Source organism: Anomaloglossus baeobatrachus, chromosome 7, assembly GCF_048569485.1.
Source record: "Anomaloglossus baeobatrachus isolate aAnoBae1 chromosome 7, aAnoBae1.hap1, whole genome shotgun sequence".
NCBI lineage: Eukaryota > Metazoa > Chordata > Amphibia > Anura > Aromobatidae > Anomaloglossus > Anomaloglossus baeobatrachus.
In genome coordinates this window covers 71,075,221-71,147,309 of record NC_134359.1, presented here as the reverse complement: position 1 = coordinate 71,147,309, position 72,089 = coordinate 71,075,221, and the positions used below count along the sequence as shown (strand labels likewise).

The 72,089-nt window shown below is 43.5% G+C and overlaps 1 long non-coding RNA gene across 2 annotated transcripts; it reads left to right on the top strand.

Annotated features, from left to right (window-relative positions):
• The first annotated feature begins 33,108 nt into the window (after positions 1–33,108).
• On the top strand, positions 33,109–53,630 carry LOC142245087 (uncharacterized). 2 transcript variants are annotated; one of them, XR_012724729.1, is made up of 5 exons: positions 33,109–33,180; positions 34,501–34,562; positions 49,243–49,306; positions 49,694–49,909; positions 53,202–53,630. It is a non-coding gene; the product is annotated as an uncharacterized LOC142245087 (long non-coding RNA). The 2 variants fall into 2 exon arrangements; XR_012724728.1 differs by lacking the exon at positions 49,243–49,306.
• The last annotated feature ends 18,459 nt before the right edge of the window (positions 53,631–72,089 follow it).

Sequence of the window (72,089 nt, the reverse complement as noted above, 5' to 3'; positions counted from 1 at the left end):
TAATCTATGGACAGATGAGACAAAGATCAACCTGTACCAGAATGATGGGAAGAAAAAAAAGTTTGGAGAAGAAAGGGAATGGCACATGATCCAAGGCACACCACATCCTCTGTAAAACATGGTGGAGGCAACGTGATGGCATGGGCATGCATGGCTTTCAATGGCACTGGGTCACTTGTGTTTATTGATGACATAACAGCAGACAAGAGTAGCCAGATGAATTCTGAAGTGTACCGGGATATACTTTTGTGACGCCCTGGGCAAGCCAGGGGTCACAGGTCATTACACCACCACACCCTACATCCCAGTTAGGAACACCAAAGCAACCAAAATCCTTGTTGCCTTCCTCCAGGGGCTGATGTTCACACCAGGGGGTGGGCCAGGCGGTTGGCTCCGCCCACTGAGTACACAGCCCTGGAGGCGGGAAGAACCAGGCAGTTAGTTCAGGGGAGTGAAGTAGAAGGAAGTGGTAGAGGAGCTAAGTGAAAGCGAAGTAGTAGTGGAGCAAAGAAAAGAGTAAAAGTGAGAGGAGAAAGGCCTGAAGTTGGTCCAGCTAAGTGCAGGACAGTGTCAGCAACAGCGGTGATCGTCTGGAGGGGGACTGCTCGGAGGTTGCTGGAAGGACCGTGGACTGGTAGTGGCCCGGCGGTCTGGAGCAGTATACGAAGGACAGTCAGCACAAAGGCAGGGGCCTCTCGGACCCCGGCAAGGCTAGGAGTCACCATCATTTGCCAAATCCATCAGTGAAGGGGACGTCTGTCTCCAAACAACCAAGTCCCGACTGAAGGCAAAAGTCCAACCATTAAGGAGGAACACCGCCACCACCAGGGCACCAGTTCCTCGGGGCCAGCGTCTGCGGGCAAAGTAGGGCTCCTCCGGCCCATATCCAAGCCGGGGAGCGGGTTACCGGTGGGAACCCATCGCTACCAACACAGAGACATTAGGTGCAGGTCAAAAGGGACATCACCGTTACCTACTGGGAGAGCAAGTGCAGCCGTCCGTGGGAACAGTCTTTCCAGCCGTGTGTTTTACCGAGAATTGTGTCACCGTCTCAGGCTGAGTGAGTACCACAGTGCCGCAAGGCACAGCGCTGCCCCCGCGTCCCTGCGCCCACCAGGTCCTGCATCTTCCACCTCATCACTGGGCCCCGGGATCACCAACCCCTACCCACGGAGGGGCAACACAACAACTGGCTGCTCCGCATCACCACTCCCGGGTTCCCCATATCGAGCAGCGGTGGTGCTAACAAATCACCACAACCGTGGGTGGCGTCACGGACAATAGTCTATATCCCAAAACCCAATCCCCTTTCACTCACGGGCGAGGAGCGCCGCTCGAGAACCCCCGGGATCCGGCCCACCGCTCGAGCCACCACTGAGCAGCAGCAGCCGGACCCGAGCAGAGGGGTGAGCGAGGTGACGGCACCCTCCTTCCCGCCCGCGACACTTTCAGCCCAGATTCAGCCAAATGCCGCAAAGTTGATCGGACGGCGCTTCATAGTACAGATGGACAATGACCCCAAGCATACAGCCAAAGCTACCCAGGAGTTCATGAGTGCAAAAAAGTGGAACATTCTGCAATGGCCTAGTCAATCACCAGATCTTAACCCAATTGAGCATGCATTTCACTTGCTCAAATCCAGACTTAAGACGGAAAAACCCACAAACAAGCAAGACCTGAAGGCTGCGGCTGTAAAGGCCTGGCAAAGCATTAAGAAGGAGGAAACCCAGCGTTTGGTGATGTCCATGGGTTCCAGACTTAAGGCAGTGATTGCCTCCAAAGGATTCGCAACAAAATATTGAAAATAAAAATATTTTGTTTGGGTTTGGTTTATTTGTCCAATTACTTTTGACCTCCTAAAATGTGGAGTGTTTGTAAAGAAATGTGTACAATTCCTACAATTTCTATCAGATATTTTTGTTCAAACCTTCAAATTAAACGTTACAATCTGCACTTGAATTCTGTTGTAGAGGTTTCATTTCAAATCCAATGTGGTGGCATGCAGAGCCCAACTCGCGAAAATTGTGTCACTGTCCAAATATTTCTGGACCCAACTAACTCGGTATCAATTATAGAATCTCCATGTTTTAAAAAGAGGGAGTTGTCAAATAATGTTAAAAGGTTTTCCTTTCATTCTAAAAGGAATCTCAGAAAGGAGGGAATGAAACTTAGACCAACAGTCACCTTCCCATAAAGAATAGAATACTTGCCGATTTATTGGAACAAGATCGAAATTATACTAGGAACAATAGAGAAACTGTTGGACAACGCATGCACCCCAAAAAAAAGGTTTCTGCAATGTTACCTGCAGTCATAGGATGGCTTGTAGTACAATGTATATATTTTTCTATTAAAGTTAATAAAAATTTGCGTTTTATTAATTTGAGGAAAACAAATAGCTCTCATCAATATGAAGGATCCATGTAAAAGCCAATACTCATCCATAAAAAAAATGCAATGCTTTATTTGTTCATATTAAAAACATAGGTGGTCGAGATCAGCAATATGGCCAATTTCACACATCTGGCTTTTCGCCGGTTTGCCAGAGTCGGCGCATGCCAGTACAACGTATACAGTACAATGGCAGCGCCACAACTTCTGGGTCACATGCTCCATTCACATGACAGCATGTGACCGGCGCTTGTCACGCTGCCAGTGTACTGTATACACTGTACTGGCGTGTGCAGAATCCAGTACACACACACACCCCTAGTTATTTAAAAATTCCAAGTATGTCAATTAGCTACTTTAAGTCTAACCTAATTTAATGTTTTACAACTCTTACTATTGAGGATACCTGGAGTGGAGTAGATTTAAGACACTATTTTAATAGAAATTAGTACAACAGTCAATTGCTGTATTACATAGTGAAATGCACCATCCATTAATCTTTGAATAGGCTCTCACTTTTTCAGTAGTAAATGTTTCCTTATCAATCTAGAAGACTGGATCTTTGGAATGCCATTGAAAAACATGGTACCTGAAGTTTGTTTCCCAAAATATCTATTTTCAGGACGTTCGGAAAAAAATGGATTTAGAAAAAAGGGAATTCTAGTGTGATGCCCTGGACTAGCCAGGTAGTCACAGACAGGCCCTTGCACAAACACCCACCTCCCTAAAAAGGTAACAGCAGCCAACCTAAAAACTTGTCACCCCTCTCGGGTCTTTATGTTCACACCAGGGGGCGGAGCCAGGTGGTTGGCCACGCTCACTGAGTTCGGATAGCCTGAGGCAGGAAAAACAGAGCAAATTAGTTTTGGAGGTGAGAGGAGTAAACGTCTGACAGGGGTCTGGGTCATAGCCTGGACATCCTTTGGCCAAGAGGCAGACCGTGGTCACCACCTGCAGGAGCCGGGAAGATGGCCTGGTGGAACCGTAAGGGACCAGGATAGGGTAGTGGCTCACCAATACCGAACCGGGGAACAGACTGGAAACCGGAGCACAGAGGGGGTACTCAGACCCTGAAACGAGGCCCCGAATCTACTGGCCTAAGTTAATTAACTGATTGAGGTCTGGACTTTAGGTCCTTTCCCAACCAAGTCCCGACTGAAGACAACAGCCCAATGAGGGGGATAGAAAGCCACCGCACAGGCAGAGATCCCACGGGCCAGCATCTGTGGGCAAATGGGCTCTCCTGACACACACAGCTGGGGAGCGGACTCCCATTGCTGAAGCGCAGGCAGTCTACAGCTACAAAACAAGGTGCAGGAGAAAGGCGGGAACCACCAAACCGGGTGGGGGACCAGACGCAGCTGGCTGCAGGCACCAACCACCATCTTTTTGGTTTACCAGAGAATCCGGTGTATATTTCAGAGTGTGTACAACTGTGCCCTCGGGCTGCGCACCGCACCACACCACACCACACCAATCAGTCCGCACCCTCACAACTGGGCGCTGGGACCATCAACCCCCTACCCACGGAGGGGTCAACACCTGGCTGAGAAAGTGTCCCCGGGGACCTAGTAAACAGCAGCGGTGGGGTCTACATTCACAACAACCCGTGTGTGGCGTCACGAACTTAACCCAAACCTCGGCCGTAAACCTACCTACCAACCCAAACCTCGGCCGTAAACCTACCTACCAACCCCCTATGTAGCGCCAAAATCCTTTCAGAGCGACGTGACCCTGGGTCCGGAGGCGCTCGAGCCACCCACCGATGAGCCCGGATGCAAGCGGCTCGGCTGCAGCCGAGCGCGGGACGGTACACTAGCATAACTGCACATAAAACAATACAGGGTGCAGGAGTTTGTCCACAGGTATCGAGACCAGAAAATCCTAACAGCAGTCAAAAGGTTCTTGTAACATTTCTTTTGACATTTTTTTAAAAATATGTAGAGAAAAAAAAAAATAATTCTGAATTTAAATTTATCTTCAAAACAAAATCCAGGTGTTCAGTTAACAAAGATCTGAATTTGACCAATAGAGAGCATTGCTAGCCCCATTATCAAAATCTAAGAAACTTCTAATGCCAGGTCTCTGTTGGCACTTTTTTCTCCAGTGCCTCATTCAGTTTGAATTTTTAACAAAATATGGATAATGCAAGTAACTTTGTTCTCTTATCACTCATTTATTTATAGATATCAGTAGGAAAAAAAATATCCACGTTTACCAATATAGTTAAAAAAAAAAACAAGACTCAAACAATATGAAGTCAGCTTCAAAAGCCATAGTTGTGTAGTTCCCCTAAGATTAGCATCATTTTATTCACCTCATTATATAATATCCTTTTGAGATAGTCACAATTAAATGATCAGCATTTTGTAAATTTACTTTTTTTAAATATTTTAAAAAATTAATACTTTGCTTTGACAAATGCTCCATTCTATTTTATTGGATGAATTCAAAATCCAAATCAAGTATCAATTATTGAATTTCCAGGTTTTAAAAAAACAGGGAATTGTCAAATGTTAAAATGTTTTCTTAATTTCAAAAAATTACTCAGCAAAGGGGCCATGATTCCAGGAACAACAGTCACCTTCCCATAAAGAGAAATACACTTAGATTTATTGGACTAAAAATCGAAATTATACTGGGAATAACAGGGAAACTGTTGGACAATTCATGCACCCAGAAAAAAAAAAATATATATATTTCTGCAATGTTACCTGCAGTCACAGAATGGCTCCTAGTATAGTGTATATTTGTTCTATTAAATTTTTTAAAAGGATTTAATTAGAGGAAAATAAAAAAAATAGCATGAAAACAATTTTAGTCAAAACATTTCTTAGAAGGATGTGGTTTGCTAAACTAAATAGTGGGACAGAAGCACAAACTGCTCACCTGCCGATGCACGGCAATAGCTCTCTTCATTGGTATGAAGATATGGAATTGCAGATAGTGATTTTGTGAATGCCAATTAGACTTGAATTTTAGAGGGTTTAATGGCAGTTTTAGAACTTTAGCATATGAGTGTTCCACATCTATAAAAACCACTGCATATAAGTTAGAACTCTGGGTTTTGTTTTTCATTAAATTAGCAGGCAAGTTTCCTATTGTAGGAGCCATCTTTGTTGAATAACTGCAGCCATGAATTCTTTCATCCGGTGATAATATTGGAAGGTGTATCTCTATAGTTTCTAAAAATGCTTTAATATCTTCTTGTAAGAAGGACATATATATTTAACATCTAAATTACCTCGGACACTTCTGGTATGAATGTCAAGAATGCGAAAAGCTGTATGAAGGAGTGCCCGTCTCTTGATCCAGTAATTTTTTTTTTCAACCTACAAATTATTTAATATACAAAATGGTGCAGGAAAAAAAAAAAAAAAAAATTGGCCCCCCTAACCTGCTATTTGGTTGCACACCCTTTTGAATTTATTACTCGATTCCTTATCTAGGCAAAAGAGCGCTGTCCCCATTTATAAAATTTTTGTTTTTTATCATTATTAAAACATGTCAGTTTAATGCCACCTCCAGCAAATATATTTTTTTTCATCTCCTATCCCTCATAATGATTACAGGGTGGTGCCATTACTGGTGAATAAACCCTGTGCACCATTTTGATAACTCTGGAGCCAAAGAATGATAATGCCACATGATGAATTAGGGCCCGACAGATTTTTGCCACTTGTATGCAGTTTTGGGACCAGGACTGCACCAAATTTCCTTCCCCAGCAAAGTCTAGGAGTCAAGTCAAAAAGTTTTTTTCGCTGAATCTTTCTGGTGACCACAAAGATGCAGCATGTCAATTCATTGTGTTTTTCCCAGCATTTGAGCCCTTCCAGTCAATAGATGACAAAAAAAAAAAAAAAAAAAAAAAATAAAAAAACCGCACTCAAACGTGGCAAGAAGTGCATGCCGAGGGAACTTTTTTGGGACCAAAACCGTGCAGCTTTGTGGTCACCACAAAGATAGAACGTGCGCACATTGCCTTAGGGACCAAATTTGAAGTGATTGAGTGACCTATGCTACAGAAGTCACCCAAATGTGACACCATTTAAAATTCTGCACCCCTTAGTCACGTACAAAAAGGTTTATTAATGCTTTAGGTGCTTCACAGGAGCTGAAGTAAAATGTAGAATGAAAAATAAAAAAAAATTCCTAACAAAATAACATTTTTATTTTTACACAAGTAAAAGGATAAAATGAACCACACAAATGTATTGTGCAATTTTTGGAACAGTTGGGGGGGGGGGGGGGGGGGGGGTGTCATCTCATGTTGGCAGAGCCCCTGACATGCCAGAAAAGCAGACCCCCATATGTAACCACATTTTACACTCTGCTTCACTTAATGAACCCTGCTAGGGTTGCAGTGACCATATTGAAACCACAGTTGTGTTAAAGGTTATAATATTTGTGATTAATAAAAGTTACATTTTAAACCACTAAAAAAAAAAATGTTTCATTCCCATATTTCCAATTTTCACACATTGAATAGATACAGGCCCCACATTATGTGTTAGTTTCTCCTGATTGTGGCACTAATGTGACTGTACAATACTGTTTGGCCACACACAGTCAGGACTCGGGAGGAAAAAAAGCGCCATTGGACTTTTGGAGCACAGATTTTCCTAAAATAGTTTGCAAACTCCATTTACAGAGCCCCTAAGTACCAGAGAAGTAGAAACCACCTCAAAATGACCCCATTTTTGAAATTACACCCCTCTGGGATCTCGTTTATGGGTGTAGTGGCTTAACCCCAGTGGTATTTTTCAGACAAGTACCTTCAAAATTGCAAAATTAAAAATTGCAAGTACGCCCTTGTACTGTCGAGAACATTGTGCCCAGCTTGCGCTTCTGGAAACCCAGATAATTAAGCAGGCTCTTACTGCAACAATACCAAACATGGAGACTATTTGCGCACACCAGTACTCAGTGCAAATTTTGCCAAATTTTAATTTTTTTTTTTTCTTCTAAGGGGAGGGGGGGGGGGGGTGACTGACAAAGCACTTTCCAAGAACCCTTTTGCAACATTTAACATTGAAGCCCCCTATATTTGTTACCAAATGACAGACCAGAGTGGGTACTTTGTGGGTCGAGTTTAATGCCATTGGTGGCAATTTGGAGTACACAGCATTCTGCATCATTTTACATTTATCCTGTGCTCTATGCTGACTACTTGCATCAGGGTTTCCCATCTACATTTCCACAGTACACGATTCAGGTGAAACCACACAGATCCATTCACTGAAGAGTCAGCAAAGTTACTCTGGACTCCGTATAGCCCAGTGGTTCCCAAACCCCAGTCCTCATGGCCCCCAACAGGTCAGGTTTTCAGGATTTCCTTAATATAGCACAAGTGATGCTTTGATAATGATTCCATCACCTGTTCAATAGTAAGGAAATCCTGAAAACATGACTTGTTGGGGGCCTGTGAGGACTGGAGTTTGGGAAACACTGGTATAGCCTTTGCTCTTTTTTGCAAAGGCCACTGCTGAACAGTCAATTGTTTTTTGTGCACCTTTTGCAAGTGTAAAGAGAAGAGTAAAAAGATGGACACTGCCAGACCACAAGCCAGATGGGATTTCAAAGTCACTCCATCTGCCTTAATACAGTGAATTTTTCAGTTGGGAATTGTGTCTGAATCATGTTTTCAGAGATTTACATAGAAACCCCATTGTAAGCTAATCCTTACTGGGATCTTCGGAAGGCAGAATAAGCTATACAGCAGTTGAATTCTTTATACTGTGTTCACCTTGTGCTATAAATGATAAAGGCAACATATTCCTCAGGTCAGTACGATTACAGCGATAACAGGTTTATATAGGTTTTTTTGCTACATTCACACTGAAAGACTTTTTGTTTAACCTAAAAACTAGGCTTCAAAATATGGTGATGCAAAACAAAAAAAAAAAAGAAACTTTCTACTGACAGTCATGCGAGGGCTTTTTTTTGCAGGCTCAGTGGAGTTTTCATTGGCACCATTTTGGTCCACAATATTTATTGATCAATTCCGATTTTATTTTTTCTGAATTAGAAAGCAATTGGATATGGATAGGAATATTTGTGGTATTAAACAGTCAGGGGCGGTGCAGGGACCAATGATGGCTGTGACCGCTAGACCTTTGCTATAAGTTATACCAAGCTCCCAGTGGCGATCATGTGCGCACATCCTGTGTCCACACGATTGCCATGTAAACTATTTTGCAGTTTTTTTGTTAAAGCCTCAGTAGTCACCTATAGATTGAGTATGGACAACACACACACACACACACAAAAGTTGAAAATCAACTAATCACTTGGTCGGGAAATATTTTCTGGAACACCATACAACTGCACAATGTGAATAAGCTTACTTAAAGGCTTAAGACAGGTCCTGTAAAGTATGTAAATTTTCTCAACCATCCAGAAAAAAGCCTTCCCTAAGGATGGGAGGTCAATAATGAAGTCAATGGAAAGGGATGATCCAAAGACTATTAGGGGTGAGTAGATGTTCGAGAAAACCAGCTGGACAAGTTTATGGCATCTTTGCTTTGGCACAGGTTTCACAAGGGAGCACATAATACCTACAGTCTATGGTATGACACCCAAAAATTCCTGATTACTAGTCATAGTATAGTTTATACAAGGATAACCTGCAAATACAGAATGAGACTCCTGAAGAATACATAGGCAAAAATGGGGAGCAACAAGTAGTATGAGTAGGGTCCAGGACTTGCTCTTGAGATCTACAGCTCTCTTCTACAAAATCTAAGGAAAGAGCCAATGCAATTATACATGTAGCTAGAATAGGAACAGATTCTTGTATGTCACTCAATGCTAATTCAGCAAAATGACAGCCTGTTGACTTATTTTGCTTAACCATAAAAATTGGCCAACAAATTAAAAAACAAAAAGAAACAAAACAAATAAAGAATATCAACCTTCACCTCAAAAGCCACTCTGCTGCTCATTTGCCAGTCAGCTACTTTTTATAACCTCATATTTAAACCCTTTCAGGCTTCATCAGGGTAATGAAGCAAATGCAATCCAAAATGCCCCAAGACTATTCCCTTCCCTTCTGACATCAAACCTATTATGAATCACAATCTGTAGCCATTCTGAGCTTCCATAGTATTGGCCATCGTAAAGCCAAATATCTACATCCATGTACAATATAGGTTTATCAAACTATGAGCATAGTTGTTGTATGTAGCCAATACAGCGCAAGTCACCATGTGGTAATCAGACCTAAACCTAAAAGTATAATTGTCTCCAAGAAAATTATATCCACTGCATACTATGGGTTATAGAAAAAAAAAAACAAAAAAAAAAAAAAACATGGCAGCAACAGCCGCTGAGACATTAAGAAATTGGTGCTGGTCTTCTATTGACCAGACCATAAGTAGCTGTACATCCAAAAAAAAAAAAAAAGTTATTTGCAAAAAAAGGAGCAGGGATACAGTTCTAGTGGAGTAGGATTTGTAGAGGCACACACAGGTAAAACCCAGTTTTAAGCATGAGCCTCTTGATTATTCAGGTGCCTGTGACCATCACATCCCATCAGCATTAACAGTGCTGGGCTTGCTGAATCTGGGCTATTGACTGGGCGGGGGGACAAAAACAAAAAACAAAAACCACGTTATGCAAAAATCTTTACTAGAATATTGACTAATAAAAACAAAGCCTACAAAAGTGTTGACAATGTAAAAATACCAGATATTTTTAGCCTTTTCCCCCCTGTATGGATTCAGGGCCTTAATGACCAAAGCAACTTTATGAGTTTATGTAATTGGCTATAGGGTTAAAATTTTGTAGAAATTGTATGACTCCCCATGAATTTGATAAGACTGATCATGACACTTCAGAACTACTGTGCTATACAGGATATAGTAAAGAACTTGTTGTAAATTATAATATTATTTAAACACCATAAAGGTGTGTTAGATACATAAAAATGATTGAAGTCCTTACCTTAAGGATTATATGCTTCCACGTTAGTCAGTCTATATCTACACCAAGAAAATCAAAGGATACGTTGAATGGGTGGTTCCCTCATCTTGTTAATGTGGTACATAGCTTTGTTGATATGGGTACAATTTGTGTCATTTAAAATTATTTTTAACAGCTTAATATACAGTATTTTACCATTTTATCATTAGGTTCAACAACATTTATCCCAGGAACTGTGGCACTACCGAACCAAGTAAACTTCTAATCCAGGTACCTAGAAAACATTGTGCCCATTTAAAAGTATCACTTTTTGAATATGAAGAAAGGAATAGGGCAAATGTGGCGGTGATCTCCAAGTACCAAAGTATATAGGTGAAGTAAATCATGCAATCTTTATTAGAGCAAACGTAAAAATCCAGCCATGGTAACCGTGATATCCCGGAAGATCAACCAGAGACTAGTTTCGGCACACAAGCCTTTGTCCTGTCTGACGACAAGCCGGAGAAAGGCTTGTGTGCCAAAACAAAGGCTTGTGTGCCAAAACTAGTGTCTGGTTGATCCTCTAGATAAAAAGAAAAAGCTGCATGCAGGCTCCCTTTATTTTAAATACCCAGCCAAGATAAGCTCATTACTGCGGCTGCTTAATCTGTAAAGGATATAAAAATTATAGGTGGGACCGTACAATTTTCATACCATGATGGGGACCCACAGACAGGGTCTGATTGCAAGCAGTCAGATGCCATCACACAATTATAGAGAAAAAAAGACCTTTCTCTCAGGACGCTCCCAGACGCTCTTAGCTCCCACCATCACACCACAGGCACCCGCAGCCTGGTAGTCTCTGGACTGATTACCAAACATTACCTATGGACTTTTTTTCCTAACCAACCTTGTGAAGTCACAGCAATATACCATTAGAGACCCATATCTCCTACATTGGACCTGACTGTGCTGAAATTGTACTTTTCAATCAAGCACATATATGGTCATCTGGGATATTTCCCTGCTGATAGGATATACCTCTGCTGATGTGGTAAACTCTTCCTGCTCTTTAACTCAGGACTAGGTATAGCAGCACTTGAGGACAGACTCCCTTTTCTTCAACATTCAGTCACAATAAACAAACATCTTCCTTGTTATACACAGTAAATTGCTGTTAACACGTATCCCTTACTGGATAACCCTGTACACTATTGCTACTTCAACCCCTGTGACTATATATGTATGGTTAATCATATACATCTGTATCCCACATATTACCCACTGAATCTAGTCTGGCCGACCTGAAGAAGGCCTCCTGGCTGAAACATCGTTACCTGGCGGACATTACTTTGTACAGCACTTTTTTCACGATTTTTGCACAACAAAACAAAAAGGATCCGAAATCTATTTTTTCTGTGTACTTCAATATACCTATTGGAAATGATTAGTGTGCCGGAGTTACCCTCTTTGTGAGATGCTGTGGCGCCCCTGACCTGGTCAGGCACCACTGAGTACTGCACCCATGCTGGGGACAGTGCAATACAGGTAATCCAGAAGGCTGACCGAGGTGTGACTACACAGGCGCATAGTGATCAGGTCTCACACATGTACCTTTGGGAGGACCCCTGGGGATCCCAGGAGGGGGCGAAGCCGGTGCGAAGCCTCCATCTCCACTCGAGGGGTGTGGTAGAGAGCCTGGTTGCTAGGTGACGTAGGCAAGAACAGGAGAGGAGGGAACAGTGAGTCAGTTTAGTGTGCAGCTCAGGGAAAGCAGACGTGAGGAGCAGACCCTGGAGCTGTTGCAGTCTAACAGCGTCCGCGCAGTGACTACCGACGGGGGAGAACGGTCACCTGGTAGTGCTGCCCGAAATCCACACACAGCTAAAGAGAGAGCAATGGAGTGGAAAGTAAGGAGACTGTCAGGGAGTTACCAGGCCCAAACGGGTAGCAGGTCCCAGTGCAGGGATAGATTCACCTTTCCTTGCCAAACATGCATGAGGGGGCACTTTACACCCCCAAGACAACACCAGAGTCCGCAGCCACGTAGCCACAGTTAGGGCCCATAGTTCACAGGAGGCAAGCAGCTGGAGTGATCTGGTCCAGGCTACAAGCAAACGGGCCAAAACGAGGGGAGCAGCTACTTCCCTGGGTGACCCCCATAGGGACTAAAAGTCGGGGTTACCACAAACCACAGAAGGGCTAAGGAAGGCGAGTCGGTAGCCACCCTCATCAGTCAGCCTGAAGGATGCCTGGTTCCAGCCTGGTTCATCCCAGCTACGCCCGGGTTACTCACCCTGCCATCAACAGTGAGTAAAACCCCTGAAAGACATTCTGCTTGTGTTGAGTTATTCTGCGCCTTGTGGTTCCACGCACCTACACAGGGCCCTGGGGCTTGCCTCACTCTCAGGAGGCTATTACAACTGACTGCACCCACCATCAGCCCCAGGCATCCCTTAATCTGCAGTGGCGGTCCCCATTGACCGCAATTCTGAGAGTGGCGTCACGACAATCCTAAAAGAAGGTTTCCTACCTGTGACCAGACTGTTCCATCCACGTGGAGTCCCTGAAGGTAATGCACCGACACAACACTTGTGGGGCTTCACAACTGGCGTCACGAACAGGATAAGGACTAGACCTGTTCAGACAGGTGACCATGTGCCTGGGCGGTCCGCTCGAAAAATTGGAAGCGCCGCCATATTGCCACCATGAAAAGCGCGCTGAAAAACAACAGCAGCCCGCGCTGGGAGAAGTTACCGCCCACGAAGAGGTGTGGCTACCCAGAGATCCCCTGCAGAGTCCTGGTCTCGCAAGTGATGAGGGCGGAAGCGTTCATAGACGTCGGGAAGGAAAGGGAGCCATAAGCCTGCTGCTGGGAGAGGAGTTGCAGGAAGTGAAGGAATTGGCACTTCGGCTGCAAGAAGAAGTCAGAAGTCTGCTGCTGAGAGAAGATCTGGAGAGCAGCGACGACGCGGTGAAGATGGCGTCTGAAGATAGGAGCCCAGAGCCGGGTTCCGCTGCCTGGTGGGCCCGGGAGCTTGCCCAGTTCAGTGACCGACTGGAGGCGAGGATCGTGCAGCAGATCAGAGAGGGACGCACGGAGCTTCTGGAGATGGCTGCGGCGGTTCAGGCCTACGAGGGGAGAGCCACGCGACGAGTGCCAGACCGAGCGGCGACGACTCAGACCCCGATGGTGCCACCGATGGGTGAGTCCAGTGTTGCCCTTGCCAGCGCAAGTGCCCCGACCCCTGCTGCCACGCCCGCGGTCCCTGAAGAGGCGCCCGGCGCGGCGACGCTGAGCCAGGCCGCAACCACGCCAGGTGCGGCCCGCCAAGCCCAGGCCGCCGCAGCGATACCCTGCCCGGCCCGCAAAGATCCGGCTGCTACCGCGACCCTCCTCCACGCCGCAGGTGTGACGCTGACCCAGGCCGCCGCCATGCTAGGCCCGGCCCGCCAAGACCCCACCGCAGCAGCGACGTTCGTCCGCGCCGCAAGTGAGGTGCTGAACCAGGCCGCAGCCACGTCAGGTGCGGCCCGCCAAGCCCAGATCGCTGCAGCGACACCCAGCCCAGCCTGCACAGATCCCATCGCAGCTGCGACGCCAATCCAGGCCGCCGCAGCGATGCCCTGCCCGGCAAGAACCGGCCACAGTAGCGATGCCCGCTAAGACTCCAGCTGCGACCCTGATTGAGACTGCGACAGCGACGCTGATCCAGGCCGCCGCCATGCCAGGCTCGGCCCGCCAAGGCCAGGCCGCCGCCATGCCAGGCGCGGCCCGCCAAGACAAGATTGTACCACCGTTTACCCCGGCCTGCAAGGCCAGAGCAGACACCGCTCCCCAGCCCAAGGAAGTCCCTGCTAGGAAGTCCCTGCTGGGGGAGGACCCCGAATACTGGAAGCTGAAGGCTGACCTAGAGGCCCAGTTCCCACAGGAGATGGTGGACCGGTATCTGCTCCCTCCGCACACCCCCAGGAAGACTCTGGAAATATCCACGCCAAAAAGTCCACCGCCCTGGCCAGCTGATGAACACCCATCCCCAGCGCTGCCACAACAGGAGTGCTCAGAAGAACTAAGGGGGAGAGGAGGACAGAAGGCTGAGGAGCTGACCCCGGAGCCATCAGCAGTGGATCCATGCCCAGAGCCAGAGATGTTGCCATATTCCCGCTGGGATGAAGAGAGCCCGACACCCTCCGCTGAGGAAGATCTGTCCAGGTACATCACCTGGGAGTCTGCAAGCAGTGAAGTATCAACCCAGCAGAATCCAGCCCGCAAGACACGGCACCGCAGCAGAACCAAGTTTTCCCCTGCACAGCAATCTCCGGATAGAAAAGATGAAGTAACAGCCAGAGACTTGGAAGAGAAACGGTCTTTAAGGAGAGCCAAATCCCAGGTCAGAGGCCCACTTTGTCGTGGAATTGTAGAGGAATTTAGTTTAAAATCTGGATACGGTTTCATAGTTGCACCTGGCATGAAAGAAGGCATCTTTGTGAACAGAAGGGATGTTAGAGCCCATTTGCCTAGAGGACATCCAGGAAGAAACTTGCAGATGGGAGATTCAGTGGAGTTTACCAAGCACCAAGGAGAAAGGATGGTATGCCCTAGATGTTACACCATGTCCCAGAAATCCCTACAGAAACAAAGAAGAAGAGGAAAGAAAAGACAAAGAACCCATTGATGAGACCACTACAGATGATGACAGAGATGGAGAAAGCAACAGGTGCCGCAGCCCTACAGGCCCAAGCCCTGGTGAGGAGGAATCTGTGTAAAGCAAAGTAGGAAGTACAGCAAGTTAAAGTTTTGACAAGTTTTGCAACGTTAATGTTCAAGAAATGTGCCCACATGAACTAATGTGAGAAACCCATGAACCTTAAGGCTATGAACTGGCTATAGCCACAAACTCTCGCGGTGTACATAGTTACCCCAGAGGTACCACCACCAGAGCCAGCCTGTTTAGGGGCCTGGCTCGACGGCAACCAGAGAGCACGCCTGTTTATGGGGCCTGGCTCTCCACCACAAAGAGGGTACCTGGTCAGCACCAACTGTGGAGGCCACCTCTACATCCTGCCAGAAGAGGCTGAAGGCGCGGCTCCACCAGGCCAGGTATACCCTGAAACCACCAGACCATGAAAGCCGCCTCTACATCCTGCCAGAAGTGGCTGAAGGCGCGGCCAACGTGAGAGGGTTTAGGGTGGGTTAACGGACTTGTGGGTGGAGGGTGGTGATGTATGGTACCTGGTGGTTTTAAAATGTTTTACCATGTTTTACTGTTTTATGCATTTTAAAATGTTGTCTTGCAGCCCGAGGACGTGCTGGTGATAACTAAGGGGGAATGTGGCGCCCCTGACCTGGTCAGGCACCACTGAGTACTGCACCCATGCTGGGGACAGTGCAACACAGGTAATCCAGAAGGCTGACCGAGGTGTGACTACACAGGCGCATAGTGATCAGGTCTCACACATGTACCTTTGGGAGGACCCCTGGGGATCCCAGGAGGGGGCGAAGCCGGTGCGAAGCCTCCATCTCCACTCGAGGGGTGTGGTAGAGAGCCTGGTTGCTAGGTGACGTAGGCAAGAACAGGAGAGGAGGGAACAGTGAGTCAGTTTAGTGTGCAGCTCAGGGAAAGCAGACGTGAGGAGCAGACCCTGGAGCTGTTGCAGTCTAACAGCGTCCGCGCAGTGACTACCGACGGGGGAGAACGGTCACCTGGTAGTGCTGCCCGAAATCCACACACAGCTAAAGAGAGAGCAATGGAGTGGAAAGTAAGGAGACTGTCAGGGAGTTACCAGGCCCAAACGGGTAGCAGGTCCCAGTGCAGGGATAGATTCACCTTTCCTTGCCAAACATGCATGAGGGGGCACTTTACACCCCCAAGACAACACCAGAGTCCGCAGCCACGTAGCCACAGTTAGGGCCCATAGTTCACAGGAGGCAAGCAGCTGGAGTGATCTGGTCCAGGCTACAAGCAAACGGGCCAAAACGAGGGGAGCAGCTACTTCCCTGGGTGACCCCCATAGGGACTAAAAGTCGGGGTTACCACAAACCACAGAAGGGCTAAGGAAGGCGAGTCGGTAGCCACCCTCAGTCAGCCTGAAGGATACCTGGTTCCAGCCTGGTTCATCCCAGCTACGCCCGGGTTACTCACCCTGCCATCAACAGTGAGTAAAACCCCTGAAAGACATTCTGCTTGTGTTGAGTTATTCTGCGCCTTGTGGTTCCACGCACCTACACAGGGCCCTGGGGCTTGCCTCACTCTCAGGAGGCTATTACAACTGACTGCACCCACCATCAGCCCCAGGCATCCCTTAATCTGCAGTGGCGGTCCCCATTGACCGCAATTCTGAGAGTGGCGTCACGACAATCCTAAAAGAAGGTTTCCTACCTGTGACCAGACTGTTCCATCCACGTGGAGTCCCTGAAGGTAATGCACCGACACAACACTTGTGGGGCTTCACAATGCCATCACACAGGCTGGAGGCACATCTGACTTCAACCAATCACAGAAGCCAGGACTGTTAGTTTGCTGGGAAAGCAGTGCATATGCATGAAGGTAAAAAAGCCGCACTAGCAGAGAAATAATCAGCTGGGAACCAGTTACAGCCACGCCAGAAACTAAGTACAGCGCACTTGCATTTATTTATAAAAAAAAATTTTTTTGTATTTGAGTTGCCAGACACTCATTAGCCAGAGTTCCCAGAGAGCTCTGGGCCCGGGTCTAGCACCAAGATACTTTTGAAATCATGCAGATGCAGACATTACAGTCTGGTTCTGCCCATCATGTTCTAGTCAGAGATGGCCTTGTTCTAGTATAAAAATTTGTGAAATGCAATACGTAACAAGAAGTGGTCCTGTGGAATGGACAATGGGCAATGAATAATGGGAAGGCAAATATTTTAGTTTTTTTTTCTTAAATATATCAGCGGGCTGCCATTTATTGAATTTGGGCAGAGCGAATGACAAATAAAATTCTGGAAAACTATTTTTGTACAATGGAAATAGAATTGCATTAAATGCAAATAAATTTACCTATTAAGTCTTCAGATAAATTTTTTTGTACTTTGTATACGTGGTCATTGTTTTTACTAACAAAATGTAATTGGTAGAACATTAATTTTTGATTAAACGTATTTTATGGCAACAACTGGTCCAATTAAAAAATATATATATAAAAACCACCAACAAAAAGCAATCAGGAATAGCTAGCTTGTTTCAAAGTCTTAGATTATGCCATCTTATGGAGTGGAAATTGATGAAGTTATGCATAAAGAAAATAGTCAGAATTAATGTCAACCCATCTCAAGGGATGAACGGGCAGGACATTAACAGAAGGTGGGAGCCTTCATGGTCTGGTATGTTAGGTGTGATCATGGTATTCAGGGGGAGGGATTGAGATTATCTTGTATATTTGCATTTCACTAATGAAGGGGTAAAGCTCATAAGATTTGTATAAAAGCAGGAGACTGCTTGGGAGCTGCAGAACTCTACTGCTCTTTACTGGTCATCAAGTGCTTAGCAGAAGACTCAATGGTTTTCCAATCCCAGATGAACTCTACTGCTGTTTACTGGTCAAGTATTGAGCAGAAAAATCCCAATGGCTTTCCAGGTAGAAATTAACTCTGAAGAGGTAAGTGTTTGGTCATGGTGTTTTTTTATTTTTAATTCTAATTTTCGAAAATTCTTAATGGCAATTCTGATTTTTTTTACACTTACTAACTGAAATTAGCCTATTTCCTACATTTATAGCAGTGAGTATGTAATTTACTGATTTTTGTGTCCTCCATATTTGACAATATAGTTTGTCATAGATATTCAAGATATTAGTCTTAGAAATGTTAGTTTTTGGAGGATAGTCTGTTACACAAGATGGACCCCATTGATCTGATCTTGATTGCCTATTCTAATCAATTTGGTTGACACACACACACACACACACACACACACACACACACTTTTCTACAAACTTTACTAAGATTTTTTTTTTCTGTGCCTCATACAGATGGATTTCTACTATGAAGATCCCTCAATTGAGTTAGCAATAGGTTCACAGAGAAAGTCTGAAGAGGTAAATGTTGGTTCATAGTATTTTAAAATTCTTGTAGAAGTTTCAGGAATTGTTATTGGCAATTCTGATGGTTTTGCAATTTCTTAATTATTTAACATTTCTGAAATTTGTGATTTTTCAGTGTTAAAGACGACTGAAATTAGCCTATTTCCTACATACTAATCAATGCGGATGTAGTTTACGCATGGTATTTTTATTTTTAGGTTCCACACATTTTACAATTGGGCATAGCTGTTAAAGATATTACTCCAATAAAAAAAAATAATTTCTGGAGGATAGTCTGTTACACAAGATGGACCCCACTGATCTGATCTTGATTGCCTATTCTAATCAATGTTGCTGTCTGTCACACACTTAGGCTTTTCTACAAACCTGACTAATATATTTTTTTTCTGTGCCTCATACAGATGGATTAATATTAAGAATCCTCCATGGAAATTACTGAAGAGCCAAACAGCGATAAGGAACAGTAAGTGGAATGGATCAGTCTCACAGGTCCACTTTGAGAAGGTCCATATGGGAGACGACCAAGACTAATGCCTCCTCACATTTATTTATTCCCAGAAATCAAAAACCCAACTGAGGACAGCTACAGAGAGGCAGAAGAGGAGACAAGGCCACTTGAACGATTCTAATTGAAATTATATAGTGAAAAAGGAAGCAAAGAAATGCCCAGTCCCACATCCAAAAGAGGTTTCTTCACTTTCCTGAGGACAAAAACATATGAGTTTGATCATAAAAATATGCAAAAGTGACGCATGTGTTTATTATGTACTTTTCATCTGATTGTAGCCAAATACAAGAATGGGACAAATACTGAGTGAAAAAAAATTTCAAATTCTCAAAGTGTGCACATAGCTTTAGTCTCTTATTAATGAAATTTTTTGGGAGTAAATACACTCCTTTAGAACTAATTGAATGACTCCTTTTATGTCAACTCATTAGGACAATACAAAAATAAAGTTAGATTAAAAAAACTGCATGTAGTTCCTTATTTTAATACCCAGCCAAGATAAGCGCATGACTGGGGGCTGCTTTATCTGTACAGGATATTAAGTTATAGGGGAACCCTACATCAATTTTTATACCATGATAGTGACCTGCAGACAGGGTCTGATCACAAGCAGTTACACAGGCTGGGGGCACATCTGACTGCAACCAATCACAGAAGCCAGGACTGCTAGTTTGCAGGGAAAGCATTCCATATGTATGAAGGTAAAGGTGCAGCCCTGGCAGAGAAATGAGCCGCTGGAAAGTAGTTACAGCCGTGCCAGGGACTAAGTACAATGTGCTTGCATATTTATAATATTTCCCTTTAATGTATTTGAGTTGCCAGGCACCCAGATACTTTTGAAGCCATGCAGATCCAGACATTAGTCTGGTACTACCCATCACCAGTAGGAACACATCTTACTCTTCTGTGTGCAATACAGCTTCCAATAAAGCCTTTCAACAAAAACATTTAACATACAAACTGCACTCGAACACTAAACTCTGATTTAACGTCTTTTAGAGTCCATTCAGATTCACTCATCCCCACTTATCTAGTTTGGGGTTTTTTTTGGGGGGAGGGGGGTTAAACCAAGTGGGCTTATTGGTTGTAATTGTTCATCATTTACATGTATAAAAAGTCGACCATTGGATTATTTTCACTCCATTAAGATTTTGAATGCCCATTAGTAAAATCAGATAAGAATGAATATTTTTTTTCTTTGATGAACACCGCACTTCTGTCCCCCCCCCCCCCCCCCATTACTAACCAACCAATCAGTTTGGCTTATTTGCTTCAACATTGCATTTATTTGCAAAGAAATGTGAGCTAAACGAATTGCATGTGACAATTGGAGAAAGGTGGGGATGTTAGCCTCAATATAAAAAAGAACAAGATTAGGGACTTCTAAGACCAGTAACCTATTACTTTGTTAGAGCTTGTGCAGTGATTGACACCAAATTGGAAACAACCAAGGACCAATTGATTACATTTACTTATAAAATTCAGAAATTGGTTAAATATATATTAGTAGTTTCCTTGGAGATCTATGGATACATAAAGAATCTGAAAAGCCAATTTATATTTCACCAATAAAATCTAGTTAAAATGTGTAATTCATTCAGTAATACTTTCTCTTCTAAAAAAACCTAAATAGCTGAAGTTTGAAATAATAAAGTTAAATTTGCGGACATTTAGAAAATTGAACGTTCTTAATTGAATAGTATTTTCAAACTGCTATTATTGTATCACCTCTATAAAAAAAAAAAAAAAAAAAAAAAAAGAAAGAGGATAAAGCTGTGGGAAATGCACCCACTTTACCCTCTGAATCTATCAGAATATAAGCTTATGACTGATTAGACCTTTGTGAATTTTAAGGCCCAGTCACACTAAACAACTTACCAGCAATCCCAACAACGATCCAACCTCATAGGGATCGCTGGCAAGTTGCTAGGAGGTTGCTGGTGAGATGTCACACTGCGACGCTCCAGCGATCCCACCAGCAACCTGACCTGGCAGGGATCGCTGGAGCGTGGCTACACGAGTTGCTGGTGAGCTCACCAGCAACCAGTGTCCCAGCCCCCAGCACTGAGTGGAAGATACTGCGCTTGGTAACTAAGGTAAATATCGGGTAACCAACCCGATATTTTTCCTTGGTTACCAGCGCACGCAGCTACACGTGCAGAGAGCAGGGAGCAGTGCACACCGCTTAGCGCTGGCTCCTTGCTCTCCTAATTACAGCACACATCGGGTTAATTACCTGATGTGTACTGCAGCTAAATGTGCACAGAGCAGGGAGCAGCGCACAATGCTTAGCGCTGGCTCCCTGCTCTCCTAGCTACAGCACACATCGGGTTAATTACCGATGTGTACTCTGCTACACGTGCAAGAAGCAGGAGCCGGCACTGACAGTGAGAGCGGAGGAGGCTGGTAACGAAGGTAAATATCGGGTAACCAAGGACAGGGCTTCTTGGTTACCCGATGTTTACCGTGGTTACCAGTGTCCGCAGAAGCCGGCTCCTGCTGCCTGCACATTTAGTTGTTGCTGTCTTGCTGTCACACACAGCGATCTGTGCTTCACAGCGGGACAGCAACAACTAAAAATTGGTCCAGGACATTCAGCAACAACCAACGACCTCACAGCAGGGGCCAGGTTGTTGCTGGATGTCACACTAAGCAACATCACTAGCAACATCACTGTTACGTCACAAAAGTTGTTCGTTAGCAGCGATGTTGCTAGCGATGTTGCTTAGTGTGACGGGGCCTTAAGACTGCAAGTAAGCAACCACGACTGTTCTAGAAAAGGTAAAGGACTAAAAGGCCCCGTCACACTAAGCAACATCGCTAGCAACATCGCTGCTAACGAACAACTTTTGTGACGTTGCTAGCGATGTTGCTGTGTGTGACATCCAGCAACAACCCGGCCCCTGCTGTGAGGTCGTTGGTTGTTGCTGAATGTCCTGGGCCATTTTTTAGTTGTTGCTGTCCCGCTGTGAAGCACAGATCGCTGTGTGTGACAGCGAGACAGCAACAACTAAATGTGCAGGCAGCAGGAGCTGGCTTCTGCGGACACTGGTAACCACAGTAAACATCGGGTAACCAAGAAGCCCTGTCCTTGGTTACCCGATATTTACCTTTGTTACCAGCCTCCGCCGCTCTCACTGTCAGTGCCGGCTCCTGCTCTGTGCACATGTAGCTGCAGGACACATCGGGTTAATTAACCCAATGTGTGCTGTAGCTAGGAGAGCAGGGAGCCAGCGCTAAGCAGTGTGCGCTGCTCTGTGCACATTTAGCTGCAGCACACATCGGGTAATTAACCCGATGTGTGCTGTAACTAGGAGAGCAGGGAGCCAGCGCTCAGTGTGCGCTGCTCCCTGCTCTGCACGTGTAGCTCCGTGCGCTGGTAACCAAGGTAAATATCGGGTTGGTTACCCGATATTTACCTTAGTTACCAAGCGCAGCATCTTCCATGCGGCGCTGGGGGCTGGTCACTGGTTGCTGGTGAGCTCACCAGCAACTCGTGTAGCGACGCTCCAGCGATCCCTGCTAGGTCAGGTTGCTGGTGGGATCGCTGGAGCGTCGCAGTGTGACATCTCACCAGCAACCTCCTAGCAACTTACCAGCGATCCCTATCGTTGTTGGGATCGCTGGTAAGTTGCTTAGTGTGACTGGACCTTAACACTTGAGACTCCTATAAATTCAGTCATTAAGAATAATCTAAGGTAAGCAATTATCTGTTCTGATTAATCAAAGGTTTAAAACCATTAGGTAAGCACATTGTTCCACCCCCCCTCATTTAATCCAGAAATGAATTAATTACTTATCCAAGAAAATTAGTAATAAATTAGAAAATGTAACAAAGCACAAGTATTAGTCAATTACAATAAAGATTTAATCTTGATGTGTAAATTTAACAACATCAACCAGTGGTATATCATACTGATTCATACTTCTACATGTAGGACTTATGACTAGATTTCCCCCCCACCACATTCAACAGAAGGGAACTTCTGAAGCAAGTGAAGACACAAGAAGATCATTGTATTTCTGCAATAGACCTACTAAAACTGGAGACCACATGCACAAAAGAAACATTTAATATGTTATGGCAAAAAGTGTTAGAAAAGCAGTAAAAAAAAAAAAGTTCTGGATGGCTGCAGGGAGTTTGCGGTGCCTTGGCTTTTTGTAAGGGCATTACAAGCCAGGAATGAAGGGGAATTGACACACACACACACACACACACACACACACACACACACACACACACACACACACACTTTCATTGGCCAATCAACGTTTTGGTTTTTGCTTTTAAAACTGATCCATCAAAAAACAGACAAAACTGATGCAAAAACAGATCAAACGGATCTGGTTGATGGATCCGTCAAAAACCGGATCCATTTTTGCACATTTGCCACCTGATTTGTCGCATCAGGCACGCGCCGTATTATGCCCGATTGACAAAAACTGATGTGTGAAAGCGGCCTAAGACTACTGCCTTTATTCCCAAATTTTAAATGGTACAGCCAGGAGGAAGTGGTATGATAGCAAAACATTGTGGAATGGCATAGCCAAAACAGACACCCCATAAATACAATCAGCTTTCAATTAAAAGCACTTCAACACTATTACCCACCAAAACACAGACCATACCCACAATTGACCCGAGCTCGTTAAGCGTTCAATAGTGCAATTGACCAGTTCGCTGATGGTAATGTGTGTCATGACTTAAATATCATGAATCCTTTAAAGAAACAATCACGTTCAGGATAGAGTAAAACAAAAAAGCAAAAACTTCATGCAATAGAACAATACAGGTGTCACATGTGTCAAGTCAGGCTCAGGTTCAGAGCTCTCTATCACCATTTTACACCATGCACATTTAAACAGTGTTTTCATTTGGGCACTTTATTAACTCCTTTATGTGTAGCAGTCTCCCTCAGCTGTCTGCAATTTCATCATTTCTGGCCTGTATATAAACCCTCTGCTTCCTGGAGAGGTTGCTGGATGGGCAACTTAGTTGCTGCTAGCACTGGAGTAGAGTGGACAGGTCTGTTGCGGTCTGCTGAGAGTAATTTTTCCTTACCATTCCTTGTACCCTAAACCACGCACCTTTGATTATCCCCTGGAGCAGGTTTTAGGTTTGAGTTTGTTTACCCAGTCATTCTGTATTGGTAGGTTTTTAGGCTCCATCTGGGCCATTCCCCTGAGTGGTGGGGACACAGTTAGGGCCTGGACAGGAGACAGGGTCATGCTGGAGGCTTAACCCTGACTACCAAAGTCTACCATCAGGCTAAGGGACAGCTCAGGGTCTTTAGTTGTAGGGTCAGTTTAGGAACCCTATTCCGCCTCATTTCCTATATTATCCCATTACAACTAAAATGCACAGTAAATCTGTTGAGTGCTAGGTGCTCACTAGCAGCTAGAAGGTGGGGTGAGGCTCTCCTAAGGTATACCTGGGCATGTTAGCAACAATGTTTTCAAAAAATTTGCAAAGCAGCATGCATCTTGAATGGATAGGATGGAATGAAAAAAAAAAAAAAATATGGAAGGTGATGTTTTACGGGGAGCAGATCCAGTATTTTTACAACATCACCAAAGAAAACTCTGCATTTTCAAAGCGCACATGTGTACCGATCATTTCAAATTTTTCAATTTAGAGCATGTACATTAGTTTGCAGAGGCCCTAAATGTTGGGCATTATGCCAGTCATTACTGGACAGGATTGTGAAGGACAGCGAACCTGGTGACTTTCTTCAGTGAAGATTTGGGAGGTGATACGTTAGATCCTACTTTTACTACAATAGGAATCATTTTTAAATTCTGTTGCTCGCACACTGCAAAGTAATGCTGAATGCATAGCTACAGTTCCCTCAATTGAGATGTGACCATTAAAACAGACGCGGAAAGATAGCGAGCAGTCAAATAATTAAACAGACGCTGGTTGTACGACTTAATTGCAATACAAAATCAGTGTTTTGCTGTTCGCATTGTTTGCTGACCGTGATTTCAGTGATGCAATTTTACTGAGCTGTGCTAAAAGCATACAGAGCACTGGGCATCCCTGAGAGTCAGCTAGTAATCTTTAGAGATCGAGGATTTTGAGGAACATCTGGACAACATTTAAGGGTGGCTGACGTTACTGTCAAACAGGTAACACCGCATCATGACAATCACTACTATGGTATATATAAAAAAAAAAAAAAAAAAAAAAAAAAAAAAAGAAAATATATGAAAGTTAAGCGACGAGGCTTACTTTTGTGAAAGATGCAATTCGGTGTTACACCACAAGTATAATCATACTTGTCAAACAGTGTTGTGTGGAGAGAACTGTCATTCAACAACCCATGTGTCCTGTCTGGTGTAATGCTGATTGAGCGAGTGCTTAGATTGCCACTCACAACTAACTGCACATAATCAATATTTCAGTACACAATATTGACATTGCACATGAGTGTACAGGGTTGTGTTGCAGTGTTTGCGGCATTCTTCTAAAATTTGATGGTTGTTTTGCTACATGTCGTATGTACTAAAGGATGAGCCAGCCATGTGTTTTAGGACTTTGAAATCATGCTGGAGACTGGCACACACATCTTTAATTACATTTATGCCACAATGTTGTATTGCCCCTCTTCCTGGGAGTTTGAAGGTAAAACATGCACTCATGACTTACATTTTTAACAAGTGGTAAGTTGTCAGGTTAGACATATACAGCCCACAATGCCGGTACATACAACACTAAGGAGCTGATTTCTGATTAACTACGCGTTAAGCTAATAGCCCAAGATGGTAGTGACTCGCCCACCCCAGGGCCTTAGGTGACTGTAGGGCCGGACTAGTCCGGGGTAGTCAGCGGTGGCGGGGCCCGAATCCGTGACCCTGGTGGGGTCAGTTAATGTGGCAGTATTAGGGGAGATGTTCGTGTTAAAGTTTATATAAGATTCGTGACGCCACCTGTAGTAAATTGCAGCTCTTTAGGGTTGCAGCTGCTGGAAGGGACCTCCGGGGCTGATGTTATAGCAGCTGAGATGTTGCTTGCTCTCCACAGGTAGAGCAGGTACCCCGGGGCAACCTTTGGTACTTTGTAAAGTCTATGGTGTTTGTGAACGAGGTGCCGGGCTGACAGGGCAGTGGAAAGGAACAGAGACAGTAATTTCCTTTTACCTTCTCCTTTACTTATCCAACCCGTGAAGTCCAGGGAGCCCGTTACAGGTGGTAATGGCCATCCAGTGGCCTGGAAGCAGTCGGGAGGTCTCACACTGGCCAGGTGAGTAATGAGGCCTGCTCCCTATGCTCAGTTTGTGTAAACGGGGTCCCACTGTTTCAGTATACTGAGACCCGTTCTGCTGCTCTGAGGTAATCTGTTACCTCTCCCATATGGCAGGCTGCGTGGACTCTCAAGGGTGCTGTTCTTTCTATCTGGGCTCCCAGCTGCACCTCCGGGTGCGGGATGGACAGAGACCTGCAGTCCTCTTGTCCTCCGAATGCGACCACCGGTATTAGAGTACTCGAGTGGCCCTGAACGCCGATATTCAATTTCTTTAGCTATGACAGAGTTAGCTGGCTGCGCTTCACTCCCAATGTTCTCCTCCTTTTTGCCTCTGTGGATGTGTTTTCCTGGGCAGAGCAATCTGGCTCAGCTCCCACACAAACCACACTAATCGAGTCCTTGTCTCTGAACTCTCCTCACAGACTAACTCCTCCCCCAAGTAAGAGCTTGAGGAATCCTCCCTGGAACTCCAGGTTTAGAGCTCCCTCTGCTGGCCTGGGAGAGAAACTGTTGAATAATGGTATTTACTGGCCATTGGATTTCCCCAACTACCTCCAGGCTCAGCATTAACCCTTTTGAGGAGGGAAACACTGCTGTGGCAACCAGAGCACTGGGGCACCACACTAGCTTGTGCTTAACCTTACCTGATTTGGAAATAAGAATCAAGGACTCAATTTAATTTCCATTAAATTAAGTAAACCACCACAAGCTGGGTTTTTTTAGGCTTAAAAAAGGACATTCCAGACTAACACCGAAGAAAATAAAGACTGTGTGAGGCCCCTACATGTTGTAATATATTACGGGGTGGAGTACATGTCATCTGGTGAGAAAGGGGAGTTCATGGAGTGATATAAGGGCCAAACCAAACTTTTGACTTTAAGGCAGAGCTAAAATCTTATTGCAATATTGAGATTGAGGCTCTCGTGTGAACTCTACACAGAGTGGTATGGAAATTAGGATAAACGTTGATATACTGTATAAGAATTTTTTTTTTTTAATTTTTTTTTTCATAGTGTCCAGATGTATTTATGGCATTTGTGTCAATGTACAAGTTAAAATTTCTACAAAAAAACCCCCACACACGAGCGCCTTTTTAGCCAGTGATAATTATTACAAAAAAGCACTCATCACCCGCTATACAGTGGCTCATGTATGTAACAAAGAAAATTGCCATTCAGCATGCTTTGAGGGGGTGAAAAACAAGTCAGGAAATATTTGACAGTTATGCCTATGTTAACAGATCGGCACGTCGAACCACAAGAGATTTCTAGGCACCACCTAAAATTGAAGAGGGATACTATGTGCCATACACCATAGACTAAACAAAACCACAAGTGTCGGTGCATGTAAGGCACCAAAGTATCCTGTGTAATAAACAAAGACGGGATGGTCTATTTAATATGCCATTTTGCACATCATATTTATTGAATACAGTGGGGAAAAAAAACAAAAAAAACACAAACTTAAAATCATTTAAATATGAGCAATGACAACAGCTTCCATCCCTAGAAGAACAAGTTTATGGCTATATGATTTAACAATGAATTCAAATCCCTGTTAAAGACATCATGGGTAGATGCACAATTATAATAAATTGGAGCTTTGTAACACATTTATCAGATAGTAGACATTAATATATGTACAATGGTTACCATACTGATAGGGTTAAGGCCTGCGAAAGACATCCGTGCCTCCGGTATGTGTGTGCCTTTTTTTCATGCAACGGAGACACGGGCCCACGTGGTCCTATGTATTGTTATTGTTTTGGACACATGTAAGAATTCAGGAACGGAACGCGTGTTCGTTCCGTACTTACGTGCGTCAGTTTTGTTTTTAAACCGCTTACATGTCAGTGTTGCTCCGGCAGCACGGGTGTCACACGCCCCGCACCTGTACCACACGAATGTAGTGTGGATGTGGGCCCACCTGACACGCGCCGGAGAAACACACGTGTCAGTTTTAAAATAATAAAACACACTCCCCTCCACCATACCTGCAGTCTCTGCCTCGGATGTCCCCTGCATCCGCCCCCAGTGAATTTGAACAACGTTTCTTCACTGGGGGTGGGAAGCAGCATCAGCGGGGCGTGGCTTTGGCCAGACGCTGTCCTTCAGCACCAGACAGCGCCGGATGATGCAGGTAGGTGGGACTTTCCGTTCTCCGTGTGTTATTACGTATAACACACGGAGAACACGTACGTGCCACAAAAACGGCACACGGGGACAAACCACCCCTTTAACACGTATGTGACAAAAATGTTACGTTTTGTCACGCAAGTGTGGCAGAGGCCTTACTAGAATGATAAGCTCCAAGCATACAATCTCTACCCCAAGTTGTATGAAGCCCAGCATATGGCAGTTACACACAGGCTACCATATGTGAACCAGTATGGTGCATACCATGGTACGCAATGCAATAATATAAAGATGGACACACACAGCAGTCTATTTTGTTGACTGTGACCTTTGCCGATGTCTTTGCTTTGAATGCTGGATCAGAGCAGGAAATGCAAGCCAGTGTGGATAATTTTGCAGCAGCATGCAATAACTTTGGTCTCCTTATCAACATAATGAAAACCAAAAAGGGATGCCTCAGCCAGCTCAAGAAAACAAATATCATGAGCCCACCATCAAGGGATAAAAGCTACAAGCAGTGGACAGATTTACATACCTTGGCAGCACCCTCTCCCGTACAGTGACAATTGACAGAGGACAACTGCAGAAATCACCAAGGCAAGCTCTGCATTACTACATCTACATGTGGAATAAACCTTGCCAGAAAGATCAAAGTCTACTGATCAGTAGTGCTAACTACCTTGTTGTATGCTAGAGAGACTGACTGTATACAGGAGACATGCTAGGCAAATGAACCACTTCCACATGACCTGCCTCCGTAGAACTCTGATGATCCGATGACAGGATAAGGTGCCTGACACTGAAGTCCTCTCCAGGAGGAGCCCTGCCATCAATTCCCACCTTGCTGACGGCAGCCCAGACACCCTGGGCAGGCCATGTTGCTTGGATGCCAGACGATCACATCCTTAAAACCACTCCTATATGGTGAGTGGTCTAAAGGAAAGTGATCGCATGTGGGACAAAAGGAAGCTATACAAGGACCCATTGAAAGCCTCCGTCAAGTCCCTTGGTATGAACACAACCTCCTGGGAAACACTGGCACAAGATTGACCAACATTGCACATGCTGATCCATCAAGGCTGCCAGACAAGGCCAGAAGATCAGAGCAGAAGAGAAGCAAGCACTCTGCAAAGCCAGGGCTGCAAATGCTATGACCATGTTGCCTACACATGGCTGCCCGACATGTGGCAGAACATATAGTGCCCGCACAGGGCTCAGCCACTTCTGGACCGTGTACAGCCCACAACCCTTTAGATATCAAGGTCTTCGAATATGATGGACAAATATCAAATTAATGCTGAATTTTTACTAAACAAACTGAACAAAAATTACAACATGCAATAATAAAAGTGAAGTTATTTTCAAAGGATCTGTAATTCCAGGGTTTGAAACATGATTTGGTACATCATACATCTCAGCCATGCCTTGACTACAAGACATTTCTCATGGCTGGAATAGGTTTATGCAGGCAGTGGCAGATTTAAATAGATAGTGGCATTACCCACAATGGTAGACTGGTAGAGAGCTTTTTGACAGGTAAAAATGCCCATCAATGAAGCTGCTGTGTAACACTATATAGCGGTTTATTTTCTTGTCTAAAAAGGTGACACCTTTTTGCACCTCGAAATCTATTCTACAAACATTGGCTCTGATTTTTTTCTTCTCTTGTGCCTCCTTCTAATGGATTAATTCAGAGTAGTTTTATGTTCCACATTCACAAATTGTTTCCTTGAAGATTATACACCTGAGTCTTCACAGAAAATGGCTCAGACAACAATGCTCACGGAGAAAATGAATGGATCTGTCTGATCGACCTATTGCAACAAGGTCTACACAGGAGACAGCTAAGACTGTTGCCACCTCACCTTAAAAACTATGTATGCGTGTACATACACATAAGCAGGGAGCTACAGTCCATGCAACACAGGCCTGTGGTCCAGCATTAGAAAAATATAGAAAAAACCCAGTGTGGGCCTTTTAGTCACAGAATTCTGGCACTACCCACAAGACATACGTTTCACACAATTCAGAGTCTCAAAAACAAAAAACCCAAACAAAAAACGCAAACAATGCATGGTTACCTTCATGTCTTAGTCATAGATAAAGACCCTGTTCTAGAATAAAATTTGTAGAATTCAACACGTAATAGCAAAAAGGTCACTAGGCAATGAACATTGAGAAGGACAGAAAAATTTGGCAAATTTTTTTTTTTTAAATACATCAGTGTCGGCCCATTTACTGAATTTCAGCTGAGCCAACAAGTTTTGGAAAATTATGATTTTTGTAAAATGCAATAGAATTGCATTAAAAGCAAATACATTTACCTTTTAAGTCTTGAGATAATTTTTTTGTACTTTGTATATGGTTTTTTTTATCCAACATAAAATAGACATAATATTCATTTTGGCTGAAAACATGTTATGCCAACAACTGGTCCAATTAAAAAAATATAGCTTAAGATTATTCTGTTATGCCATTTTACAGAATGGAAATTGATGCAATTATGCATGATTAAGTTAGAATTCATGTCAACCGATCTCACAAGAGACGAGGGGGCAGGACATTAACAGAAGGTGGGAGCCTTCATGGTCTGGTATGTTAGGTGTGATAATGGTATTCAGGATGGGAGGGGATTGAGTTTCTCTTGTATATTTTTTGCATTTCACTATTAAAGGGGAGGGGTAAAGCTCATAAGATTTGTATAAAAGCAGAAGACTGCTTGGGAGCTGCAGAACTCTACTGCTGTTTACTGGTCATCAAAAACTTAGTACAAGAATCCCAATGGCTTTCCAATCCCAGATGAATTCTGAAGAGGTAAATGCGTGTTCATTGTCTTATTTTAATTAAGTTTAGAAATTCAGTTTCAAAAATTCTTATTGGTCATTTTTTTTTTTACTTTTCTTCAATATTTAGCATTTCTAAAATATATTATATTTGATAGTATTACTAGTTACTAAAGACAACTGAAATTAGCCTATTTCCTACATACTAATCAGTGAGGATGTAATTTACTCATGGTAATTTTTATTTGTCGTACATATTTCACGCTAGTTGGGCATAGCTGGTGAAGATATTCCTCCCATAAAAGTGTTAAAGGCTAGTCTGTTCCACAAGATGAACCCCACTGATCTGATCTTTGCCTATTTTTATCAATTTTGTTTTGTGATACTTTTATACATTACTTTTAGACTTTTCTACAAACTTGACAGATTATTCTGTGCCTCATACAGATTTAGTATGAAGATTTAAAATACGCCATAGAAAGTCGCTGAAGAGCAAGGGGAATGGATCAATCCAATAGAGCTGCTTAGAAGATTCATATGGAAGACGGACAAGATTCTTGCCTCCTCCCATTATATCTTATTTATTCCCTGAAACACCTGAGAACATGGCTACAGAGGCAACAAAAAGAGGAGACTAGGCCACTATTGCATCAGTGAAAATGAGGTAACGGAAGCAAAGGCATGCCCGCTCCCTCATCCAACAAAAAAAAAAAAAATAAATAAAAAGAAGGATTCTTCTGCAATTTCTACAGGATTGTTAATGCAAATTTGTTTTATATTAAAAAAATAAACATTGTAAATGTTATTTTCCATAACAGTAAAAAAAGATTACTGTATTTAAACAAATGAGTTGTCTGTAATTAAATGGGCACAATAGATTTTTTTACTGGTTCCCCATTATGAATCCAAACTTAATCAAATTGTGAAAAAAAATACCATTAAATAAAATTAAAAAAATAAATCTTTGGTCATTTGCCAAACACCAAGGCCTTTTTAGTAAATTTAGTCTAGTTTTCAATTTTTTTTTTTTAATACGATGTGAGCATTTAAGGGGAAGGTGTAAGCTGCTGTTGAGCCTCGTGCACACATCAAGTATTTGGTGAGTTTACTCCACTATTTGTAAACCCAAACCAGGAGTGGGAAAAAAAAATAAATATATGCAGCCTTGGTGCATTTGCTGCTATTACACTTTTCTTCTGATTATTCCACTTCTGATTTTGGCTACAAGTATGGAGGTAAAAATCTCTCCAAATACTGTGTGCACATGGCCTTTGATTTCTGACATTTTGGTGTAAACTCAGATAATTGTATGACTCCTAATATTAGACTGAAACCAGATGTTTTTTTGGATGACAGTCTTACATTATGCAGTCTTATGTAGTAGAAATTGATGAAGTTCTGCATCAAGAAGTCAGAATTCGTGTCAACCCATCTCACAAGGGATAAGGGGGCAGGACATTATCAGAAGTTGGGAGCCTCCATGGTCTAGTATGATAGGTGTGATAATGGTATTCAGGACAGCGGGATTTGAGATCATCTTTACCATTTGCATTTCACTAATGAATAAGGGGAGGGGTAAAGCTCATAAGATTTGTATAAAAGCTGAAAACTGCTTAGGAGCTGCAGAACTCTACTGCTGTTTGCTGGTCATCAAGTGCTTAGCAAGACTCAATGGCTTTCCAGGCAGAAATGGACTCTGAAGAGGAAAGTATTTGTTCAGTCTTTTAAATTATAGCTTTAGAAGTTGCTTTAGAAAATTCTTATTGATAATTGATTGCTTTTACAGTATTAGTTACTAAATATAACTGAAATTAGCCTATTTCCACATTTTCAGCAGTGAGGATCTAATCTACTCATGTGTTTTTTATATATGTTCCATACATTTCAGAATTGACAATAGCTGTTCAAGATATTTCTCCCCTAAAATAGTTCTATTGTTTTTGGAGGATAGTCTGTTACACAAGATGAATCCCATTGATCTGATCTTGATTGCTTATCAATTTGGTTGTCTTATGTCACACTATATATTACTTTTATACTTTTCTACAAATTTGACTTACTTTTCTGTGCCTCATACAGATGGATTTCTACTATGAAGATCCATCAGTGGAATTAGCAATAGCTTCACAGACAGATAAACTCTGAAGAGGTAAATGTTTGTTCATGGTCTTATTTTTAATTATACTTTTAAAATGTAAGTTTTACGAATTCTTATTGGTAATTCTGATGGTTATGCAAATTCTTAAGAAAAAAACAAACACATTTCAGAAATATTAAATATTTAAGACTGAAATTAGCCCATTTCCTACATACTACTGTAAGCAATGATGTAATTTACACATTGTATTTTTTTTTTCTATGTTTTACATATTTGAAAATAGTTGGCCATAGCTGTTCAAGATATTTCTCCCCTAAACTAGTTCTATTGTTTTTGGCGGATCGTTGTTACACAAAATGGACCCCACTGATCGATCTTGATTGCCTATTCTCATCAATTTGGTTGTTTTCTGTCATACATTACTTTTATACTTTTCTACAAACTTGAAAAAAACCAAAGAGAAAATTGCATGAAAAATACCCTGACTATAAATAATTAAATTGCAAGTGCTTAATAACAGGGTACTTAGCTTTTTACCTTTTTGCAAAAATGTATACACTGTCTCACCTCGTCAAGGTGTACCCATCTGAGACAGTCCCTAACCTACTGAAGTTAAAAACATTATCAATACCTGACTTGTGTCATGTCAAACTCCAATATGAATGGTGGCAAGTGGTCAGCTGTGTCCCAGATTAAACACACAGTGAAGTGAGACGCAATTAGTTGTTCAGTCTCAGGAGGGCTGCGCCCCCAACTTGCAAAAAAGCAAGATAACATACAAAAAACACAAAAAACCTGAGCTGAAACAATGTTCAGTAAACATGCAACATTAAGCATGTGAATTGCAGCCTTAAGACTAGAAAAAAAACCAAAGAGAAAATTGCATGAAAAATACCCTGACTATAAATAAATAAATTGCAAGTGCTTAATAACAGGGTACTTAGTGTATACATTTTTGCAAATTGTATTTTTGCGTCTCACTTCACTGTGTATTTAATCTGGGAAACAGCTGACCACTTGCCACCATTCATATTGGAGTTTGACATGACACAAGTCAGGTATTGATAATGTTTTTAACTTCAGTAGGTTAGGGACTATCTCAGATGGGTACACCTTGACGAGGTGAGACAGCTTTTTACCTTTTTGCAAAAATATATACACCAAGTACCCTGTTATTAAGCACTTGCAATTTATTTATTTATTTATTTAGTCAGGGTATTTTTCATGCAATTTTCTCTTTGGTTTTTTTTTAGTCTTAAGGCTGCAATTCACATGCTCAATGTTGCATGTTTACTGAACATTGTTTCAGCTCAGGTTTTTTGTGTTTTTTCTACAAACTTGACTTGGATTTTTTTTCTGTGCCTCATACAGATGGCCTAGTATGAAGAATCTTCCATGGAAATCGCTGAAGAACTAGACAGCGCTAAGGAACAGTAAGTGGAATGGATCAATCTCACAGATCGAGAAGGTCCATATGGGAGACGACCAAGACTCTTGCCTCCTCACATTATTATATCTTATTTATTCCCCAAAACAACCCAACTGAGAACATGGCTACAGAAAGGGGACAAGAGCAGATGAGGCCACTTGATTAAATTTAATTGAAAATGAAGTGGAAAGGAATCCAAGAAATGCCCAGTCCCACATCCAAAATAGGTTTCTTCAGCACTTTCCTGAGGACTCAAAGCTAATTATTTTTTTTTAAATTTAAATTCAGTGTAAAATTTATTTTTGGCAAGTGTAAAAGATACTGTATTCAATTAATGGAGTTTGTAATTAAATGGGCTAAAGATTTTTTCTATGGTTCCCCCATAACCTAGAACACAAGAATTCCAAACTTAAAATCCATCAAAATCTTATTTGAAAATTAATGACCTTTAACTAAGAAAAAAAAAACCAAAATATAAAACAGTCGTCATTTGCCAAACACCAAGATCCATTTAATAATTATGGATTTAGTTTAGTTTCCATTGTTAGTGGTAGTATTTGAGCATTTAAAGGTGGGGGGGGGTTTAAAAGAAAAAAAATATGTAAAAATATGCAAAGGTGGTGTAAGTGTTTTTATTATATACTATTCATCTGATGGTAGCCAAATCCAAGAATTGGACAAATACGGAGTTAAAAAATTTCAAATACTCAGTGTGCACATGGCTTTAGTCTCTTATCAGTGAATTTTTTTTTTGGGGGGGTGTAAGCACTCCTTTAGAACCAAACGGTCCCAACACATGTAGCGATTACTAGCGATCCCAACAATACGTCAGGGTCAAGATCGCTGATAAGTCGCTACATGGTCACTAGTAAGCTTTTAAACAAGCAGATCTAATTAACGATGCAGTGACGATACGGCGATCCGTATAACCACCTCGGCGGTTGTTGGGACCCTGTCACAGCAGCTATTCTGATGACTCAGACCTTGATAGAGGTGTGGTGCTTACACCCAGGGGGTGCCTTTGCGTTGCCTTTCCCACGCCCCTTTGCTCTGATTGGTGGCCACTACTGCTGTGCTGTCATTATCGGATTGGGCGACCTTGTTCTACAAAAGGGCAAGGCAGTAGCACTTTCTTATTTTGTTCCTGACCCATAAACCACGCGGTTAGCTTCAGCATCCCAGTCTGAGTCGCTAGTGCGCTATTCTTTGCGGATCTTCCTACACCTTGTTATTTCAAGGTAGGTATTGTTTGGTGTCTCAATTTGTTGTATACTACAGAGGGCAGTATTAATATTTTTATAGTAGTTATATTCTTGTATATAGGGGCAGTATTCTAGTATTTTGCTTTTTGTTTTTCAGATGTCTTCCAATAGCGATGATTTCTTTAGGGAAGTGATTGAATTGTATCGCTCTCTGCAGTGCCTGTGGAAAATCAAATCAGCTGACTACAGCAATAGATATAAGAACAAAAAAAAAAAAAAAAAAAAAAAAATAAGGAGGCCTATCCGCAACTAATTGCCCTCTTCAGGCAGCACAATCCGACTGACACGGTAGATGAGAAAGTAGTCAAGAAAAAGTCGAGGCCTATGTACAGTGTACAAAACAAGAACCCAATAAGGTCGAGAATAGAGATGAGCGGTGTTCGAAGCGAACCGTTCGCCAATTTCAAATTAGAGTGGTTTTGGGCGGTGATCGAGTCGTTCGACGAACGATTTGTTTCACGTTCGAGGTACCGTTTCACCAAAAGTTTAGCTAGTTACTAGCTGGCTTCTCACTGTAATACTGTCACTGTTACTAATGATATCAAAATTCAGCGTATAATGTTCGGAGGGGACAGATGAGTGCTGCTGAGTGCTGAAAGAATGGCGATCGACTTTTTTTCCCTAACCGCGCGTTAAGTGAGGCCGGCCAGGTTGTCAGACAATCACAGACACATACACAGCAAAGTGGATTTTTGACAGACAAGCAAGGGCATGTTTCATTGGCTGTGCATGTTACATGTCCTTGCCCTATAAGACACGGCCATTTTCCCCATTGCCACAATTCTCAGTGCAGCGGGTGTGAGAGTCCCTGCTCCCGCTGCTGTGGGCGTTCTAAAGTGCAATTGAGACATCGGTTTAGGGATTAGGGACTACTTTTAATTTCAGCCCTTTTCAGGGCTAGATTAGAGAAGTTCATAGCCATTTTTGCTAGGCAGGTCTCTGCCAGCGCTGTGCAAGGGTTTTTCACAGCATCTGTCTAAATCAGCTCAGGCAATTCCTTGGAGCATAGTATCATTGTCTGGGAAAGTTAGTGACGTTCCCCTGCTGACAAGAAAGCTACACCACCTCTGCATTCTACACCACCTCTATTTCTGCTATGCAATTTTAACTGCAAACAGTGTCAAATTTGTTCACAAGCAAAAGGAGTGGCAAAAGGCCAGATGCTGGTGGAAAGGGGAAAAAAAAAAAGTTTGTGTCCATTGGGTAGGTGTTAAAGCAACAGTAACATCTGCTGAAAGACCATCTTCCAGCCAAAGTAAGATGTCTACTACTTTCCATGGACAATCTGATAGGAGCCCTTTTTACGGAAACAAGCATTGCTACCAAAAAAAGGTAGATGAGGCACAAAAACAGATTCTTGAATAAATTAAGTCCCCGTCCCTGCTACCAAGCGCATTGCTATGGCAACGGTGATCTCAGTTATTCACTGGCTGTGTCACCGGTCAGGAGCCGGCTTCTGCGGATGCTGGTAACCACGGAAGCCCTTTCCTTGGTTACCCGATGTTTACCTTCGTTACCAGCGTCCGCCGCTGTCACGTTGTCAGTGCCGGCTCCCTGCACACATAGCCAGACTACACGGTGCGGTGTGCGTTGGTAACCAAGGTAAATATCGGGTTGGTTACCCGATATTTACCTTAGTTACCAAGCGCAGCATTGCTTCCACGAGTCGCTGCTGGCTGGTCACTGGTGAGATCTGCCTGACAGCTCACCAGCAACCCGTGTAGCGACGCTCCAGCGATCCCTGCCAGGTCAGGTTGCTGGTGGGATCGCTGGAGCGTAACAGATGCAATGACAGGTCCTAGCATGTTGGCGTTATAGTCATTTGACCAGTCTTTAGCCAATGAGATAATAGACACGTGACTGGTCACATGGCTATTTTGACGTCACGATAGGTCCTGCATCACTGCTGGCAGTGCTGTTACCGGGAAGATTCAGCGATCGGATGGAATAGCGGCAGTAGAGAGTGCAGGACGGATCATGGGGACAGGTAAGTGTTATGGCAATGTTTATTAACTATGTGTATGACTCGCCCACCCCAGGGCTATGGGACACTCGGTGCCGGGCCGGACTAGTCTGGGGATCGTCAGTGATGGCGGGGCCCGACTCCGTGACCCTGGTGGGTGTCAATTCAATATGGCTGGTGACTTGGGGGTGAATAAAGTTTATATTTGTCGTGACGCCACCTGTGGTTTGCGGCTATTAAGCCGTCGCTGAGGTATGGGGCCTCCGGGGCTGATTGAATGGCAGCTTCGATGGTCCTGCTCCCCACAGGTGGAGCGGTATCCCGGGGCACAGTTGGTGCTTGTAAGGGTCAATGCAGAAATTGAAGTTAATGCAGGTAAAGTAAACACAGGCAACACCAGAGACTGCAGTTTCAAGATGTTTACTCACAGTTGGTTATTTGACACGGCAGCTGTCCGGTTGCCCACTGGTGTGCTGGAATCCCCTGTCAGGGACCGCCGCTGATCCCGGGTAGATCGGGGGGGTAAATGCCAGTGCACCCCTTCAAGTGTTCCTTTCTCAGCTGACTTCTCAAGCCTTGCCCTTGCTGGCTGAACCTGGCTCGGCCTCCACTGCAGCCTCCGGGCTGGGAGCTCGCCTGTCAGTTATTTGCCCCTTTTCTAGAGGTTCTGCTGTGGGCTGTGGTCCGCGGAGCATGCAGCTTCCCTGGACCTCGGTTTCTAACCTTTGGAGTGGACTTCTCCTCCTCCAGTGACTAGGGACCGTCCCCTGGATGCAGCTTGATCCCTCCACCGATGTTCCTGTGGAACAGGCCACCAGCTCAAAAGCCATCTGTGGCCCTGGAATCCTTTCGTTCCCTGCTTGGTGTCACCTGGACCCTCCGAGTCCCAGGGTCTTCACCAGGAAGCGTCACTTTCTTCTCCTTAGCTCCTGACTGACTAGAGCTTTCTTACTGCCTCTCCTTCTCCTCTGCCTCCCGCAGTCCTCCTCCTCCCCTCTCTCTCAGACTCCAACTAAACTTAACCTTCCTTTCCCTGTCTGCTCTCTGGTGGCTCCTCCCACCTCCCCAGTTGCTAAGCTACCACCCAATCGAAAAGGGAATGGGACATACCGGCCCTCCCTGGCGAGCCAGCCACGAGGGTTGCTGCCACAGTCCCCTGTCCCTGTGTGTGCCTAGCAATGGGTGTAGTGCGGATTTACCTGGGAACTGGCATGCACCCCTTTCCTTACCCAGGATGGGACATCACACCTCTGGATGGGGTGCAATGTCTGTGGCGACGGAAGCCTCAGGGGCGCCACATATACATTTATAATGTGTTTGTGATTGCCTCCCATTGTTTCCTATGGGGTTCGAGCGGTTCGCCAAACTGAACTCGAACCAGACCTCAGTTCGGCGAACCGAACTCGAGCCAAACCCGCGGCCGGTTCGCTCATCTCTAATCATGATAATCACTACTATGGTATATATAAAAAAAAAGAAAAAAAGAAAATATATGAAAGTTAATCGTCGAGGCTTACTTTTGTGAAAGATGCAATTCGGTGTTACACTACAAGTATAATCATACTTGTCAAACAGGGTTGTGTGGAGAGCACTGCCATTCAACAACCCATGTGTCCTGTCTGGTGTAATGCTGATTGAGCGAGTGCTTAGATCACCACTCGCAACTAACTGCACATAACCCATTCTGCAGCATTAAAATTGTGATAATCAATATTTCAGTACACAATGTTGACATTGCACATAAGTGTACAGGGTTGTGTTGCAGTGTTTGCGGCATTCTTCTAAAATTTTATGGTTGTTTTGCTACATGTCGTATGTACTAAAGGATGAGCCAGCCATGTGTTTTAGGACTTTGAATTCATGCTAGAGATTGGCACACACATCTTCAATTACATTTATGCCACAACGTTGTATTGCCCCTCTTCCTGGGAGTTTGAAGGTAAAACATGCACTCATGACTTACATTTTTAACAAGTGGCAAGTTGTCAGGTTAGACATATACAGCCCACAATGCCGGTACATACAACACTAAGGAGCTGATTTCTGATTAACTACGCGTTAAGCTAATAGCCCAAGATGGTAGTGACTCGCCCACCCCAGGGCCTTAGGTGACTGTCGGGCCGGACTAGTCCCGGGTAGTCATCTGTGGCGGGGCCAGATTCCGTGACCCTGGTGGGGTCAGTTAATGTGGCGGTATTGGGGGAGATGTTAGTCTTAGGCGGGCTTTGCACGTTGCGACATCGCAAGCCGATGCTGCGATGTCGCACGCGATAGTCCCCGCCCCTGTCGCAGCTGCGATATCTTGTAATAGCTGGCACAGCGATAATTATCGCTACACCAGCTTCACATGCACTCACCTGCCCTGCGACAGTCGCTCTGGCTGGCAACCTGCCTCCTTCCTAAGGGGGCGGGTCGTGCGGCGTGACAGGGACGTCAAATGGCAGGCGGCGGAGGGGCGGAGATGAGCAGGATGTAAACATCCCACCCACCTCCTTCCTTCCGCATAGCCGCTGGCGGCAGGTAAGGAGATGTTCCTCATTCCTGCAGCTTCACACACACAGCGATGTGTGCTGCCGCAGGAACGAGGAACTACATCTTACCTGTCGCGGCACCGGCATTATGGAAATATCGGAGCCTGCACAGATGATACGATAACGACGCTTTTGCGCTCGTTCATCGTATCATCTAGGATTTACACACTACGACATTGCAAGTGACGCCGGATGTGCGTCACTTTCGATTTGACCCCACCAACATCGCACCTGCGATGTCGTAGTGTGCAAAGCCGCCCTTAAGGTTTATATAAGATTTGCGACGCCACCTGTGGTAAATTGCAGCTCTTTAGGGTTGCAGCTGCTGGAAGGGACCTCCGAGGCTGATGTTATAGCAGCTGAGATGTTGCTTGCTCTCAACAGGTAGAGCAGGTACCCTGGGGCATCCTTTGGTACTTCGTAAAGTCTATGGTGTTTGTGAACGAGGTACCGGGCCGACAGGGTAGTGGAAAGTAACAGACAGACCGTAATTTCCTTTTACCTTCTCCTTTACTTGTCCAACCAGTGAAGTCCAGGGAGCCCGTTACAGGTGGTAATGGCGATCCAGTGGTCTGGAAGCAGTCGGAGGTCTCACACTGGCCAGGTGAGTAATGAGGCCTGCTCCCTATGCTCCATTTGTGTAAACGGGGTCCCACTGTTTCAGTATACTGAGACCCGTTCTGCTGCTTTGAGGTAATCTGTTACCTCTCCCGTATGGCAGGCTGCGTGGACTCTCAAGGGTGCTGTTCTTTCTATCTGGGCTCCCAGCTGCACCTCCGGGTGCGGGATGGACAGAGACCTGCAGTCCTCTTGTCCTCCGAATGCGACCACCGGTATTCGAGTACTCGAGTGGACCTGAACGCCGATATTCAATTTCTTTAGCTATGACGTTGGCGTTTGCTGGCTGCGCTCCACTCCCAAAGTTCACCTCCTTTTTGCCTCTGTGGATGTGTTTTCCTGGGCCGAGCAATCTGGCTCAGCTCCCAGCTCACACACACACCACACTAATCGAGTCCTTGTCTCTCTGAACTCTCCTCACAGACTAATTCTTCCCCCAGGTCAGAGCTTGAGGAATCCTCCCTGGAACTCCAGGTTTAGAGCTCCCTCTGCTGGCCTGGGAGAGAAACTGTGAATAATGGTACTTACTGGCCATTGGATTTCCCCAGCTATCTCCAGGCTCAGCATTAACCCTTTTGAGGAGGGCAACACTGCTGTGGCAACCAGAGCACTGGGGTACCACACTAGCTTGTGCTTAACCTTACCTGATTTGGAAAGAAGAATCAAGGACTCAAAATTTAATTTCCATTAAATTAAGTAAACCACCACAAGCTGGGTTTTTTGTTTTTTTTAGGCTCAAAAAGGGACATTCCAGACTAACACCGAGGAAAATCAAGACTATGTGTGGCCCCTACATGTTGTAATATATTCCGGGGGGGGGGGGGGGGGGGGGGGGGGGGGAAGTACATGTCATCTAGTGAGAAAGGAGAGTTCATGGAGTGATACAAGGGCCAAACCAAACTTTTGACTTTAAGGCAAAATCTTATTGCAATACTGAGAATGAGGCTCTCGTGTGAACTGTATACACAGAGTGGTATGGAAATTAGGATAAACGTTGATATACTGTATAAGAATTTTTTTTTTTTAATTTTTTTTTTCATAGTGTCCAGATGTATTTATGGCATTTGTGTCAATGTACAAGTTAAAATTTCTACAAAAAAACCCCCACACACGAGCGCCTTTTTAGCCAGTGATAATTATTACAAAAAAGCACTCATCACCCGCTATACAGTGGCTCATGTATGTAACAAAGAAAATTGCCATTCAGCATGCTTTGAGGGGGTGAAAAACAAGTCAGGAAATATTTGACAGTTATGCCTATGTTAACAGATCGGCACGTCGAACCACAAGAGATTTCTAGGCACCACCTAAAATTGAAGAGGGATACTATGTGCCATACACCATAGACTAAACAAAACCACAAGTGTCGGTGCATGTAAGGCACCAAAGTATCCTGTGTAATAAACAAAGACGGGATGGTCTATTTAATATGCCATTTTGCACATCATATTTATTCAATACAGTGGGGGAAAAAAAAAAAAAACACAAACTTAAAATCATTTAAATATGAGCAATGACAACAGCTTCCATCCCTAGAAGAACCAGTTTATGGCTATATGATTTAACAATGAATTCAAATCCCTGTTAAAGACATCATGGGTAGATGCACAATTATAATAAATTGGAGCTTTGTAACACATCAGATATATGAATGTCTACTATGTACAATGGTTACCATACTGATAACCCTATGTCTATGGTGTAGTCTAAGGCCTGCGACACATCCGTGCCTCCGGTATGTGTGCGCCTTTTTGTCATGTATCGGAGACACGGGCCCACGTGGTACTATGTATTGTTATTGTTTTGGACACACAAGTATTCAGGAACGGAAGATGTGTCCGTTCCGTACTTAAGTTTGTCCGTTTTTTTTTTTTTTTTTTTTTTTTTTTTTTAAACTGCTCCGGCAGCACTGGTGTCACACGGCCCACACCTGTACCACACGGATGTAGTGTGGATGTGGGCCCACGTGACACGAGCCGGAGAAACACGTGTCAGTGTAAAAATAAACACACTCCCCTCCACCATACCTGCAGAGTCTGCCTCGGCTGTCCCCTGCATCCGTCCCCCAGTGAATTTGAACAATGTTTCTTCACTGGGGCGGGAGGCAGCGTCAGCGGGGCGTGGCTTTGGCCGGACGCTGTCATTCAGCACCAGAGTGCTGGATGATGCAGGTAGGCGGGACTTTCAGTTCTCAGTGTGTTATTACGTATAACACACGGAGAAAACGTACGTGCCACAAAAATGGCACATGGGGACAAACCACCCCTTTAACACGTACGTGACAAACGTTACGTTTTGTCACGTAAGTGTGGCAGAGGCCTTACTAGAATGATAAGCTCTAAGCATACAATCTCTACCCAAGTTGTATGAAGCCCAGCATATGGCAGTTACACACAGGCTACCATATGTGAACCAGTATGGTGCATACCATGGTACGCAATGCAATAATATAAAGATGGACACACACACACAGCAGTCTCTATTTTGTTGACTATGTGACCTTTGCCGATGTCTGTGCTCTGAATGCTGGATCAGAGCAGGAAATGCATGCCAGTGTGGATAATTTTGCAGCAGCATGCAATAACTTTGGTCTCCTTATCAACATAATGAAAACCAAAAAGGGATGTGTGACGCCCTGGGCAAGCCAGGGGTCACAGGTCATCACACCACCACACCCTACACCCCAGTTAGGAACACCAAGGCTACCAAAAGCCTTGTTGTCTTCCTCCAGGGGCTGATGTTCACACCAGGGGGTGGGCCAGGCGGTTGGCTCCACCCACCGAGAAGTTCACAGCCCTGGAGGCAGGAAGAATCAGGCAGTTCAGTTCAGTGAGGGAAGTGAAAGTGAGAGGAAGCAAGATAGTTGTAGAGGAGCTAAGTGAAGTGGAAGTGAAGTAGTAGAGAAACAGAAGAAAAGAGTAAAAGTTCAGTAAGAAAGCCTGAAGTTGGTCCGGCTGTGTGCCTGGACAGTGTCAGCAAGGTCAGCAATGGCAGTGACAGTCTGGAGGGGGACTGCTCGGAGGTTGCTGGAAGGACCGCGGATGGGTAGTGGCCCGGCGGTCTGGAGCAGTATACGAAGTACAGTCAGCACCAGGGCACGGGCCTCGGCAAGGCTAGGAGTCGCCGTAAGTTTGCCAAATCCGTCAGTGAAGGGGACGTCTGTCTCCAAACAACCAAGTCCCGATTGAAGGCAACAGTCCAACCATTGAGGAGAGACACCGCCACGGCACCAGTTTCTCAGGGCCAGCGCCTGCGGGCAAAGTAGGGCTCCTCCGGCCCATATCCAAGCCGGGGAGCGGGTTACCGGTGGGAACCCATCGCAACCATCATCATCTTAGGTGCAGGACAGAGGGACCGTCACCTACTGGGGAAAGCAAGTGCAGCAGTCCGTGGGAACAGTCTTTCCAGCCGTGTGTTTTACCGAGAATTGTGTCACCGTCTCAGGCTGAGTGAGTACCACAGTGCCGCAAGGCACAGCGCTGCCCCCGCGTCCCTGCGCCCACCAAGCCCTGCATCTCCCACCTCATCACTGGGCCCCGGGATCACCAACCCCTACCCACGGAGGGGCAACACAACAACGGGCTGCTCCATACCATCCTTCCCGGGATCCCCATACAGAGCAGCGGTAATGCCAACAAATCACCACAACCGTGGGTGGCGTCACGGACAATAAACAATCCCCACACACAAAAACAACCACTTTCACTCACGGGCGAGGAGCGCCGCTCGAGTCCCCGGGATCCGGCCCATCGCTCGAGCCACCGAGCAGCGGCAGCAGCAGGCCACAGTGCCTGCCGGACCCGAGCAGAAGGGAGAGCGCGGCGTCCCCTCCTCCGCCCACGACAGATGCATCAGCCAGCTCAAAAAAACATATTAGCCCACCATCAAGGGATAAAAGCTACAAGCAGTGGACAGATTTACATATATCTTGCCAGCACCCTCTCCCGTACAGTGACAATTGACAGAGGACAACTGCAGAAATCACCAAGGCAAGCTCTGCATTACTACATCTACATGTGGAATAAACCTTGCTAGAAATATCAAAGTCTACTGATCAATAGTGCTAACTACCTTGTTGTATGCTAGAGAGACTGACTGTATACAGGAGACATGCTAGGCAAATGAACCACTTCCACATGACCTGCCTCCGTAGAACTCTGATCCGGTGACAGGATAAGGTGCCTGACACTGAAGTCCTCTCCAGGAGGAGCCCTGCCATCAATTCCCACCTTGCTGACGGCAGCCCAGACACCCTGGGCAGGCCATGTTGCTTGGATGCCAGACGATCACATCCTTAAAACCACTCCTATATGGTGAGTGGTCTAAAGGAAAGTGATCGCATGTGGGACAAAAGGAAGCTATACAAGGACCCATTGAAAGCCTCCGTCAAGTCCCTTGGTATGAACACAACCTCCTGGGAAACACTGGCGCAAGATAGACCAACATTGCGCATGCTGATCCATCAAGGCTGCCAGACAAGGCCAGAAGATCAGAGCAGAAGAGAAGCAAGCACTCTGCAAAGCCAGGGCTGCAAATGCTATGACCATGTTGCCTACACATGGCTGCCCAACGTGGCAGAACATATAGTGCCCGCACAGGGCTCAGCCACTTCTGGACACCGTGTAGAGCCCACAACCCTTTAGATGTCAAGGTCTTCGAATATGATGGACAAATATCAAATTAATGCTGAATTTTTACTAAAACAGACTGAACAAAAATTACAACATGCAATAATAAAAGTGGTTATTTTCAAAGATTCTGTAATTCCAGGGTTTGAAACATGATTTGGTACATCATACATCTCAGCCATGCCTTGACTACAAGACATTTCTCATGGCTGGAATAGGTTTATGCAGGCAGTGGCAGATTTAAATAGATAGTGGCATTACCCACAATGGTAGACTGGTAGAGAGCTTTTTGACAGGTAATGCCCATCAATGAAGCTGCTGTGTAACACTATATAGCGGTTTATTTTCTTGTCTAAAAAGGTGACACCTTTTTGCACCTCGAAATCTATTCTACAAACATTGGCTCTGATTTTTTTCTTCTCTTGTGCCTCCTTCTAATGGATTAATTCAGAGTAGTTTTATGTTCCACATTCACAAATTGTTTCCTTGAAGATTATACACCCGAGTCTTCACAGAAAATGGCTCAGACAGCAATGCTCACGGAGAAAATGAATGGCTCTGTCTGATCGACCTATTGCAACAAGGTCTACACAGGAGACAGCTAAGACTGTTGCCACCTCACCTTAAAAACTATGTATGCGTGTATGTAACATACAGTCAGGGCCAGAAATATTTGGACAGTGACACAAGTTGTTATTTTAACTGTTTACAAAAACATGTTCAGAAATACAATTATATATATAATATGGGCTGAAAGTGCACACTCCCAGCTGCAATATGAGAGTTTTCACATCCAAATCGGAGAAAGTGTTTCGGAATCATAGCTCTGTAATGCATAGCCTCCTCTTTTTCAAGGGACCAAAAGTAATTGGACAAGGGACTCTAAGGGCTGCAATTAACTCTGAAGGTGTCTACCTCGTTAACCTGTAATCAATGAAGTAGTTAAAAGGTCTGGGGTTGATTACAGGTGTGTGGTTTTGCATTTGGAAGCTGTTGCTGTGACCAGACAACATGCGGTCTAAGGAACTCTCAATTGAGGTGAAGCAGAACATCCTGAGGCTGAAAAAAAGAAAAAATCCATCAGAGAGATAGCAGACATGCTTGGAGTAGCAAAATCAACAGTCGGGTACATTCTGAGAAAAAAGGAATTGACTGGTGAGCTTGGGAACTCAAAAAGGCCTGGGCGTCCACGGATGACAACAGTGGTGGATGATCGCCGAATACTTTCTTTGGTGAAGAAAAACTCGTTCACAACATCAACTGAAGTCCAGAACACTCTCAGTGAAGTAGGTGTATCTGTCTCTAAGTCAACAGTAAAGAGAAGACTCCATGAAAGTAAATACAAAGGGTTCACATCTAGATGCAAACCATTCATCAATTCCAAAAATAGACAGGCCAGAGTTAAATTTGCTGAAAAACACCTCATGAAGCCAGCTCAGTTCTGGAAACGTATTCTATGGACAGATGAGACAAAGATCAACCTGTACCAGAATGATGGGAAGAAAAAAAAGTTTGAAGAAGAAAGGGAACGGCACATGATCCAAGGCACACCACATCCTCTGTAAAACATGGTGGAGGCAACGTGATTGCATGGGCATGCATGGCTTTCAATGGCACTGGGTCACTTGTGTTTATTGATGACATAACAGCAGCCAAGAGTAGCCGGATGAATTCTGAAGTGTACCGGGATATACTTTCAGCCCAGATTCAGCCAAATGCCGCAAAGTTGATCGGACGGCGCTTCATAGTACAGATGGACAATGACCCCAAGCATACAGCCAAAGCTACCCAGGAGTTCATGAGTGCAAAAAAGTGGAACATTCTGCAATGGCCAAGTCAATCACCAGATCTTAACCCAATTGAGCATGCATTTCACTTGCTCAAATCCAGACTTAAGACGGAAAGACCCACAAACAAGCAAGACCTGAAGGCTGCGGCTGTAAAGGCCTGGCAAAGCATTAAGAAGGAGGAAACCCAGCGTTTGGTGATGTCCATGGGTTCCAGACTTAAGGCAGTGATTGCCTCCAAAGGATTCGCAACAAAATATTGAAAATAAAAATATTTTGTTTGGGTTTGGTTTATTTGTCCAATTACTTTTGACCTCCTAAAATGTGGAGTGTTTGTAAAGAAATGTGTACAATTCCTACAATTTCTATCAGATATTTTTGTTCAAACCTTCAAATTAAACGTTACAATCTGCACTTGAATTCTGTTGTAGAGGTTTCATTTCAAATCCAATGTGGTGGCATGCAGAGCCCAACTCGCGAAAATTGTGTCACTGTCCAAATATTTCTGGACCTAACTGTACATATACATATACATATACACACATAAGCAGGGAGCTACAGTCCATGCAACACAGGCCTGTGGTCCAGCATTAGAAAAATATAGAAAAAACCCAGTGTGGGCCTTTTAGTCACAGAATCCTGGCACTACCGACAGGACAATTGACACATTTTTTGACAATTCAGAGTCAAAAAATAAAAAAAAAAAACGCAAACAATGCATGGTTACCTTCATGTCCTAGTCAAAGATAAAGACCCTGCTCTAGAATAAAATTTGTGGAATTCAACACGTAACAGCAAATAGGTCAATAGGCAGTGAACATTGAGAAGGACAGTAAAAATTTTGCAAATTTTTTTTTTAATATATCAGTGCCGGCCCATTTACTTGATTTCAGCTGAGCCAACAAGTTTTGGAAAATTATGATTTTTCTAAAATGCAATAGAATTGCATTAAAAGCAAATACATTTACCTTTTAAGTCTTGAGATAATTTTTTTGTACTTTGTATATGGGTTTTTTTTATCCAACATAAAATAGACATAATATTCATTTTGGCTGAAAACATGTTATGCCAACAACTGGTCCAATTAAAAAAAATATAGCTTAAGATTATTCTGTTATGCCATTTTACAGAAAGGAAATTGATGTTATGCATGATGCAATTATGCATAAATAAGTTAGAATTCATGTCAACCGATCTCACAAGAGACGAGGGGGCAGGACATTAACAGAAGGTGGGAGCCTTCATGGTCTGGTATGTTAGGTGTTTATGGTATTCAGGATAGGAGGGGATTGAGTTTCTTGTATTTTTGCATTTCACTATTTAAAAGGGGAGGGGTAAAGCTCATAAGATTTGTCTAAAAGCAGAAGACTGCTTGGGAGCTGCAGAACTCTACTGCTGTTTACTGGTCATCAAAAACTTAGTACAAGAATCCCAATGGCTTTCCAATCCCAGATGAATTCTGAAGAGGTAAATGCGTGTTCATTGTCTTATTTTAATTAAGTTTAGAAATTCAGTTTAAAAAATTCTTATTGGTCAATTTTTATTTTTTTTTTTTTACACTTTTCAATATTTAGCATTTCTAAAAAATATATTGTTATATTTGATAGTATTACTAGTTACTAAATACAACTGAAATTAGCCTATTTCCTACATACTAATCAGTGAGGATGTAATTTACTCATGGTAATTTTTATTTGTCGTACATATTTCACGCTAGTTGGGCATAGCTGGTGAAGATATTCCTCCCATAAAAGTGTTAAAGGCTAGTCTGTTCCACAAGATTAACCCCACTGATCTGATCTTGATTGCCTATTCTAATCAATTTTGTTGTCTTATGTCACACACACTATTACTTTTATACTTTTCTACAAACTTGGACTTTGTGCCTCATACAGTTGGATTTCTATTATGAAGAACGGTCAATGGAATTAGCAATAGCTTCACACAAACTCTGATGAGGTAAATGTTTGTTCATTGTCTTAATTTCTAAGGGTAACATTAAAAAAGTAAGTGGTTTTAGAAATTCTTATTGGCATTTCCGACGCATTTGCACTTTAGTAAATATTTAAACATTTCTGAAATGTTATTTCATAATGTTAATTACTAAAACTAAATTCAGTTATTTCCTACATACTAAGCAGTGAAGATATAATTTGAGAATTGGGCATAGCTGTTCAATATATTACTCCCATAAAACACATTGTTTAAGGCTAGTCTGTTCCACAAGATGAGCCCCACTGATCTAATCTTTATTGCCTATTTTTATCAATTTTGTTTTGTGATACTTTTATACATTCCTTTTAGACTTTTCTACAAACTTGACAGATTTTTCTGTGCCTCATACAGATTTAGTATGAAGATTTAAAATACGCCATAGAAATTCGCTGAAGAGCAAGGGGAATGGATCAATCCAATAGAGCTGCTTAGAAGATCCATATGGAAGACTGCCAAGATTCTTGCCTCCTCATATCTTATTTATTCCCTGAAACACCTGATAACATGGCTACAGAGAGGCAACAAGAAGAGGAGACTAGGCCACTTTATTGCATCAGTGAAAACGAGGTAACGGAAGCAAAGGCATGCCTGCTCCCTCATCTAAAAAAAAAAAAAGGATTCTTCTCCAATTTCTACAGGATTGTTAATGCAAATTTTTCTAACAAAAAAAAAAAACATTGTAAATGTTATTTTCCGAAACAGCAAAAAAGATTACGGTATTTAAACAAATTAGTTGTCTGTAATTAAATGGGCACAGTAGATTTTTTTTTTACTGGTTCCCTGTTATGAATCCAAACTTGATCAAATTGTGTGAAAATACCATTTAATAAATAAAAAAAAAATCTTTGGTCATTTGTTAAACACCAAGGCCCTTTTAGAAAATTGAGTCTAGTTTCCATTATTTTATTTTTTTTTAATACGATGTTAGCATTTAAAGGGGAAGAATGTGTAAGCTGCTGTTGAGCCTCATGCACACATCAAGTATTTGGTGAGTTTACTTCACTATTTGTAAACCCAAACCAGGAGTGGGAAAAAAAATAATATATGCAGCCTTGGTGCATTTGCTGCTATTACACTTTTCTTCTGATTATTCCACTTCTGATTTTGGCTACAAATATGGAGGTAAAAATCTCTCCAAATACTATGCGCACATGGCCTTTGATTTCTGACATTTTGGTGTAAACACTCAGATAATTCTATGACTCCTACTATTAGACTAGATTTGATGTTTTCTTGTGCCTGACGGTCCTGAGGAAAGGAGCTGAGCCTCCAGAAACGTGTCGACCTGTGCAAAATAAAGATACATTAATCCTATCTTTCTGATCGCTGATCATTGGCGCGGCATATGAAAAACCAGTCTACCTCTCTCTACTAAAATTAGACTGAAACAAGATGTTTTTTTGGATGACAGTCTTACATTATGCAGTCTTATGTAGTAGAAATTGATGAAGTTCTGCATCAAGAAGTCAGAATTCGTGTCAACCCATCTCACAAGGGATGAGGGCCAGGACATTATCAGAAGGTGGGAGCCTCCATGGTCTGGTATGTTAGGTCTGATAATGGTATTCAGGGCGTAGGGGTTTGAGATCATCTTTACCATTTGCATTTCACTAATGAATAAGGGGAGGGGTAAAGCTCATAAGATTTGTATAAAAGCTGAAAACTGCTTGGGAGCTGCAGAACGCTACTGCTGTTTGCTGGTCATCAAGTACTTAGCAAGACTCAATGGCTTTCCAGGCAGAAATGGACTCTGAAGAGGAAAGTATTTGTTCAGTCTTTTAATTATAGCTTTAGAAGTTGCTTTAGAAAATTCTTATTGATAATTGATTGCTTTTACAGTATTAGTTACTAAATATAACTGAAATTAGCCTATTTCCACATTTTCAGCAGTGAGGATCTAATCTACTCATGTGTTTTTTATATATGTTCCATACATTTCAGAATTGACAATAGCTGTTCAAGATATTTCTCCCCTAAAATAGTTCTATTGTTTTTGGAGGATAGTCTGTTACACAAGATGAATCCCATTGATCTGATCTTGATTGCTTATCAATTTGGTTGTCTTATGTCACACTATATATTACTTTTATACTTTTCTACAAATTTGACTTACTTTTCTGTGCCTCATACAGATGGATTTCTACTATGAAGATCCATCAGTGGAATTAGCAATAGCTTCACAGACAAACTCGTAAAGGTTAAGTTTGTTCATAGTCTTATTTTTAACCCCTTCAGCCCCGGGGCACTTTCCGTTTTTGCGTTTGTTTTTTGCTCCCCTTCTTCCGAGAGCCGTAACTTTTTTACTTTTCTGTCAATCTTGCCATATGAGGGCTTGTATTTTGCGGGACAAGTTGTACTTTTAAATGAAACCATAAGTTTTACCATATGGTGTACTGGAAAGCAGCAAAAAAAATGCAAGTGTGAAAAAATTGCAAAAAAAGTGTGATGGCACAATAGTTTTTGGGATTTTATTCACAGTGTTCACTATATGGTAAAACTGATGTGTGGGTATGATGCCTGAGGTAGGTGCGAGTTTGTAGACACCAAACATGTATATGTTTACTTGTATCTAAGGGGTTAAAAAAAATTCACAAGTTTGTCCAATAAAAGTGGCGCACGTTTTGCGCCATTTTCCAAAACACGTAGCGTTATTTTTTGGGATCTATGGCTCAGTGACTGCTTATTTTTTGCGTCTCGAGCTGATGTTTCTAATGGTACCATTTTTGCGCAGATGCTACGTTTTGATCGCCTGTTATTGCATTTTGCGTAAAACTTGCGGCGACCAAAACGTAATTTTGGTGTTTGGTAAACGGCGCAGCGGCAAAAAAATTCCAATCAGATTAATTGATTTTATATTTTGATAGATCGGGCATTTCTGAATGCGGCAATACCAAATGTGTATATTTATTTTTTAACCCTTTAATTTTTCAATGGGGGGAAAGGGGGGTGATTTTAACTTTTAGGTTTTTTTCTTCATTTTTTAAAACTTTTCACTTTTATTTTACTTTACTAGTCCCCCTAGGGGGCTATAGCGATCAGCAATCAGATTGCTGATCACTATCTGCTGATCACAGCTATACCGCTGTAAACAGCAGAAATAGTCACTTTCTTTTTTCCTCTGCTCCGTGCCGAGGAAGAATGAAAGTGAAACTTCGTACCAGCAGGCGTCATCACATGACCCTGTGCTACGATGGCAACCACCGAACGTCACGTGTCGTCCGGAGGGGGCGGCGGTAAGTAAAAAACATGGCCGCGCGCATATAGATCTCGCTGCCAGACCTTGGCAGCGAGATCTAAGGGGTTAATGTTCCGGGTGGAATGCGATTCCACTCGGAACATGTAGGCACACATGTCAGCTGTTGAAACCAGCTGATGTGTGCCGATCCACGCCGCCTGCCCGCGGCAGGGGGCGGAGCTTACCGGGACACGATCCATGACGGAAAGATCCGTCCATGGTCGTGAAGGGGTTAATTATACTTTAAAAATTTAAGTTTCACGAATTCTTATTGGTAATTCTGATGGTTATGCAAATTCTTAAATTTTTAACATTTCTGAAATGTGATTTTTTTCTTAAGACTGAAATTAGCCCATTTCCTACATACTACTGTAAGCAATGATGTAATTTACACATTGTATTTTTTTTCTAAGTTCAACATATTTGACAATAGTTGGCCATAGCTGTTCAAGATATTTCTCACCTAAACTAGTTCTATTGTTTTTAGCGGATTGTTGTTACACGAAATGGACCCCACTGATCGATCTTTTTGCCTATGCTCATCAATTTGGTTGTCTTGTGTCATACATTATTTTTATACTTTTCTACAAACTTGACTTGGATTTTTTTCTGTGCCTCATACAGATGGCCTAGTATGAAGAATCTTCCATGGAAATCGCTGAAGAACTAGACAGCGCTAAGGAACAGTAAGTGGAATGGATCAATCTCAGATCGAGAAGGTCCATATGGGAGACGACCAAGACTCTTGCCTCCTCACATTATTATATCTTATTTATTCCACGAAACAACCCAACTGAGAACATGGCTACAGAAAGGGGACAAGAGCAGATGAGGCCACTTGATTAAATTTAATTGAAAATGAAGTGGAAAGGAATCCAAGAAATGCCCAGTCCCACATCCAAAAAAGGTTTCTTCAGCACTTTCCTGAGGACTCAAAGCTACATTTTTATTTTATTTTTTTAAATTTAAATTCAGTGTAAAGTTATTTTTGGCAAGTGTAAAAGATACTGTATTCAATTAATGGAGTTTGTAATTAAATGGGCTAAAGATTTTTTCTATGGTTCCCCCATAACCTAGAACACAAGGATTCCAAAATCCTTAATGGATTTTGATGGACTTAAAATCCATCAAAATCTTATTTGAAAATGAATGACCTTTAACCAAGAAAAAAAAACAAAACAATAGAGTCATTTGCCAAACACCAAGGTCCATTTTATAATTATGGATTTAGTTTAGTTTCCATTTTTAGTGGTAGTATTTGTGAGCATTTAAAGGGGGGGGGGGTTTAAAGAAAAAGAAAAAATATATATGCAAAGGTGGTGTAAGTGTTTTTATTATATACTATTCATCTGATGGTAGCCAAATCCAAGAATTGGACAAATACTGAGTTAAAAAAAATTCAAATACTCAATGCGTGCACATGGCTTTAGTCTCTTATCAGTGAATTTTTTTGGGGAGGGTGGAGGGGGGGGGGTAAACACTCGTTTAGAACAAAAGAGTCCCATCACATATAGCGAGTACCAGCGATCCAACAATACGTCCAGGTCAAGATCACTGATACGTCGCTACATGTCACTAGTAAGCTTTTAAACAAGCAGATCTAATTAACGACGCAGTGACGATACGGCGATCAGTATAACAACCTCGGCGGTTGTTGGGACCCTGTCGCAGCAGCTATTCTGATGACTCAGACCTTGATAGAGGTGTGGTGCTTACACCTAGGGGGTGCCTTTACGTAGCCTTTTCCATGCCCCTTTGCTCTGATTGGTGGCCACTACTGCTGCGCTGTCATTATCGGATTGGGTGACCTTGTAATACAAAAGGGCAAGGCAGTAGCACTTTATTTTGTTCCAGCAGACTGAAGGCAGATAGCCGTAACGTTCATGACTGAGGCAGTGATAGATCCAGGAAAGGGTTAAGGAGTAAGGGATGGGGTTTTTACCTAAGGAATGTGGTGGGGGTCAGCGAGCAGGAGGAGAGATGGGGAGCAGGGGTCATATAAGAAATAGGTCCCATGTTAAGGTGTCATTCCTTTTTCCTGGACTCAAAGACTGAACCAGCAGTATGGATGCCTTGCTGAGGAGCGTTCAGGCTGCGGCTTTGACTTGTAGGCCCGAATGGATTCAGGCCCAGCTAGACGAATTGCTGAAGAGTGCCCGGGATACAGCATCTGTCCCTTCTGAAGATCAAACTTTAAGAAGATCCAGGCCTCCTGAGAGACTAACTTCTGAAATGGCCAATAGGACTCACAATAGGATCATAAGTCCTTCTGTTACTTCTAGGAAAAGAGCAAAGCGCAGCACGGCCTCTGATCCTGCTTACAAACCAGGAAGGAAACTACAGTACCAGAAGAACAAGGTACAGAGAAAAGAGAGACCATCTAACCAGAGAGACACCAAGAAGTCCAAGGAGAAAGTCCAGCTCTACTGATGTGCCAGCCAGAGAAGCAGCCAAACAAGCTACAACTGACGTGACGACAGCCCACGATGAATCCTTAGAACTTCCTCAACAATCTTTGCATCATTCTAGAGGACATCATACGGCCTCACCCCAGGAACTGAACCAACACGGGGGGGATGGGCTTAGGACACAACTTTTCTGGATCCGGGTTCACATTACACGAGGAGTGGTAGGAATCCAAAAAGACAACTGCGCAAAACTTCTTTAACCAGACAGACTTCATCGGCCGGCTCAGGATTTGAGTCAGGCAATAAATCTACAGCTACAAGACTCAGCAGAGATTCCAAACAATGACTGACACAGATAACGACTCCCCACTAGAGGGCAGCAGCACGCAGCACTTAAATAATGAAGGGGCTGTAGAGACTATAACTATTACATCACGGACGGCTGGTCAACCTAGGACGCAGCCAGGTAATGGTGAGACCACTTTTTCTTGTCCTATATCTAGTGTAACAACACCTGTAATAAGTGCAATGGGCGCAGTTGGGGGTGCAGTTCCAGGCAATGTAGGATGGGATCTTAATTCAGTAGTACAACAATTAGTGTCAGGGGTTAAGGAGGCTTTGAGTCAGTCTAGCTTACCCATAACTTCTTCTCCTATTGCTGCATGGTGTGGAAATGGTCGCCGGACATCAGAGGTGGTAGGTCAGTCGTGTGCTGACCCAGAGACACAGGAGGACGCAGTAATTTCACAAGGGGTTACATTATCTGATTCCGCAAAAGGAGAATTATATGTATGTTTTGAGGGTCCTCTAGGAATTCATTTGAAACAGGAGGTTAGGGAGAAGATTTGGGCCGACGAATATGTGGAAATATTTTCATTATTGCCCGTAGAAAAATATAACTTGGATAGAGTAAGGTTTGATGAGAGAAAAAGAGGAACAAGAAAGACGGTATTGTCTCATCCCCCAAACATTTGCCAATTGGTTACAAGCCTTTGCCATATTAGCAAGTGTAATAGGCCAAAAAACTCCTGAACATTGCTCTGCCTTATTTTGTTACATGGATTCTATCGGGGAGGCGCACCGTGTGTATGGAGGTTTAGCATGGCTGTGCTATGATGAGCAGTTTCGCCAACGAAAGGCTGGTCGCCAAGGGATTCGTTGGGATCACAAAGATATTGGTTTATGGATGAGTCTCATGACAGCGCCACGTGGGGTTAATCAGCCCTTTCAGGGCTATGTCGGCAGATCACCAGCAATCGGATTGTCGGCAGCAAACCGAAAAGGTTGCTGCTGGCAGTTCAATGATAGCCAGTGCAGATTCAGAAACACATGCAGGTACAAACATGAATGCACCTTCTGTAGTGGAAACCATAGCCTATCAAAATGCTTTAAACGAAATAAAACCCCAACAGCAGAGATTAACCAAAAAGGGGGAAACCCCAATTAGACTCGGGGAGATGGTGGGCTAAGCAGGTACCCAGATAGAAAAGCAGCACAATTGCTGGGGGAGGGTTTCTCAGAAGGTTTTAAGATCCCATCTACTTCAGGCCCATTAACCTGTTCTCGTAACCTTGCTTCAGCTTATACATATTCTCACATTGTCTCCACAAAAATGAACAAAGAAATTGACATGGGCCGCATGGCAGGCCCATTCACCAAAATGCCAATAGAAAACTTAAGGGTTTCTCCATTGGGGGTGGTCCCAAAGAAAGAACCCAATAAGTTAAGGCTGATCCATTATCTGTCCTTCCCTCATGGAAGCTCAGTTAATGATGGAATCGATCAGGAACTTTGCACAGTCTCGTATACTTCATTTGATACAGCGATTGCATGGGTACAGAAGTACAGCAGAGGAGCTTTAATGGCAAAAACAGACATGGAAGCTGCTTTTAGACTCCTACCAGTCCATCCAGAAAGCTTTCATCTCTTGGGTTGTCAGTGGCAGGGAATGTTTTATGTAGACTTGTGTTTGCCGATGGGCTGCTCCATCTCATGCTCCTTGTTTGAATCATTTAGCACATTTTTGGAGTGGGTAATAAAGGAAGCCGGCGTGCGTTCAGTCCTTCATTATCTAGATGATTTCCTATGTATTGGTCCACCAAAGTCATTTGTTTGTGCTTCATTATTGTCAGCGATTGTCGGTTTTTAAGCGTTTCGGAGTACAGTTAGCATCAGATAAAACAGAAGGCCCGTCTACACTTATCAAGTTTTTAGGAATTTTGATTGACAGTGAGGCCATGGAGTGCAGATTACCGGATGACAAGGTCAGTGATCTGCTGGAGGCAGTCAGAGAAGCTAGATCTCACCGTAAGATCAGATTTAAGGATCTACAATCGCTGTTAGGAAAAATGAACTTTGCTAGTCGCATTATTACAATGGGTAGAGTTTTTTGTAGGCGCCTAGCTGCAGCTACCTCAGGCATAACCTTTCCACATCACTTTGTGCGGCTGGCTAGAACATTAAAGGACGATCTGGCGGTATGGGAACAGTTCTTAATGGAGTTTAATGGGAGGTCATTGTGGTTCAGACCACCGGTTTCAAATTTTGATCTAGACATCCACACTGATGCAGCGGGGTCAACTGGTTTTGGTGCATATTGTTCTAGACAGTGGTGTGCAGATAGGTGGCCAGAGAGTTGGAGAAACAATGGGTTAACACGAAACTTAGTACTCCTTGAATTGTTCCCCATAGTGGTTGCTTGTGAAATTTGGTGCAATATTTTCCAAAACCGAAAAGTGAGATTTCATTGTGATAACTTGGGAGTTGTAGAAGTCATCAACAAACAATCAGCGTCTTCCCTGCCTGTTACTTTGCTGCGTCATGTAGTGCTGCGCTGTTTAAAGTCAAATTGTCAGATTACAGCTGTGCATGTCCCCGGTGTGTGTAATTCTGTGGCTGATGCTCTGTCTCGTTTTCAGTGGGACAGATTCCGTTCGTTAGCCCCGATGGCAGAGGTACAAGGCAAGTTAAGTGTCCGGATTTTCTGTGGTCACTGCCAGTGACACCGCATACGCTCTGATAGAACAGTCTGTAGGTGTAAGCACATGGCAGAGGTACCAGTCAGCATGGAGGGAATGGGAAGACTTGTGTGCTCTAGTGGGACATGATGCCAGGTTACATGACAATGTTTCCTTGTTGTTATTTTACATTAGCAGGGCCTTTGTGGACGGTACTTCATTGTCCAGTATTAATAGTAAAATGTCAGGATTAGCCTTTTGGTTTAAGTTGCACGACGTCACTGATTACACAAAGCATTTTTTAGTTAAGCAGGCCCTAAAGGGTTACAGGAAAAGTTGTAAGAAGACCAGAGATAAACGGCATCAGATTTCTTTCCAGTTATTGCAGCAGATACTAAGTGTACTAGGCCAAGTCTGTAGCAGTCTGTTTGAAGTGTTACTCTTTAGTTGTGCATTCACACTGGCCTTTTTTGAGCTTTTAGAATCAGCGAGTTAGTGTCGAGTAGCTCCACCAGAAGTGGGGGTCTACAAGCCGAGGACGTGCATCAGTACACAGACAGATTGGAATGTTTTCTGGCAAAGTCAAAAACTGATCAACAGGGTAAAGGAAAATGGATCACATAGTTTCCTTTAAGCGGTTCCAAGGCCTGCCCGGTCATCTGTTTTAGAAACTATGTCTCAAGAAGGCCAAATATCCAAGGTTCATTACTAATTCATGAGGATTGTAAGTCTGTCACAATTTCAATTCACAGCAGTTCTTAAAAAATGCCTGACAATATTGAGAGAGTCTCCAAATGCATTCACTTCACACTCATTTAGGATAGGAGCAGCAACAGAAGCTGCTAGATGGGGCTTAGGGCCGGACATAGTTAAAAAAAATCGGGAGATGGGAATCGAGCAGATTTAAGAGTTACATTAGATTGCATTTATTATAAATGGCGTACATGTATATTTACATGTTTACATATTTATATGTACATTTTGGTAATCTTATAGTAGTTGTGTCTTCATTTAGATAATTGTGTGATAATTGTGTTTTTTTTTTTAGCTGAACAGCAATGCCTGGTTTGGATCATGGGACATTCATTTGTTTTTTGGGGGGCCTTACGTGCAGCAGTCAGGCCTAATGGCAAACAGTTGGGGTTGCCCAGTTCCTTGGCACGGGTGACATGGATAGGAAAGAGGGGAATGCAGTGGCATCAGCTGTTAAAAGAAATCCAGTATCATGTGGAGTTCTACCGCCCCCCGGATGTCTTACTTATCCATTTAGGTGGTAATGATTTAGCAATAAGAACATCAAGACATTTAGTTAGGAACATAAAGCTCGATATGTTGAATTTATGGAGGTCTTACCCAGAAACAGTGGTGGTCTGGTCGGATATAGTAGCTAGACAAATGTGGAGAACAGCGCGATCAGTGGCTCGCATCACAAGGATAAAGGTTAATAAAAAAATAACAAAATTTGTGTTGGAAAATGGAAGGGTGGCCATACGTCACCAGATGCTTGAAAATACAAAGGAACATTTTTGGAGAGATAAGGTACATCTTAATGACATTGGCATTGATATATGGATGTTGGGAATACAAGGAGTAGAACGAGCCATTAAGTTGTAGAGGAACTCACTCTTGTAAGGTGTCACAAGAGTGAGTCTTGGCGGGATGTGGTTGTTTAAACCCCCTCTTTGTTGGTTGGAGAATTAGGTTTTTAATGGGGTCCCTGGGCCAGAGCTCAGCGGACAGTGGAATATGGGTCCTTGGGGAGGAGCTCAGTGGACAGTGGAATAGATGGGTCCCTGGGGAGGAGCTCAGCGGACACAAGGAAAATGATCAAGGGGTATACCCAGATTCCCCCTTGAGCTAGGTGTACACGGTGGAGGGGGATATGGGGCTGGGACTTATAACAACCACATCTCTGGGCCGATAATCTTGTTTTTTATTGTTGATGTTTTTTCTTATAAAATAAAGGGCTGCTGTGGCCAAAATTTTAATCCATGTCACGCAGTGTGTGGTGTCTTATTTATTAGGTTACCAGGAGCGCAATTCACTAATCCATCAGTCATGACCCATAAACCATGCGGTTAGCTTCAGCATCCCCGTCTGAGTTGCTAGTGCGCTATTCTTTGTGGATCTTCCTAAACCTTGTGATTTCCAGGTAGGTATTGTTTGGTGTCTCAAATTTGTTGTATACTACAGAGGGCAGTATTAATATTTGTATAGTAGATATATTCTTGTACATAGGGGCTGTATTATAGTATTTTGCTTTTTTTTTTTCAGATGATGTCTTCCAATAGCGATGATTTCTTTAGGGAAGTGATTGAATTGTATCGATCTCTGTCGTGCCTGTGGAAAATCAAATCAGCTGACTACAGCAATAGATACAAGAACAAAAAAAAATAAAATATTCATATAAGGAGGCCTATCCGCAACTAGTTGCCCTCTTCAGGCAGCACAATCCGACTGAGACGGTAGATGAGAAAGTAGTCAAGAAAAAGTCGAGGCCTATGTACAGTGTACAAAACAAGAACCCAATAAGGTCGAGAATAGAGATGAGCGGTGTTCGAAGCGAACCGTTCGCCAATTTCAAATTAGAGTGGTTTTGGGCGTTGATCGAGTCATTCAACGAACGATTTGCATCATGTTCGAGGTACCGTTCGATAACGGTTTGATCACCAAAAGTTTAGCTAGTTACTAGCTGGCTTCTCACTGTAATACTGTCAGTCACTTACTAATGATATCAAAATTCAGCGTATAATGTGCAGAGGGGACAGATGAGTGCTGCTGAGTGCTGAAAGAATGGCGATCGACATTTTTTTTCCCTAACTGCGCGTAAAGTGAGGCCGGCCAGGTTGTCAGACACAGACAGCAAAGTGGATTTTTGACAGACAAGCAAGGGCATGTTTTATTGGCTGTGCATGTTACATGTCCTTGCCTACAAGACCCAGCCATTTTCCCCATTGCCACCATTATCTCAGTGCAGCGGGTGTGAAAATGAGTGGCAAAAGGCCAGATTCTGTTGGAAAGGGGGAAATTATTATTCTTATTTTTTCCCCCCATTTCCAACAGCATCTGGCCTTTTGCCACTCATTTTGCTTGTGAACAAATTTGACACTGTTTGCAGTTAAAATTGCGTAGCAGAAATGGAGAGGTGGTGTAGAATGCAGAGGTGGTGTAGCTTTGTCAGCAGGGGAACGTCATTGACCTTCCCAGACAATGATACTATGCCCCAAGGAATATATATAATTTGTGTCCGTGGGGTAGGTGGTAAAGCAACAGTAACATCTGCTGAAGAAAGACCATCTTCCAGCCAAAGTAAAATGTCTACTACTTTCTTTGGACAATCTGATATGAGCCCTTTGCTATGGAAAGAAGCACTGCTACCAAAAAAGGTAGATTAGGCACAAAAACAGATGCTTGAATAAATCTCAAGTGCTCCATCAAGTAGCCTCTCCTCCACCTCAACATCCCAAAGACCCCAGTCCTCTGAGTTGTCACCCCAATCAAACTTGCTTTCTACCAGCTCTCAGAGTATGGAGTAAGAGATGTGTGAGTCTGCAGAGCTGTTCAGTCACATGATAGCCTGAGAATCAGAGAAACGGCTCCAAAGCAGCAGTGAGTCCAGACAAGGAAGTAATTTGCACTGATGCCCAGAAGCTTTGAGAGTCGAATCCAAGCCCAGATGAAGGTTCTGAGCATAATGTAGACCCTCATTCACAAACTAACTCCTCTTGGAGGAGACAATGAGGAACATGCTGATGACGATGAGACTCGGATACCTGATTGGAATGACAACTTAACTATTCAGTCAGGGCACGAAGAGGTTGGCTCTGAGGATGAGGTGAGTGCAAACACAGTGGGATCTATAACCTCATCACCCTTACTGTCAATCCACAGTCAGGCAGTCGAGGTCAGCAGAGAAGGTGGAGGAGGATGCTACTGACGAGGTTAGGTTGCACCTTCCTGGAAATAGATGGAGTACTGGAAGCACGTCAACAATGCATCCTCAGCCACAACTCTACCTCTGAGCACAAGTCGGGGTGGCTCTGCAGGTCGCATGAGCTCTATGCCTTGCCTGGTCCTTTGACATCACAAAGGATCACCCAACTCATGTCATCTGTAAGATTTGTCACCAATATCCAAGTAGAGGCCAAAAACTCAGTTTCAGTACTTCGTCCATGAACAGTCACATGGATATGAAGCAGAAGTAACAGTGAAAAGATCACTGCTACAATGCGGGCCAGTGGAGCGGGCCAACCATCTACCCCTTCAAGTGCATCCATGTGCACTTCATCCTCTGACTGTGGGGACAGCAGTCACACATGCTTTTGGATGCAGACCTTCCGCCTCTTTACCCACAACAGGCAGTGTGATTGGCAGGTCGTCAGTTGATTTGGAAGTGGAAATAGCTGCTGGTGATGAGCTCTCAGACATCGAGAGCACCACCTTTGGATGAAGGCAACTTTATGTCTCCGCCTGCACTTTCCTCACAGACCAGCAGTTTTCCAGGGACACCCTACTCCATGCCATCTCAGCACAGCAGCCAGCCCTCAGTCCCTCAGATGTGGACAAGTAAAAGACCATTTCCTCCTAGCCATGACAAAAACTAAGAGGTTGACTTTCACCATCTGCAAGTTGTTGGCTACAGAAATTCTGCCTTTCCAACTGGTGGACACAGGATTTGAGACCTTATGTCAGTCGCAGTGCCCCAGTACCAGATGCCCAGTCGCCACTACGTCTCCAAGAAAGGTGTGCCTGCGCTACACCAGCATGTCGCACACATCACCGCTTCCTTGAGAAACTGACAGGGTGCATTTCACCACAGATACTTTGACCAGTAAGCATGGACAGGGGCGTTCCATGTCACTGACTGGGTACTGGGTAACTATGATGAGAGATGGAGAAGGGTCTGCTGTACAAGTCTTGCTGTCACCACGAGTTGTGCATCAATCCTCTGTATGAAGAAGTTCCTCCACTGCTTCTGCCTCAGCCTCATCTGGGTCCTCCACCTCCGCCCAAAGCCTGTCAGATCCGGCCACCTGCGTTGTAACTGCACAGAAGGAATCCCGCACACCTCCTTACTATGCTGGAAGCAGAGCTCAATGGCATCAGCTGGTTTTTACGTTTAAAGGTCTGAAAAATGTGAGTCACACAGCTGACCAGTTGTGGTCAGCTCTGGAGACCAAGTTTCATCAATGGTGGTCTCCACTCAACCTGCAGCCAGGGAAGGCCGTGTGCAACCATTCTGCAAACCTGGGTGCGGACCTTCACCCGGGCAATGTGACACACGTGCCTTGTATGGCTCACGTGTTGAACCTTGTTTTCCAGCAATTTTTAACACTAACCTGGTCTAGATAGTGACTGCCCTGTGCAGAAGCCTATTTGCTTACTTCACCGTTCACACGCCACAGCTGAATGACTTGCATTGTTCCAGAAGTCTTTCGGCCTGCCAATTCACCGCCTGAAATGCCATGTCCCGACACGCTGGAATTAGACTCTCCACATATTGCAGCGACTGTGGCGGCAGCACCACCAAGCCCTGGTGCAATACGTTATGATGTATAGCCTGGGTCAATGAGATCCAGAGGTGGGGCAGATCACGCTGCTGGAGTGGTCTCCGATCAAGGACCTATGCACCCTTCTGCACAGTTGTGACGAAGATGTTTAGCACTGACAATGCTAATATCAGCATGACAATTCCAGTCATTAACATGCTGGAGCACACGCTAAACACTATTCGGAGTCAGGGGGTGGGACAAGAGGAAGGGGAGGAAGTACAGAAGGATTCATATGCGGAAGGGATACCAAGATCTACAAGGTCCAGACAGCAGCACCAAGGCGGCAGGCATGGGGTGGTGGGGGAGAGGGATTAACAAGGGCACATGGTAGCAGCCAAACTGTTGAGGAAGGTGCAGGAGACCAGGAAGAAATTGACAAACTGGTGATGGGCATGGAATACTCAGCAGATGAGGGAGACCTTGACCACATTTCTGTTGTGAGAGGTTGGTTTTTTGGGGGGGGGGGCATAGAGGGCAGAGGAAGGAAGCATGATTCTCACCTCACCGCCACCAACACAGCAAGGACTTTGTCCTCCTGGATGCGCACAACACATGAGCGCCTTCTTGCTGCACTACCTACAACATGATCCTCGGATTGTCAGAATTCGAAGTAATGCTGACTACTGGGTTGCCACACTATTAGATCCCTGGTACAAGTCCAAATTTGGCGAAATAATTCCTGCCATAGAGAGGGACGCACGTATGCAGGAGTATCAGCAGAAGCTGTTACGCAATCAGCTTGGCTTTTCCACTAAACACCAGTGGTGCACAGAGTGAATCTCAGTTCTAACTTGCCAACCATGGGACTGTTGAGTCATCACTCAAACCATACCAGCAACACTGTATCTGGTGGTAACAGCAATTTTATGGAATAGTTTCATGAATTTTTTTAGACCATCCTTTGCAAGGCCACAAGACACAAGAAGTCATAGTATCATAGTTTTTAAGGTTGAAGGGAGACTCTAAGTCCATCTAGTTCAACCTGTAGCCTAACATGTTGATCCAGAGGAAAGCAAAAAAACCCCAATGTGGCGAACAAGTTCCAGTGGGGAAAAACATTTCCATCCTGACTTCACATCCGGCAATCAGACTAGTTCCCTGGATCAATACCCTGTCATAAAATCTAATATACATAACTGGTAATATTAAATTTTTCAAGAAAGGCGTCCAGGCTCTGCTTAAATGTTAGTAGTGAATCACTCAAAGTCTGACACATAATCAACACCTGGAGAGGATGATACAGGAGTATCTCCAAGTGAATATCAATGCCATGCCTGTGCAACTGGAACCTTGCTCATTTTGAGCTTCCAATATGGAAAAATGGCTTGAGCTCGCCACTTAAACCTTGGAGATCTTGTAGTGTCCCATAGCCAGCGTTCTCTCGGAATGTGTCTTCAGTGCTGCTGGGTGTGTGCTGACAGATGAGCATTTGTCCAATGACAATGTGGACAGGCTAATGTTCATCAAGATGAACAAGTCATGGATCTGCAAGGACTTTACTACCCCTGTGTCATCCTGGGGAGTGTAAAGGCTTGTGGATTTTTGATTGTGCTTCATGCAAATCTACATGTCATGTTTGCAACTGTGGGACAATTGATGCCAAAAAAAAAAAAAAAAAAAAAAAAAAAAAAGAGACTCTGGTTGGAGTCCCCTTTGCTGTGTTTTAGATTTTAGAAGGGCATGACATGCCTATTGCTGTGTCTTCTCCTATTACTCGTCCAGCTCTTTTGTTTCAGCATGAGTATATGTACTTATCACTTTTCTATGTGTTTGTGGTGTATGAGTTGTTTATCACCTTTTCTACACCTTAAAAAAGTGTTTGTGTGCCATTGTTTTCAATGCGGTTCGAAGGAGTTTGTCGAACGTTCGCTGAACACACCCGCCGTTCGAGGAACCGAACTCGAACACTAGGGAGGTGGCTCATCTCTAGTCGAGAAGTCCAGCAAGTCTGGTGCCATAACAGGTTTATGCGCCCAAGTTATGGTACTACAACTTGTTGGCTTCACACGAGACCAAGAAGTACCTTGCCCAATGTCATGCATGACGACATTAACCCAGGAAGAAGAGTCAGATCTGGCCTGACCCCCCTGTTGGAGATTTAAGTACCTAATTTGCTACCCATGTGACTGCTGCTCATGATATTTAGGTTTTGCTTTAGGATTTTTCGAAGCTTTGTCCACACAAACATGTGGCAGTGATGACATCGCCAGGACGGACAATAGTGAGGAGACTGGTGAAGAAGCTGCATCTTCAATTCTACCTTGGTGACTCATTAGGTCGGAAAAGAAAGGCCACCCCCTCGCCTTCACTAGATCTCCTCGCTTTGGCACAGAATATTTTGAATCAGTGTAACAAACCCACCATTTGCGGCTTTGCTCAGTTTATGGATGAAAGACTGCGTAAGCTGGATAAAACCCAAAGAATGCATTCGGAAAGGGTCATGCTAGAGTTACTAAAAGCTGCAGCGGGGAAATTGACTGACTCGTCTGCTGTGTTCGAGCGTGATCCATGTCAACACTATTCATGGTCACAAGAGCAATACAGCACACCGAGGAGGCTTGAGCCTCCACAAAACCTGCAGCTTGGGCCCCCCACAGTATCCCATATTGCCTCTCCACAAGTTTTTACTCCCCCAGGCAACAATATGCAGACTGACTCATCACCAACAATTGTAGTACGATTGCTGTTTTATTTAGTGTACCGATTATGACGTTGTGTTTATTATTTAAATATTTGATTGTAATAAAAATGTTCTTTTGCTTCAAACTTGTGTCCTGCTTTAATGAATTCTGCATACAGTTATTAGCTGGCCTACTAAGGCGGGGTAATGGGCTGAGTGGAGGTCCGGTCAGGGCTGCCATCAGGGCAGTCCCGCTGCAGATGCACAGATATAGTGTGAGTGAGTGTGTGGTTTTTGTTGAAGGTTTTTAAAAGGGTTTTTTTTTTTTTAAGTTTTGAAATAAGTGTACACAGCAGTGGATATAAACTCTAAATATATAATATTTGTATTATACACAGTATTTACACTTACCCAGTTCTGTTTTTTCATTTGCTGGTAGTTTTTTTCCCCTTTATCATTTACATGTATAAAATATACCATTTGATTATTTTCACTTAATTTGTGATATTTTCAATGCCCATTAGTAAAATAAGATAAGCATGAACAGTTTGATGAACAGCATTTTTTCCTTTTTCCCCTACTAACCAACCATCAGTTTGGCGGATTTACTCTGAAAAGAAATGCAATGTTGTAGCAGTGATATGTGAGCTAATCAAACTGCATGTGTAAATTAGAGAAAGGTGGGGGTGTTAGCCTCAATATAAAAAGAACAAGATGAGGGACTTCTAATACCAGCAAACTAGTATTTGTTGTTACAGAGCTTGTGCAGTGATGAACACCAAATTAGAAACAACCAAGGACCAAGTGATTAAATTTACTTATATATTTAACAAATTTCTGAATTCTATATTAGTTTCCTTGCAGATCTATGGATACATAAAAGTGACTCTGAAAAGCCAATTTATATTTTAACAAAAATGTGTAACTCATTCAGTATTTAAAAAATTTTTAAAAACCAATAGCTAAAGTTTGAAATAATAAAGTTACATTTGCAGATGTTTAGATAATTGAACGTTATTTTAGTAATTTAGACTTTCCCAACTGTAACATTATTGGATCACCTCTATAAAAGGAGGATAAAGCTGTGGGAAATGCACCCACTTTACCCTCTGAATCTATCAGAATATAAGCTTATGACAGATTAGACCTTTATGTGAATGCAAGTCTGCAAGTAAGCAACCATGACTGTTCTAGAAAAGGTAAAGGACTAATGTGGCGCCCTGGACTAGCCAGGTCGTCACAGGTACTACAACATACACCCCCACCCTGAGACAGGCACATCAGCCAGACACAAAATCCTTGTTGCCTCCCTCCAGGGGCTGATGTCCACACCAGGTGGGTTGGAGCCAGGCGGGTGTCCCCACCCGTCGAGGAGTTCACAGTCCTAGAGACGAAAAAAGGAAGTCAGATCAGTTAGGGAAGTGAAGGAGAAAGGAGTGAAGTAGAAGTGGAGGAGCAAACTGACAGTGTCCGGGTGTGTGGCCCGGGCACCAAGAGCAAGATTGGCAGACGGTGGTGGCCGTCTGCAGGAGAGGCAGATCAACGCAGAACTGTAGGACCAGGGACGGGCGGTGGCCCGCCGGTACCGAACCGGCGAGCGAAGTGAAGCCAGCACACACAGGCAGGGCCTACGAACCCAGACCAGGCTTGGAGTCGCCATTAGTGGTCAAATCCATCAGTGACCGGAACCCCAGGGGTTTCCTAACAGCCAAGACCCGATTGAAGGCAACCGTCCAACCAACAGAAGGAAATACAGCTACCGCCACAGCTAGAGTTCCAAGGGCCAAAGCCTGCGGGCAACAGAGCTCCTCCGGCACACACACATGCTGGGGAGCGGGTTACCGGTGGGAATTCATCGGGACCGAACATACACAAAGGTGCAGGGAAAGGCATACACCACTAACCGTCCAGGAGAAGCCACAGCAGCCGGCTGTGGGACCCGTCCATCCAGCCGTTTGGTTTACCAGAGACTTTACGTACCTTTGTGGCTGAGTGAGTACTACCGTGCCATCCGGCAACACGCTGCACAGTCCAAGCGACCCTGCGCCCAACCAACCTGCCTCCCTGTCATCTCACCAGGCCCTGGGACCACCAACCCCTACCCACGGAAGAAAAAAAAAAAAAAAAAAAAAAAAAAAAAAAAAACCACACCATCCCAGCTGCTCCCTGCCATCCCTCCCGGGATCCTCGTCACCAGCAGCGGTGGTGCCCAACCTCACCACAACCCGTGGGTTGCGTCACGAGCCAAATCCCCAAACTACCCCCTTTCACTCACGGGCGAGGAGCGCCGCTCGAGTCCCTGGATCCGGCCCACCGCTCGAGCCACCGGAGCAGCCATCGCAGCAGCGCCAGACCCGAGCGTTAGTGAGCGCAGCGGCGTCCTTCCCCGCCTGCCACACTAACTTGAGACTCTCGTAAAAATTCAGTCATTAAGAATAATCTAAAGGTAATCAATTATCTATTTTCTGATGTAATGAAAGGTTTAAGAATATTAAGTAAGCACATCATTGTAAAACTATTGTAACTTGCCAATGCCCAATCGATATGTTCCATCCATATTTAATCCAGAAAGGGAGTACATATCTTACAAAAGTAGTAATGAATAATTTAGAAAATGTAACAAAGCAGAAGTATTAGTCAATTACAATAAAGATGTATACTTAATTTTACACCTTAACAAGATCATCCAATTGGGAAATGTGGTCTAGTGGTATAGCATTGATTCATTCCTTTACCATGTATGACTTGTTTATGATCCACCCCCCCCTCACCAGATTCAACAGAAGGGAACATCTGAAGTGCATGAAGACAGAAAAAGATAATTGTATTTCTGCAACTGACCTACTAAAATTGGAGAGAGCACACAAAAGAGAAACATTAATACGTTGTGGCAAAAGTCTTTGTTAAAAAAAAGCAGCAAAATCAAAGTTTTGTTTCGGATGGCTGCGGGGAGCTTGCGGTGCCTTGTATTTTCTTAAAGGGCATTACAGGCCAGCAATAAAGGGAAATCGCTGAAGTCAGTGAGCCCAAGGGTGTGCAAAGCAGTAATCAAAGCAAAAGGTGGCTACTTTGAAGAACCTAGAATATAAGACATATTTTCAGTTGTTTCACACTAAGCATTTCATTCCACATTTGTTAATTCATAGTTTATGCCTTCAATGTGAATCTACAATTTTCAGAGTCCTGAAAAAGAAGATCCTTTGAATGATAAGGTGTCCAAACTTTGTCTGTACTATATTTGACAACTGGGCATAGCTGTTCAGATCAGGCTGTCCTCCTATTTTATGGGAGTAATATCTTGATTGCCCATTCTAAATCAATTTGGTTGTCTGTCACACTATATTACTTTAATACTTCACTACAAATTTGACTTCTGCCTCATACAGATGGATTTCTATTATGAAGATCCCTCAATGGAATCAATAGCTTGCCAGACAAACTCTGAAGAGGTAAAGGTTTGTTCATGGTCTTATTTTTTTAATGATCCTTTTAGAAATTAAGTTGTTTTAGGAATTGTTTGGTAATTCTGATGTATTTGCAGTTTCAGTTTGTACATTTTTAACATTTCGGAAATGTATTACACATTATAGTATTAGTTACTAAACATGACTGAAATTAGTCTATTTCCTACATACTAAGCAGTGAGGATGTAAATTTACTCAAACTTCTATATCCTACATATTTGAGAATTGGGCATAGCTGTATAAGATATTACTCCCATAAAATAGTCAAATTGTTTCTGGTGGATAGTAGTTACAAGATGGACCCCACTGATCTGATCTTGATTGCCTACTCTAAATCAATTGGGGGGGGGGGGGGGGACCGCTGAAGGGCTTGTATATGGGAGACAGCAAAGATTCTTGCCTCCTCATATCTTATTTATTCCCCAAAACACCTGATAACATTGCTACAGGGAGGCAACAAGAAGAAATTAGGCCACTTGATGGCTCTTTTCTTCACTTTCACTGATGCAAAGACTTGCCCGCTCCCTAATCCAAAAAAGGATTCTTCTGCAATTTCTTCAGGATTGTTAATGTCAATTTGTTTTATATTAAAAAATAAATTCATTGTAAATTTTGTTTTCTGAGCGTGTAAAATAAAAATTACTGTATTCAAACAAAAGTTGTCTAATTAAAATGGGCCAAATAATTTTTTACCTGTTGTCCATAATTTAGAACACTAGGAATCCAAACTTAATTTCATGGTTAAAAAATAATTAGCATTAAATGAGAAAATCTTTGTTGTGTGATCACTTGCCAAACTAAAAAGGTACTTTTTAGTCTAATTTCCATTTTTTTTCTAATAGGATTTGTGAGCATTTAAGGGAAAGGTTGTGTAAGCTGCTGTTGAGCCTCATGCACACACTGGAGTATTTGGTGAGTTTTTTACTTCACCATTTGTAAACCCAAACCAGGAAGGAAGATTTTGGGGGGTGGGGGGGATGCAGCCTTGGTCCACTTGCTTCTATTATACTGTTCTTCTGAATTATTCCACTTCTGATTTTGTCAAATACTGGAGGTACAAATCTCACCAAATACTCTGCACAAGGCCTTAAATTGCCATCAGTGCCATTTTGGGGGGGGGTAAACAGATAATAGTATGACTCCTACTAATTTTAGACTGTCGGCCCAAAAAAAAAAAAAAAAAAAAAAACACGTTTCCGAGTCTTACGTAGTAGAAATTGATTACGTCATGCATGTACAAAAATAGTCAGAATTCATGCCAACCCATCTCACAAGGGACGAGGGGGCAGGACATTAACAGAAGGTGGCAGCCTTCATGGTCTGGTAGGTTTACCATTGTCACACCTTTCAGGAGGGAGGGATTGAGTTTGTCCATTTTCATTTCACTAATGAATAAAAAAGGGAGGGGTAAAGCGCATAAGATTTGTATAAAAGCAGGAGACTGGTAAGTGTAGAACTCTACTGCTGTTTGCTGGTCATCAAGTGGCTTTCCAGGTCGCAATGATCATCAATAAATGTTTGTGCATAGTCTTAATTCTTTAGAGTTTTAGAAATTCTTCTTGATAATTGATGGTTTTTATATTTCTTAAATATTCAACATTTCTGAAATGCTATATTTGAGATTAGCTGCCAATTGCAGTTGAAATGAACTTATTTCCTACATACTAAACATGGGGGGGGGGGGGGGGGAAATGTAATTTACTCAATTTTCTATATCCTACATATTTGAGAATTGGTCATAGGTGTTCAAGATATTACTCCAATAATAGTGGGTTTTTTGGAGGATAGTCTGTTACACAAGATGGTCTGATTTTCCTTGCCTATTGAATTTGGTTGTCTGTGACCTTATATTACTTTCATAAATGGATCAGTCTCAGATCTACTTAGAGAAGGTCCATATGGGAGACGACCAAGACTGCTGCCTCACATTATATCTTATTCCCCGAATCTAAAACCCAACTGAGGACATGGCTACAGAGGCGACAAGAGGAGACGAGGCCACTTGAATGATTAAATCTAATTGAAAATGAAGTGGGAAAAGTAAAGAAATGCCCAGTCTCCCATCCAAAAGAGGTTTCTTCAGCACTTTCCTGAGAATTCAAAGCCAATTTTTTATTTTAAATGTAAATTTTAGTTTTTGATGAGTGTTTAATATACTCTATTCAATTAAATGAGTTGTCGATGCCAACTTCAGAATTGCCAAAGCAAGTTCTGCAATGGGCAGACTAATGATCAATGTGTAGAACTGATGTGGCATAAGCCTTGCTACAAAGATCAAAGTCTCCCAAGCAATAGTAAAAACTACCCTGTTGTATGCCAGTGAGACTGACTCCATGCAGGAGACATGCTAGGCTATTGAACTACTTCCACATGACCTGCCTCCGTATAATTGTGAGGATCCAGTGACAGGATAAGGTGTCTGACATTGAAGTCTTCTCCAAAGCAGCCCTGCCATTAATTCCCACCCTGCTGATGATTGCAACATGGCCAGCCCAGGCTGGGCTAGGATGC